This window comes from Phoenix dactylifera, chromosome 11, assembly GCF_051530095.1.
Source record: "Phoenix dactylifera cultivar Ajwa chromosome 11, Ajwa_hap1_PhDact_Kaust_v1.1, whole genome shotgun sequence".
NCBI classification, from domain to species: domain Eukaryota; kingdom Viridiplantae; phylum Streptophyta; class Magnoliopsida; order Arecales; family Arecaceae; genus Phoenix; species Phoenix dactylifera.
In genome coordinates, this window is record NC_143200.1 from 10,873,944 (window position 1) to 10,946,032 (window position 72,089).

Genomic DNA, 72,089 nt, shown 5'->3' on the forward strand with positions numbered 1-72,089 from the left:
TTGGCCAGCTTTAAAGGGAAGGTTTGAAGAGTTGTTGACTCCCATTTGAAATTTTCTTGCATTTGAATTGTGGCCGACCTCTTGGACTTTGAATTTGGGTGACGTGTCAACTTGTATGAGGTGGCGTCCCAATAGGTGGCACATAGCATGTTGCATAGGGATTGGTTCTTCTGATGAGGTGGCGTGACGTTGCATTGGTTCCTTTGATAAGAGGGCATGATGTGGTCGGCTCCTTATGCTTGACTTCATCCTGGTTGGCGTGCTTCCATTGGTTGGAGTAGTGGTGAGGTGGCTAGCTGATGTTGATGTGGATGCCGAGGTGGTGCTCCAAGGGTGTGCAAAGGTGGTGGTAGAAACCTGACTTGGCTTGCTTTCTGACTCAATGATTTTATTTACAGGACTCGATCAAATTTAAATTAGCCACAGTGACCTTGAGTTAATTGATTAAAGTCTTTTCCGGATTCTGGTGCCCGCACCAAAATCCACTAGAGCAAGAAAGAGAAAGTAGAAAGAAAGAGCTTCAAAAGGAATATCATTCGAAAGCTTTCATTGCGAGTTGAAAGATCATATCTTCAACACTTGAGAAGTTGCTGAAACGCCTTCAAAAGCAATCAAAGCCAACTAACAGAGTCTAGCGCCATTTATTATATTGTATTTATTGTCTTGGAGATATATTCATTATGTCAGTACTTAATTCTTTCTATTCTTTACTGTAACAAGTTTCAAGGATTGAAACTTGAAAAAATAGCTATCCAAATCTTAAATTAGATTGTTAAGGTTTTGGTTAATTTTTTGAAAAAATCAACTATATATGTTGATTGTGAGCCCTTATAAAACAATCGAATATAGATTTTGGTTGATTTTCTAAAAAAATCAACAGAGTTGATTGTGAACCCGTGTAAAACAATCGGTTGAAAGTTTTGGTTGATTGCTTGAGAAAATCAATTGAGTTTGGTTGTGAACCCAAAAAATAACTGTGTTGTAATCTAGATTATAGATTATAGTAAAACTCTTAAGAAGAAAGTCTTGAAGAATAGATGTAGGTAGAGAATTGGCACTAAACCACTATAAATCTTGCGTGTTTGCATTCTATTTCACAACAGAACCAAGTTTCTCTACTTATTCTATTGTAAATCCCCTAGTCCTATTTCGCTCCTCTAACAGCTTAAATATGGCAGTCATTTGGTAAAAGATCATTTCCAATAGGTTACACCTGTGTTCCTCTAGATACAGCAGACATTGCATTAGTACATCCTAAAGAAGACCAACTGATAGAGGAGACATCATTCGGTAAGCATCTATTACCCCCTTAATGCTTTAATGGTAGCTATGCGGTGATATCGCCAGAATTAACGTGACAATGACTCGTAAGGTCCTACCAAGCATGCCAAAGAACCTTTTAGCCCTCCTTTTCTACCCTATTCTAGATGTGCTAGGGAATTCACGATCCCTGGGAACTCAGCTAGGTGGTAGGGGGTGATAAGTTCTGGTAGTGGAGGATGCTGCATGCGCAAGCATACTACCAGTGTTAGATCAACTGGAAGGATCGATGATGATCTAAAGGGAGGATAGAGTGTAGCTAGGATCTAGGTGCCTTGACCTTTCAAAAATTTTGCCACCATTATATCACCATTCGAAAGAGATGAATCTATATAGCAATGTTGAGCAGGGCTACACAAGGCTACGATAAAGGTGTAGCATGGAAATAGAGTATAGGGTCTAGTATGGAGCTACGATAGAAAGATTAAGTTATGCCTACTCCTAGAATAAAAGATAAAGAGAAATATAAAGATAAGATAAGAAGGATCCTTTAATATAGAGTATAATTCCACTATTTACATTCATACGTAACAATTGCCTACAAATACAATAACTATCTACTCCGATGGTTGTTTCCAACATCTCACTTCACTTATGACAATTTTGGTAACTACTTTCAACTATCTTCCCATTGCACATGTATACAAGCACAATCATTCTATAGTTATCAGACCGATAATCATATATACCTTATCAGCCTTCGGGCTTATTCTGTTATGGCTAGCACTGGTCGTCTATTCTATTCAACCTTTGAAATAGTCTTCTAGTCTTCGATATCGTGGATCTCCGGATACTCACCTCGGCCATCTATTAGCCATCTTTGTAGCAATCTATGAGCCCTCCAAGTTCTACTTGTTCGTCCTTAATTTGACCTAAGTGTAATTTTCATAGCCGAACCCATAGATCTTGGCAAGAGTCACACAATTCTCACTTACTTTGATTCAATCTACCTAATTCATATGGCACTTGCTCCTAATCACTAGCTAGATGGATGAGATGTTGTGTAAATATGCCCTTCACATTTCATTGGTCAAGGATGACAAAGCTGATGGAATGTCTATTATAGCCTCCTTGATACTTGCAATTACGATCCCAAAATTTTGGTTTTAGTTTATTGATCGAGTATTCCCTTTTACCAAGGCATTTTCTTGCTTCCTTTGGTAATCTATTCAGATTCTTTGATTTTGCTAAATCTTCCACTTTTGCCACCTCCTTATGTGGAATGCTTCTCATCACTATAACAGTTCGTGTTCCCTTGGAAGGATCCTCCACATGAAAATAAGATGATAATGCCCCCCGACATAGAACCTCCATCCTTGATGTAGAATTTCTAGGTGACATGTAGCTTCCATCCTTGATGTAGTCTACACTCAACCTGTGTGACTACAGGACCTCCACACTACTATTTATTTATGAAGAGAAGGTTGATACTTCTAACCAAAGTACATACTTCGGTCCATCAAGATTTTTTTGGTTTACATGATTGCCCCCTAGCCCTTGTTACTAGATGACCGCCGTGTCATCATTGATAAGTGCTAAATAATGCATAAATTAATCTCTTTCTCATAGCACTTATCATCATTTTAATGCACGTATTTTATATTTAAACATGAGAAAATATGTTCCCTTTCGTCATTGCATTTTAATAAAGTGTTAAATATAATTCAAGTTTGATTTATTATTATTATTATTATTGGTTGAGTCTAATGTATGCTGGTCAAGTCAAATTCATTTAGAATGATCTCTGAACCCAAGTCGTATGCACCCGGTAAATCTGATCCTCTCAGATTCGGCCATTTATCCCAACTCTCCTATTTGTTTCTTAACATTCGGTTCAACATGGCTGTCCCGAATTCATACATTTTCTTCCCTTACTCCACGTTGAATCTCACGTCCAAGCTTTAGTATCCCTTTCCGCGTCCAAAGAATAGAGCCTCCGCGATCCTCTCAAACCCACTCTTCAGCTCGTTTGCACGCCGTTCCCAGAGCCACAGCCATCCCAAGTCATGCATCTTCCGACTTCTTACATAGCTGAGAGTCCAACTCCCGTGTCCAAAGAACGAAGCCGTGTACCCCTTCCTAATCCGAAGCCTTCATTCGGACCCAATACAGAACCAGCCTATCCACAACCGCAAATCAAATTCGTTCCATCCTCTCCCCATCCCGTGAGCATCCCAAACAGAGCAGTCCATGGATTAGAACTCCCCATCCGCGATCATCTCCCAGCTCACGCGTTTGTTCCTAGCAACCCGAGCTTCACGTGCTCACCTCCGCTGTTCCGAGTCCATCCTATGTCCCAAGATAGATCCCCTCCACAGATAAGCTCTCATCCCATTCAGAATCTTCTTCTGGATTAATCTCCGCCTTCATTCCGTTCGCGAGATACAGCTTCCAGATAAGCTTCAAATCCCACGCTCTTCCCGATTGCCTCCCACGATTCTCTACTCCAGATTAACTCCATCATCCACGGGCAGAACAGAGTAATCCTCCCATCTTCTCAAAACAGCATCCCATCTCCTCCAATTCATCTTCATCCCGTGAGCCATATCCTCCCTCCGGATCACATATCCCAGCTGCCGTCTGAATCCCCTGTTCCACATCCTTCCCGAGCTCATCCTCCCAAGGAATAGAGCCGTCATCCCATTCAGATTCATCTCCAGCGTTTCCTCCTTCCACGGATCAAAGCTCCAACAGCTTCCGGATCATTTCACAGCTGTTCCCAAGCTTCCTTTCTTCCGGATTGAGTCCAGTATCCACGGATAGCTCCAAATCCTAGCAAATCCTATCTTCTCAGAATTTCTCCCAGCCGTGAACATCATCCGAACCTTATCATCCCCTACTTTGGAACAGGGGTTCAGATTTCACAGATGGATTCAAACTTTCCTCCCAATTCCCTCCACGGATCATTACCTCCTTCCACGTCTTCCACGCATCTGGCTCAGCTCTCTCTTCCATCCTTATCCAAACAAAATCTCCTGCTTCAAGATCAGCTCAAATCCTCTGCACCAGCCGCGTCCAAGAATCCTTCCATGTGTTGAAGAAGCTCGGCTCCTTTGTTTTATTCCCTGGATTCACTTTAACAGGATATGCTCCAACTCCCACATCTCCCCAGCTTCAACCGCATTCCGCTTCATTTCATCCTTATCCCCTATGAGATAACAAGGGGGAGAAAGCTATAAAAGGGGAAGCTCCACTGGGAGGAAAGCAAGCTTGGGGTTCACAGACCAAGCTCCCACAGAAGTCCAAGAGGAGAGGGAGCCGACGGGAGAAATGAGGGAGAACCCAGTTGTGATGAAGGCGTTCTACATCGCTGCTGCTATCCCCCATACCATGGAAGGCTGAGCTCTGCATTAGGGCTGGATGCAACCCTAACAAAGGGCCAAAGGTTTTGTATTTTTGATTTTTATTCTTGGAGTTGTATAAACTTTATTTTGCTCATAATGAATATTTTATTTCATCTCATATTTAATTTTTGTGATTTTAAGTATGATGTTTATACAACTATTCTTCATGGTCACTAAGTTAATAGAAGATCACCCATGTTTAGGGAAGATGCAGTGTCCTGCCACATTTGTTTAGGGTAGACATTTCATGCCAATCGAAGATGGATGTTCCTAAATTACTTTTGTGAAATTTTATTTGAATGCTTATTAGGCTTGTAGCCAATTTGCATGTTAATCCAAGGATAAATTAAAATACAATTAATCCTCGTTGCTTTGTTAGTGGTGAATTCCTTGCCCTAGGTTACCCCAAACTGATATCATTTTAATTACATTTCTTATTAAATTGCTTAGTTTAATAGTCTTCACAAATTTTCTTTTTCAAATATTTTTAAGAAAACAACTGTACCCCAATTTCTGTGGATCGATATCCGTAATCACTATCCTACCAGATACGTGCTATTGTATGGTCTTTAAAGTTGACTATTAATTTTTGGCGCCGTTGCCGGAGATTGCTAGCATAGTTGTTTTTCTTTTCATAAAAACTAACTTTCAAAAAATATATATATCTAAAATAAAATAAAAATATTTTCTATTTTTGTTACTTTTCTTATCTTTTTTTTCCTCTCTTACTAATTTTTGATTTTTCTCTTGGTATTATTTAATCAGGAATTGAAGAAGAAATCTGGGATGATCAAAAAGGGAACTGCTGGAAAAGGAATGCTGTAGAGGTTTGCCTAAAAAAAAAAATTGCTGGAGAAATTTCCTTTGGTAACCTCTAAACTTTTCTTATTTTAGTTGATTCCCAATTAACTTGAAATTTTATGGTGATTGTTTGATTTTAATTTCAGCAAAAGTGTGAATGCATGCTTGATACACATATACCAATTAATCCGCACATAGTAAGGGCAATCACCCCAACAAGATAAGAACTGGATTTTATCACCAGATTCTTGTTCAAATTAGGTGAACCAATTCGTACATAGCTATCACTTTAATTAAAAACAATTAGATGTTGGCCCCTAGGGACATTCGAGCTCAATAGGACGAAGATCACCGAAAGTTGTACCAATTTTGTGCTGTGGCTCAGTTGACGTTTAGGCAAGCTTTGTCCCTATAAGGGAGACAGTTCATCTGTTCGAGGCAAGTGGTTTTTAAGTGGGACCTTTGCAACGCATCGTGACCCCCCATTTACTGGAAGCTTACCTGGTCAACTCAGTTCATTAGACCGGATTGGAGGCTTAGGTGCCCTCTTCAAACCAGTTAGGAGCTGTCTAGTGATTTTAGGGTAAATACAAGGATTTGATGTGTTTTTCTTTTAGTGCATGCTTGACTGTACTTGACTGATCAGAAGAGTTTAAGTGTATGCTAGGGTGTCGTTCCAGATCTCCTGAATTAGTACCTTTTGATTCTGAAATAGAGCGTTCTATTAGGGACCTTCAAGCCAAAATCCGTACCTATAGAATCATAGGATATGCTCCACCTGTCGAGATGGTTGAAGAACAACCCAAGTTGTTAAAGGAGTACTTTACTCCTTCCATTTATACCTCTCCATCCTGTATCCGACTACCTGATACCACTGCTGCTGTACAGTTTGAAATTATGTCTAGTGTCATCCAAATGCTTCCCTCTTTTTATGGACTCAACAATGAAGACCCATACAAATATTTAGATGAGTTCCTTGAGATTTGCACCACTGTCAAAATTCAGAACTTCACTGATGATGCTCTGAAACTTAGGTTGTTCCCTTTCTCCCTTAAGGATAGAGCTAAGCAGTGGCTCCATTCATTAGAAGCTAATTCCATTCTTTCATGGGCCCAAATGCAACATGAATTTCTAAAAAAATATTTTTTCATAGGAAAAACGAACCAATTTAGGCGTGCTATCACAAGCTTCTCCCAATCTGACGGGAAAGAATTTCATGAAACTTGGAAAAAATTTAGAGACTTACTCCGAAAATGCCCGCATCATCAAATACCCAAATGGTAATTAGGGCAATGCTTTTATGACGGGTTATCTGAACGAAACCGTCAGATGGTTGATGCTTCTTGTGGAGAAACTTTCATGCTTAAGAGTGAGCATGAGGCATGGCAGATGTTTGAAAATCTTAATGAAAATTTCCTCCACCATGCCTTCTCCGCTCGTCAAGCACCCCCGAGTTCTCAAAGAAAAGGGACCATATATGAAGTTAGCCAGTCCATAAGTCTATCTGACAAAGTAGATGCCTTGTCCCGCAAATTGGATCGGCTAATATCTAGAGAACAGCTTCCAAACTTTTTCCAAGCACAAGTGTGTGCTCTCTGTTCTAGCCCATCTCACCCTATTTTTGAGTGCCCTTCGATAGCTCAATTTTCTAAATTTGTGCAAGAACAAGTAAATGCTGCCCAAACACAGTTTCGACCGGATAATGATCCATATTCTACCACTTACAACCCGGGATGGCGCAACCATCCAAACTTCTCTTGGAAGCAGCAGACTCCCAACACTTCCCAGCCTTATTCCCAAAACTTTCAACCCTTTTCGAATGTTCATCCGAACCGTCCTCTTACTCACTATTCACAATTCCAGCATGTCTCTCCTCCAGCACCCCAAAGAGATATGGCTTTTGAGCAAAACGTTTTGACTGCCCTTCAAGGACTAGAAGCTAATACACAATTGTTGCACTCCCATACCCAGTCTATTGCCAAATTAGAAACCCATCATCGATCATACTTTTGTTGGGAACCCGCCCATGCCGCAGAAAATTAAAAAAATTTCAGATGCAGTGGAAGAGGCATGCGTGGGATCGACGTTCATCCTATGAACGTTGTTCAAAAACCGTTCGTAGATAGATTAGAATTAAAAACTTTTAAACTAATTATGAAGATCAGATCTTCACCTTTTGTGGGTAGATGATCACCGCAAACTGATAATTGTGGTTTTGGAAGAAGGCTCGCTTGAAGCCGCACATGCGTCCGGCCTCTACGGGTATCCACACGAAGCAGAGGACCGATCAAAGCTTCCTTGTCTCCCCGGGGTGCTAGCTCTCTTGCAGAGACTACTTTAGATGGCTGATTTTCTCCCTTTCTTTCAACTCTTGAATGTGCTTGGGAGGAGGAAGAAGAAGGAGGGATCTTGAAGAAGAACCAAAGCACTTTGCAGCCCTTTTCTTTCCCTTGCGTTGGATGAAGCAAAGGAGGAGGGAGGAGGCCGCCAAGCTTCTTTCTTTTCCTCTTCTTGCTTGCGGCTGAACCAAGGAAAGGGGAGAGGGAGGCGTACGGCCACAAGGAGGAGGACTTCTATTGAATGCCCTAGGTGCCTCCCATACCCCTTTATAAAGCAAGTGGTGCTCCTAACTTTTAGGAGCACCTTAATTGATTTCCAAGAGGGGCGCCGGTCCCTCTTGTCTTGCCGCACCAAAGAAGAGAAGGAGGAGGGGGTGTACGGCCCTCCTCTTGGTTAGCCCTAGTTCTCCTCCAAGGAGGATTAGGGGGCCTCCTAATGGCTAAGTCCTAATCTAATTAGGCTTAGTCTAAGGGTGAACCAATTGGATTTAATCTAGGTAAGTTCTAATCCAATTAGAACTCAATGAATCATGACTCAATTGAAACCTTCAATCCTAATCTAATTAGGAGTCATCTAGATTCATTAGATTAATAATTAATTTGGGACTTAAGAAATCCTAACCAATTAGGACTTATTTAATTTTAATCCTAATCCAATTAGGACTCTGATTTGAATTCGAAGTCCTAATCCAATTAGAACTTCTAGGAATCCTATTCTAAGTAGGAATCCAAATTGAATTCAAAATTCTAATCCAATTAGGATTGTAGGAATCCTACTCCAAGTAGGACTCCCAGTCCTACTCCAAGTAGGACTCCCAGTCCTAATCCAATTAGGACTCTAGGAATCCTACTCTAAGTAGGATTTGTTTTTAAAGTCCAATTAATCAATTCCCATTGTTCCTTCTTCTACTGATTATCAATCGAATTGATTACTCATGATTCATAATTACTTTTCAACTATCGGATCGGTCAATACCTCTAGTGTGTGTGACGCCATAGGTTCTATTCTGACTAGTAGTGAGATATATTGCGATCTCTATCACAATATCATTGAAAACTCCTTTCAATGGGTTGGAACAGTTCCAACTTAACTCATTAGAATTTATCGATCATCAAGATATTCCCTATGAGTCTCACCATCCACCAGTGACACCTAGCAGCATGTAGTGGCTATCCAGCAGAATGAAATGATGAACCTCTAGGTACAGTTATCGTATGATACAGTTCTACTATCGTAGATCCCTACAGGACGGAGGTCAAGGACAACTCGTCAAACCCCATCGTCTGCCATATGTCAAGATTTATTCGACTTAAATTCGAGAGTGGAAAACTCTTTCTCCACTATGCATACTGCCCCGGCCGAGGTCTTACGAACTCAGTCTTATACATCACATAGGATCTCTTCTTATCTACCAAGATCAATAGATTCCATATAGGTGCATACCTTACTCCTACAGTGAACCTACTGCAGCCAATCTACACTGCATGGACCCATATGTCTAGAGACCATGTATACGTGCAGTCAAACTACAATAACCTCACTGTGGGTAGCCGAAGCACCGCAGGTCAAAGGACCAGTCACACTACTGCAACATCAAGCAAGTCACTGACAAGTGGATAAATATCCAAGTGACTTCTTGTCTTGGTCACGCTCAGTACCCTTGTTTTTTAACAAGCACCTGCACTATTACTTCAGTGTCGTCACACCGTGGACTCGAGTCTCGTCCATCCACAAGGAAAGCAATGTGTGCACGGATCTCATCGGATCGATCACCGTCCTCGTGATGATCTATTGATCAGGAGCATTTTAGAAATTAATCACCAATGATGCATGGCTCAAATTCTTAACTTTTAAGAATATGCATCATCATCTTATTAATTCTTGGACAATTCATAGACACATAAACAATATGAATGAAATAGATGCCTTTTATTTATTCAATAATAAATAGTCAAGTACAAAATTATGTCCTAGAATTAACAATGTGTCAGCCAGATTGTCTTCTAGGGCATACATCTAACAATCTCCCACTTGCACTAAAGCCAATCAATCATATATCTTAGTTCCATCTTCTCAAGGTGGGCTTCAGTCTTTTGCTGACTCAGTTGCTTAGTGAACGGGTCTGCCATGTTGTCCGTGGAGTCTACTCTCTGCACCTCGACATACTTCTTCTCAACATAGTCGCGTATGAGGTGAAAGCGCCGCTCTATATGCTTGGACTTCTAATGAGACCTTGGCTCCTTAGCAAGAGCTATGGCGCCATTATTATCGCAGTAGAGTGTTATGGCATCTGATGTCATCACGTCCAACTCTGCAATGAATTTCTTGAACCAGAAGCCTTCTTTAGCAGCTTCAGAGGCGGCGATGTATTCAGCTTTCATAGTAGAATCAGCAATGATCGGTTGTTTAGAACTTTTCTAATTTACCATACCACCATTGCACAAGAACACATATCCAGATGTAGACTTTCTATCATCGATATCAGTCATAAAGTCTGAATCTGTGTACCCTTCTGTTGGCAGCGACCCGCACCGGAACCCACTCACACCGGTACAACCACCAACGTCGGACAAGCAAAGAGAGAAGCAAACGGATAAGCACTCTCTCGCTCCCTCGACACCGGACTCAAGGATCACCGCTTCGCTTCCGCTACGAAGGGCAAAAGATTACCCCGTGGTATCAATAGGGTAAAACACTTGAGCACCGCAGCGGATTATCAAACCAAAGGAAGAAGAAATAGGAAGAAAATAGCAAAGCAAACACAAAGATGTAACGAGGTTCGGCTACAAGTAGCCTACGTCCTCCACCGCTCCAAATCTCAGTTAGGATGAACAGATTACAGAGATAGCACACATCCGAACGATCACACGCGATCGCTCTACAAGAGATTCACACAGAATTCTCTTTGCACAAGAAGTAGGATCCCAATCCTCTTCTTCTCTAGAACCCTAGCCGCACAAAACAAGAGTCTCTCTCAAAATTATCCTTGAATATCTATCCTCCTAGGGCTCTCATGAGTCCTATATATAGTCTCAAGACCTTCAGATGATCATAGCCGTCGAAATGCCACCAAAAACACCAAAAGAAAATCGTCCGTACGATTTTTCGCGAGCCCGAGTCGACTCGGCTGTGGTTCGAGTCGACTCTGGCACGTCTGGACAAAACTGGCACGATCTAGAGTCGACTCGACTGTAGCTCGAGTCGACTCGACGATGCTTCGAGTCGACTCGACTGTATCTCGAGTCGACTCTGACAGTCGAGACAGAAACATGGTTTTCTCGGTCTTCTGGCCTTTCTCCTTCCGGGTCGACTCGACTGTTCCCGAGTCGACTCGACTGTAGCTCGAGTCGACTCCGACAGTCCGCCAGACAGAATTATGCAGAATTGATTCTCCTTCAATTCTCTTCATCACCAATGGTCTCCACATACCCCAACAATCTCCCACTTGGAGACCTTGGGTATATCCTCTTGTTACTTGGCTCTCCTCTGTGCTCCCACTGAAACTGAATCATCCTAGTGAGATAGGTACGATGCCTCCTCAACGTCTTCAAGCATGAAGACCAGCAGAAGCTGAACAACTCCTCAGCTTCTCCACCGTGACGACCTTCGTCAACATATCTGCAGGATTCTGACTTGTATGAATCTTCTCCAACTTGACGAGTCCCTGCTCGAGCAATGACCTCACAAAGTGGTACCGTATGTCAATATGCTTCGTCCTTGAATGGAAAGCTGAATTCTTTGCTAGATGAATTGCACTTTGACTATCTGAATATAACATGCAATCCTTCTGCTCCTTCCCAAGCTCCTTCATCAAGCCTTGAAGCCATATTAGTTCCTTGCACGCCTCTGTGGCTGCCACATACTCCACCTCCGTAGTCGACAGTGCAACAACTGGTTGCAACCTGGAAATCCAACTGACGGCTCCACTGCCCAGGGTGAACAAGTAGCCTGTCGTGCTCCTCCTGCCATCCAAGTCCCCTGCCATGTCTGAGTCCACAAAGCCCTGTAACCGGATCTCAGAACCTCCATAGCACATTGATATGTGCTCCGTGCCTCTCAGATACCTCAGTATCCATTTGACCGCACGCCAATGCTCCAAGCCTGGGCAGCTCATAAAGCGACTCACAACTCCCACTGCTTGAGCAATGTCAGGTCTCGTACAGACCATAGCGTACATCAAGCTCCCCACCGCCGATGCATATGGGATTTTTGACATATTGAGCTCCTCCACCCGCGTCTTCGGACTTTGTCCTTTTGAAAGCTTTAAGTAGGCACCTAGTGGTGTGCCAACAGGTTTGGCACCCTCCATGCAGAATCTCTTGAGTACTCGGCTGATGTACTCCGCCTGAGATAGTCTAAGGATATGTTTAGACCTATCTCTGCTGATCCGCATCCCAAGGATCTGTTTCGCTGCTCCTAGATCCTTCATTGCAAATTTTCTTGACAGCTTCAGCTTCAATTTTGCAATCTCATGCATGCTAGCTCCTGCAACTAACATGTCATCAACATATAATAGCAAGATAATATAAGATGTACCGAAGTCCCGGAAGTAGCAACAGTGATCCTCCTGACATCTCCTGTATCCTATCTCAAGCATGTAACTATCGAACTTGAGATACCATTGCCTGGGCGCCTGTTTCAAACCATAGAGGCTTTTCTTCAATTTGCAAACCAAGTCACCCGTGCCAGCTGCAATGTATCCCTCCGGCTGCTGCATATATATCTCCTCATCGAGATCTCCGTGAAGAAAAGCTGTCTTCACATCAAGCTGCTCTAAGTGAAGATTTTCTACTGCCACCATGCTCAGCACTGCCCGAATAGAACTCATCTTGACTACAGGAGAAAAGATCTCCGTGAAGTCGATACCTGCTCTCTGCTGAAATCCTTTTACAACCAGCCTGGTCTTGTACCGTTTCTTCCCATTCTGCTCTTCCTTCAGCTTGTAAACCCATTTGTTTGACAGTGCTTTCTTCCCCTTGGGCAGATCCACCAAATGCCACGTTTGATTCTGCTCCAATGACTCCATCTCATCATCCATGGCCAACTCCCACTCCTTCCTGGTATCAACCTCCAATGCCTCCGTGAAGCATTCAGGTTCGCCATTATCTGTGAGCAGCAAATAACTAAGAGTCCCATCATACCTTTGAGGAGGCTTCCCATGAGTACTACGAGTGGACCTTCTTAGTTGTGGAGAGGGTGCCAATACTTCAGGTTCTTGCTCTGACTGAGTCTTCTGACCAGAATTTGTAGACTCCTCTTCAGGATCCACAAAACACGGCTCAACAGGTTTTGTTTCTGATTTAGTGCTCTGCTGCATTTTCTCATTAAATACCACATCATTACTACGAATGATCTTCCTGTGTTCGGGATCCCAAAAACGATACCCAAACTGTTGACCTCCGTATCCAACGAAAATGCACTTCTTTGATTTGGCGTCTAGTTTGCTTCTTTGACTGGAATCAACATGGACATAACTGGTACAACCGAATACTCGTAAGTGCGCCAAATCAATCTTCTTCGCTGTCCATGCTTCCTCAGGAATCCCAAATTCAAGTTTCTTTGATGGCCCTCTGTTGATCCAGTAGGCAGCAGTGTTAACTGCTTCCGCCCAAAACTGCTGTGGCAATCCAGCATGTATCCTCATCCTCCTGGCACGCTCATTAATTGTTCTGTTCATCCTTTCAGCAACTCCATTTTGTTGTGGTGTCCCTGGAACTGTCCTCTGCCTGACGATCCCAGCTTCTGCACAGTAGTCCTCAAACTCTCTGCTACAATACTCACCACCGTTGTCTGATCTCAGGCATTTTAACCTCCTTCCTGTCTCGAGTTCTACCATTGCCTGCCATCTCCTGAAGACCCCAAATACCTCTGACTTGTGCTTCAAGAAGAACACCCAAAGCTTCCTGGTAGCATCATCAATAAAAGTAACATAGTACTGAGATCCACCAATGGAAGAAACCGGTGCAGGCCCCCACACGTCCGTGTGCACGAGATGTAGCTTTTCTTGCTTCCGAGGTTTACCTTCTTTGTTGAATGAAACACGCTTCTGCTTTCCGAGAATACAATCCTCACAGAAGTCCATCTCAACACTCCTGAGACCCTGCAGCTTTCCCAACTGGTGCATCACCTCCAGTCCCTGATAACTCATGTGCCCAAGTCTGCAATGCCATAACATGGCGTCCACATCTGCTGCAGCAACTCCAATAGAGTTTTCCGTGCCGTTGGCGATATAAAGTGTCCCAACCTTCTTGCCACTAGCCACCATCAACGAACCCCTGGATATCTTCCACTGATCAGCTGTGAAAATAGTCTTGTACCCCTGGCTCGCCAACTGTCCAACAGAAATCAGATTCCTCTGCAGTTGAGGCACGTGCCGTACGTCCTCAAGCTCAAGTGAAGATCCAGAAATCAACTTCACTTCCGCGCTTCCCCTTCCTTGTATGGTGCAAGGCTCTCCATCCCCTAAGTAGACTTTGCCGAAGTCTCCCTTCTCATATCCTCCAAGAAGCTTCCGTTGGGATGTAGCATGGAAAGACGCGCCTGAGTCTATCACCCAAGACTCGTCACTGGTGGATAAAGATAGAACGAGGGCATCCATGTCACCGTTTTCAGCAAGATTTGCCAGATCCTTGCTGACTCCTTCGGTGTGGTCGCCTTGCTTCCCTTTAGGAGATTTGCAGCCCCTCCTAAAGTGCCCCATCTTCCCGCAGTTCCAGCACTTCGCTCCCTTGTTCTGAGGTGCTCGAGACCTGCTAGATCTCGACTTCGAGTCGCTTCGAAATCGACCGTCCTTCTTTTGTCTTCCCCGGTTAGAGATGTTTAGTGCACTTCCAGACGACTCCGTAGCTCCAGAAGATTTTCTTCTTGCTTCTTCACTCAGAAGCACTCCCACAACGTCATCAAAGATCAACTTCCCCGTCGCCGAAGAGTTGCTCACCGCCATCACCAGGCCCTCCCAGCTATCAGGCAGTCCGGAGAGGATTAGCAATGCCCGAATCTCATCGTCAAAACTAATCTCCACTGACTCCAACTGGGCCGTGAGTCCGTTGAACTCGTTGAAGTATTCTGCTACGCTGCCGCCATTTTTCATACGAAGATTAAACAACCTCTTCATGAGAAATACCTTGTTTGATGCTGAGGGTTTTTCGTACATCCGCGACAATGTTGCCATCAACTCCATCGTCGTCTTCTCGTTTTTGATGTTGAATGCCACTTGGGATGCAAGTGACAATCTAATGGTGCCGAGCGTCTTCCGATCGAGGACCTCCCAGTCTTCATCGGACATCTTCTCTGGTTTCTTCGCTCTACCTCCAAGAGGTAAATAGAGATCCTTCTGGTAAAGATAATCCTCTATTTGCATCTTCCAAAATCCGAAGTTCGTGCCATTGAACTTCTCAATTCGCAACTTTCCTTCATCCGCCATTGCAGAATACCAATAGCTCTGATACCACTTGTTGGCAGCGACCCGCACCGGAACCCACTCACACCGGTACAACCACCAACGTCGGACAAGCAAAGAGAGAAGCAAACGGATAAGCACTCTCTCGCTCCCTCGACACCGGACTCAAGGATCACCGCTTCGCTTCCGCTACGAAGGGCAAAAGATTACCCCGTGGTATCAATAGGGTAAAACACTTGAGCACCGCAGCGGATTATCAAACCAAAAGAAGAAGAAATAGGAAGAAAATAGCAAAGCAAACACAAAGATGTAACGAGGTTCGGCTACAAGTAGCCTACGTCCTCCACCGCTCCAAATCTCAGTTAGGATGAACAGATTACAGAGATAGCACACAACCGAACGATCACACGCGATCGCTCTACAAGAGATTCACACAGAATTCCCTTTGCACAAGAAGTAGGATCCCAATCCTCTTCTTCTCTAGAACCCTAGCCGCACAAAACAAGAGTCTCTCTCAAAATTATCCTTGAATATCTATCCTCCTAGGGCTCTCATGAGTCCCATATATAGTCTCAAGACCTTCAGATGATCATAGCCGTCGAAACGCCACCAAAAACACCAAAAGAAAATCGTCTGTACGATTTTTCGCGAGCCCGAGTCGACTCGGCTGTGGTTCGAGTCGACTCTGGCACGTCTGGACAAAACTGGCACGATCTAGAGTCGACTCGACTGTAGCTCGAGTCGACTCGACGATGCTTCGAGTCGACTCGACTGTATCTCGAGTCGACTCTGACAGTCGAGACAGAAACATGGTTTTCTCGGTCTTCTGGCCTTTCTCCTCCCGGGTCGACTCGACTGTTCCCGAGTCGACTCGACTGTTCCCGAGTCGACTCGACTGTAGCTCGAGTCGACTCCGACCGTCCGCCAGACAGAATTATGCAGAATTGATTCTCCTTCAATTCTCTTCATCACCAATGGTCTCCACATACCCCAACACCTTCTACCTTTAACTCTGATGTTCCTCCATAGACCAAGAATAAATCTTTAGTTCTTCTTAAGTACTTAAGAATATTCTTCACAGCTGTCCAGTGCTCTTCACCTGGATTCGACTGATATCTGCTAGTGACACTCACAGCAAGAGCTATATTAGGTCCTGTACACAGCATGGCATACATGAGGCTCCCTATTGCCGATGCATAAGGGATCTTGCTCATGCGTTGAATCTCTTCAGATGTGTTGGGGCACATCTTCTTGGAGAGATGAATTCCATACCTTAGGGGTAAGAGACCCTTTTTAGAGTTTTCCATGCTGTACCTTTTCAGCACTTCCTCTATGTACATCTTCTGTGATAGGCCAAGCATCCTTTTAGATCTATCTCTATAGACCTTTATCCCCAAAATATAGGATGCTTCCCCAAGGTCTTTCATGGAGAATTCTTTTGACAACCAGACCTTGACCGAGGTTAGCATGGGAATATCATTTCCCTATCAGGAGGATGTCGTCCACGTACAGTACGAGGAATACGATAGCACTCCCACTAACCTTCTTATAGACACACGGTTTCTCTTCGTTCTTGATGAAATCAAACATTTTGATTGCATCATTGAAACAAGTATTCCAACTCCGAGATGCTTGCTTTAGTCCATAAATGGACCTTTGCAGCTTGCAGACCTTGTGATCTCCATCACTGGACGTGAAACCCAAAGGTTGCTCCATATAGATATCTTCATCAAGATATCCATTCAGAAAAGCTATTTTTACATCCATCTGCCAAATTTCATAATCATGAAATGCTGCTATGGCAAGTAATGTTCGGATGGATTTCAGCATGGTTACAGGTGAAAAGGTCTCCTGATAGTCAATGCCTTCGCGTTGACTATACCCTTTCGCTACTAGCCTTGCCTTATAGGTCTCTACCTTTCCATCCGAACCTATCTTTCTTTTGTAGATCCATTTGCATCCAATAGGTACAATACCTTCTGGTGGATCCATTAAAGTCCAGACTTGGTTGGAATGCATGGAGTCTAACTCTGACTTCATAGCTTCCAACCATTTCTCGGAATCGATATCTGATATCGCCTCGTTGTAGGTTTTGGGATCCTCTATGTGTTCCCTATCTCCCATGAGGAACATTTTCTTAGTATCCTCTTCAAGCATACCTAAGTATCTATCAGGAGGATGGGAGACCCTACTAGATATGTGAGGTGGAGGAACAACGTGTACTGGCTTTGTATGAATGGGTTCTATAGGATTCATGACTCGTTGCTTTTCAGAGACTTTCTCTTCAAGCTCAATTTTCCTCCCACTACCTCTATCAAGGATAAACTGTTTTTCCAAGAAGATGGCATGTCGGCTCACAAAAATATTGTGATCCTTTGAGACGAAAAAATTGTATCCTAATGACTCTTTAGGATATCCTAAAAAACGAGCACTTATGGTCCTAGCCTCTAGCTTGTCTGCCTGTAGTCGTTTGACATGGGCCGGACATCCCCAATTCTTGAGATGGCCAAGACTTGGTTTCTTACCATGCCATATCTCATACGGTGTGGTAGGAACGGATTTAGAGAAAACTCTATTCAGTAGATATACTGCGGTAAGTAAGGCATCTCCCCAAAGAAACATAGGTAAATCAGTGAAGCTCATCATGGATCGGACCATATCCAATAGAGTCTGATTTCTCCTTTCTCACACCCCGTTGAGTTGAGGTGTACCCAGAGGAGTCCATTGTGAGACTATTGCATTCTCCTTGAGATAATCCCGAAATTCTCCACTAAGGTATTCTCCTCCTCGATCTGATCGAAGAGCCTTAAGAGATTTTCCAGTTTGTTTTTCTACTTCATTTCTGAACTCTTTGAACTTTTCAAAAGATTCAGATTTGTGTCTCATAAGATACACATACCCATACTGTGAATAATCATCGGTAAAGGTAATGAAGTACGAATAACGACCTCTGGCTTTCACATCGAATGGGGCACACACATCTGTGTGTACCAGGGTAAGTATTTCAGTGGTCCTCTCCCCATATCCTACAAAAGGTAATCTAGCCATTTTTTGTTGAAGACAGTACTCACAAACTGGATATGACTCGGAAGTCAATGAGCCGAGAAGCCCATCTTTATCTATTTTGTTCATTCTGTCCTCTCCAATATGGCCAAGCCTGAGGTGCCACAAATATTTTTGGTTTATCTCATCCCTGGATCTCTTGGATCCTTTGGCACTCACTTCTTGCTCAGACACATTTACAGATACATCCATATGTAAATGATAGAGACTATCAATCATAAAACCACGTGCTTCTATTTTATTTCTGAAATAAATAGAACAGCAGTCTTTGTCAAATGTAAAAATATGACCTTCCTGTGCTAGACATGAAACAGAAATCGAATTTCTGCTAGCGACAGGTACATAATAACAGTCTCTAAATAATAAACTAAAACCAGACGGTAATCACAGAGGGTAGGTGCCCACAGCCACAGCAGCAACTTTTACCCCGTTGCCAACCCGAAGGGTTACCGCACCTTTCGCCGGCCTTCTACTTTTCTTTAGACCCTGTATGGTAGTGCACAAATGAGCACTAGAACCAGAATCTATAATCCAACTCGAAGTAGAGGAAACCGTAAGGTTAGTTTCAATCACAAGCAAGTCTAACATACCTTCTGAAGGTGTGTCTGCCTTCTTGTTCTTCAGGCTCTCGAAAGGGATTGAAGGATCAGATCTACTTGCAATTTCTTGTGCATGTTCATACTGAGCTTCTCAAGCTCCTCTAGGTCCTTGATCATAGTCAGACCGTGATTATGGACAGACTGCCTCTCGCGCATCTTTGCCTTGAAGAGTCTCTTGGACACTTCAAAACGAGTTGTGCGACTCTGCTCACCATATAACTCTTGTAGGTGTGTCAGTATATCCCTAGCAGTCTTCATATTCTCATGCTGGCATTGGAGTTCATTGGATGTGGATGCCATGATGTAGCACTTGACCCTAATGTCATCGTCTGTCCACTTTTCATGCTTCGCACGCTGATCAGTGGTCGGACGTGCTGGTAATGTGGGGATATCATTGTCGAGCACATAGCCTATTTTTTCGCAACTCAGAACAATTTTGAGATTTCTAAGCCAGTCTCTATAATTAGTACCGGTCAGTCTGTTGGTCTCAAGAATATGGGTCAAAGGGTTTGAGGCTGACATTATGATGTACAGAGAGTAAAGATTCTAGTTAGACTTTTGTACTTGATCCTAATTTGTTCTAGGATCTTTTAGAACAAGTGTACCTCCCACTATTTTCTCGAATTCCTCACACTCTCCTGGTAGGAAAACGGAAATCCTACACGACTAGGGTTTCTAGTGGGTACTACGGTCCCACCGATTTACATGCCACCTCACCCAACAGTTATTGGTGATACATGAATGGATAAGTGTACAACTCTTGTACAATGCTTCTCAAGCATGTTGCAGTGCTCCTTGGTCTCTAAGTCATGAAGACCTCACCTAACAGTTATTGGTCCCATTCCTTAGTTAAGTCAGACCCACCGTATAACCGTAGGAATAAAGTCGTCATTGGATCCTCACTTAACAGTTATTGGTCCCCAACCCCACCTTTACCCCTACAACATCTCATGTCTATAGAGAGGTCCAGCCCCCCGATGCAACTTGCCCACTGTGTCCAGCCGAGACAAGTCAACATCAGAAAGACCTTAGCAGCTCTACTACGGTGGAAGACCTATGGACTTAATATTGGTTAATCATGTCTTAGTGTTTGCAACTTGAGCTCTTCATAAGAGGTAATCGAACAATTGGTCAGGTAAGCCGGTGGGAGGCTTCCCTTACTCAGAGAGTAGGGTCCTAATTAAGTAACCACCTTTCATGCTTTTCTAGACACCAATTAGATCAATTAATCTAATATGACTCGCTCATGTTGGTTCATTCTCGACTTGATTGAGGAGGTTTTAGTTTAGGTCTCATTTGGATTGGTCTATTAGTTTGCATCACATGTAAACCTATCTACCCCGCTCACATTCGCATCATATGCAAATAGCACATCACAGGCAGTTATAATTGCAGCAATAAATAAAACTAAACTTTAAATAGGTGATGATCATGGATTCTAATTAGGTCATATTACAAGCACATGCACGTCAATCGATTAACTGGTCTTCAACTCTTGAATTGGTCCCGAGCCTTCTTCATTCGATCCCTGATCAACTCTTGATCCAATCGCCATCAACCGCTCACATTCGCCGTTCATCTCATGTACTATCTTTGACTTGATCGTTGACGTACATCACATCACAGAAATACAACCAGATATATAATAATAAATTACATCCCCTTTTAGGAGGCACGCAGGCCTCTCAAAATATCAAATAAGATGCATGCAAACATCTAAAAAATTAGCAGATCACATCGCAGGTCTTTACAATTTATATCAAAAGGGTTTGAATCCAATGATCATCACCACATGCAACAATTATAATTTTCAGATCTGAAATCTAATTGATCATCTTATGACATGGGTTGCTGATCATGCTAAACATGATTCTAAACTTTGTAATCCCATTAACAATGCAATTAGAATTATCAATTTATTACATAAAAATCAGCATGCAAAAATCAGCAATCCTGAAAAATTCTGCATGCAGAAAATTTCAGCACACATAACCTTTTAAATTTCAGATCTAACATGCCTGTTTATAATTAATTCTAACCTTAATCTACGAAGCCTAAGCTCTGATACCACTGTTGGGAACCCTCCCATGCCGTAGAAAATTAAAAAAATTTCAGATGCAGCAGATGAGGCATGCACGGGATCGACGTTCATCCTATGAACGTTGAAATCATTCGTAGATAGATTAGAATTAAAAACTTTTAAACTAATTATGAAGATCAGATCTTCACCTTGTGCGGATAGATGATCACCGCAAACTGATGATCGTGGTTTTGAAAGAAGGCTCGCTTGAAGCCGCACACGCGTCCGGCCTCTACGGGTATCCACACGAAGCAGAGGACCGATCAAAGCTTCCTTGTCTCCCCGGGGTGCTAGCTCCCTTGCAGAGACTACTTTAGATGGTTGATTTCCTCCCTTTCTTTCAACTCTTGAATGTGCTTGGGAGGAGGAAGAAGAAGGAGGGATCTTGAAGAAGAACCAAAGCACTTTGCAGCCCTTTTCTTTTCCTTGCGTTGGATGAAGCAAAGGAGGAGGGAGGAGGCCGCCAAGCTTCTTTCTTTTCCTCTTCTTGCTTGCAGCTGAACCAAGGAAAGGGGAGAGGGAGGCGTACGGCCACAAGGAGGAGGACTTCTATTAAATGCCCTAGGTGCTTCCCATACCCCTTTATAAAGCAAGTGGAGCTCCTAACTTTTAGGAGCTCCATGATTGATTTCCAAGAGGGGCGCCGGCCCCTCTTGTCTTGCCGCACCAAAGAAGAGAAGGAGGAGGGGGCGTACGGCCCTCCTCTTAGTTAGCCCTAGTTCTCCTCCAAGGAGGATTAGGGGGCCTCCTAATGGCTAAGTCCTAATCTAATTAGGCTTAGTCTAAGGGTGAACCAATTGGGTTTAATCTAGGTAAGTCCTAATCCAATTAGAACTCAATGAATCATGACTCAATTGAAACCTTCAATCCTAATCTAATTAGAAGTCATCTAGATTCATTAGATTAATAATTAATTTGGGACTTAAGAAATCCTAATCCAATTAGGACTTATTTAATTTTAGTCCTAATCCAATTAGGACTCTGATTTGAATCCGAAGTCCTAATCCAATTAGGACTTCTAGGAATCCTATTCTAAGTAGGAATCCAAATTGAATTCAAAATCCTAATCCAATTAGGATTGTAGGAATCCTACTCCAAGTAGGACTCCCAGTTCTAATCCAATTAGGACTTTAGGAATCCTACTCTATGTAGGATTTGTTTTTAAAGTCCAATTAATCAATTCCCATTGTTCCTTCTTCTACTGATTATCAATCGAATTGATTACTCGTGATTCATAATCACTTTTCAACCATCGGATTGGTCAATACCTCTAGTGTGTATGACCCCATAGGTTCTATTCTGACTGGTAGTGAGATATATTGTGATCTCTATTACAATATCATTAAAAACTCCTTTCAATGGGTTGGAACAGTTCCAACTTAACTCATTAGGATTTATCGATCATCAAGATATTCCCTATGAGTCTCACCATCCACCAGTGACACCTAGTAGCATGTAGTGGCTATCCAGCAGAATGGAATGATGAACCTCTAGGTACAGTTATCGTATGATACAGTCCTACTATCGTAGATCCCTACAGGACGGAGGTCAAGGACAACTCATCAAACCCCATCGTCTGCCATATGTCAAGATTTATTCGACTTAAGTTCGAGAGTGGAAAAGTCTTTCTCCACTATGCATACTGCCCCGGCCGAGGTCTTACGAACTCAGTCTTATAAATCACATAGGATCTCTCCTTATCTACCAAGATCGATAGATTCCATATAGGTGCATACCTTACTCCTACAGTGAACCTACTGCAGCCAATCTACACTGCATTGACCCATATATCTAGAGACCATGTATGCGTGCAGTCAAACTACAATAACCTCACTGTGAGTAGCCGAAGCACCGCAGGTCAAAGGACCAGTCACACTACTGCAACATCAAGCAAGTCACTGACGAGTAGATAGACATCCAAGTGACTTCTTATCTTGGTCACGCTCAGTACCCTTATTTTTTAACAAGCACCTGCACTATTACTTCAGTGTCGTCACACCGTGGACTAGAGTCTCGTCCATCCACAAGGAAAGCAATGTGTGCACGGATCTCATCGGATCGATCACCGTCCTCGTGATGATCCATTGATCAGAAGCATTTTAGAAATTAATCACCAATGATGCATGGCTCAAATTCTTAACTCTTAAGAATATGCATCATCATCTTATTAATTCTTGGACGATTTATAGACACATAAACAATATGAATGAAAAAATACCTTTTATTTATTCAATAATAAATAGTCAAATACAAAATTATGTCCTAGAATTAACAATGTGTCAGCCAGATTGACTTCTACGGCATACATCTAACAACCTTTTACACCGACGACCCCTTTCCCTCAATGTCTGAATGCACCTTCTCCCTTTGGCATGAAAGGAACTTCGTTGGAAGAAATAATGGAGGTTTTTAAACAAGTCAAAATCAACCTCCCTCTCCTTGATGCCATAAAACAAGTACCATCCTATGCCAAATTTCTCAAAGACCTTTGTACCTAAAAATGAAAATCTAGGACACATGTGCCTAAAAAGGTCTTTTTAACTGAACAAGTGAGCTCCATCCTTCAGCACAAAATTCCTCCTAAATTCAAAGATCATGGTGCTCCCACCATCCTTGTATCGTAGGAGATAATCTTATTGATCAGGCACTCTTAGATTTAGGAGCCAGTGTTAATATTCTTCCTTACTTAGTTTATGAGAAATTTGGACTAGGTGAATTGAAGCTTACTTCGGTGTCCCTACAATTGACTAATAGATCTGTAAAAATACCACGAGGAACAATTGAAGACGTCCTAGTCAAGGTAGATAAATTTTATTTTTCAGTCGATTTTATCGTTTTTGATATGGAACCTGTGCCTAATCTTAAGAAACAGATCCCTATGATTCTAGATCGTCCCTTTTTAGCGACAGCCAATGCGAGTATAAATTGTAGAACTGGGGTGATGAATATATCTTTTGGAAATATGAAGGTCAAGTTAAATATATTTCGTGCCTCTGATCAACCCGCAAAGGAAGTTGAGTGCTTCCTAATAGACAAAATGGACGATCTTGTAGAAAAAACTCTTTCCTATATTTTGATAAGTGCTAAATAATGCATAAACTAATATCTTATTCATAGCACTTATCATTATTTTAATTCAAATATTTTGTAAATTCAACTAAAAAATTGTGTTACCTTCACCATTGCATTTTAATAAATTATTAAAGGTAATTCAAGTTTTACTTATTTACTGATTGAGTCTAATGTATGCAGGTTGAGTCAAGTTCATTAGGGATTATTCCTGGACCTAAACCACATGCACCCCGCAAATCAAGACCCTCTGATTCAGTCACCTAATTTTCTTTCCATATGATCCAATTCTCCTATTTTAATCTCAAAAACAATATAATCCCTTCAATTATTTGTCTCTTAGATCTCAAAGCATATCATCATATTTGCATGAATCCCAAAGCTCCATCCACTCCTCCACTTTTCTCTACCAAACAACCCGCTCTCATCCTAGCTTCGAACTTCATCCTCCCGAATCCAAAACTTCATCATCTCCCAACCGTATCACTCTTATCGTCTCCACGTTCCAACGCCTCCCCATCGTATCTTCATCACGAGTTCATCTTCCCAACGTCTCTCTCTCAACTTCTCTTCACCCCACGTTCCCTTCATTCCGCGTCAACATCCCAACGTCCCATACGCCCAAATTTTCTTCTTCGCACATCCCGTTCGAAACAGCATCAACATCTAAAATCCCACCTTTCACGTGATTCTTCCCGAGCTTCCCAGCCACATGAACCTCTTCCCAGCCAAAGGAAATCACACGCTCATCCCCGGATCCCAGCATTCGGATTGATCCCAGCTCACGGTTCAAAGCAACCGTATCATTCTTCCTCTCAAACGCCAGCATCCGAGTATCTCAACAACCAACTCATCTTCATCTCCCCTTCATTCCGTTCAGCATCTATCAAATCTTAGCATTCGGATGAATCCCCTGCATCCCGGAACCAAGTTTTCTTTGCATTCAGCCGAGATCCCAACATCCCAGCTCCACATCACAGCCATATCCCTCCTGCGAATCAAGCAAGTTTCTTCCACTAGATCCCACGTTCATCCCGTTCGGATTGGAGATAAACTCAAATCACATCTTCCGGCTTGATTCCATGGAGTCATCCTCATCCCGTAAACAACCAAACTATCCTCCCCTGTTTCGGAAACAGAACACAGATCTTCTCTCAGCCGTGCACATCCATTCTGGGTTCAACTCCATCCACGGATGAGTTCTCTCCCCTGTTTCAAGTTCCACGTCCTCAATCGAACCCAGCAATCTCCCAGCCGTCTTCTAGATTAATCCCAGCCAACTGAAAATCAAAGTCATCCTTATCCCCTCCTTCTGAATAGAACCAAAATCCTTTCAATGTTCGTGATGAAGCTTCCCATGGATCACTTTCTTCCGCTAATTCCATGCGCTCCCAGGTATCCCAACTTCCGAGATCCTCTCACGTCCACGTTTCAGCGTCCAAGATATTCAGCCGCGTCGCCTCTGCGTTGAAGCCACATCACCAATATTTCGGATCACATCCATCCTCAACCGTGAGCACCGTTCCAGCATCCACATCATCCTCTGCATCCTTATCCTTGATTCGAAAGAGGGGAGGAAAGAGAAGTGGGCAGTCTATTTAAGGAGTCAGACGTGAAGACTAAGGCATTCATTCACCACCGGGAGGGGTTCCACATATCTTCACAATCTCCTTAGAGGCTAAGTCCCCACCGGGAGAAGAAGAGCTCGGGTTCACACGTGAAATTCCCACGGAAGAAGATGAAATAACAGGAGAGAGAAGAGTTTGGGTTTTTTTGGGAATGCCTTCTCAAAAGAAAGAAAAAAAATGAAGTGCTGAGGCAGAGGAAGCCGATCGTGATAGAAATGGGAGCCTGCTGCTGTGCTACTGCTGCCGTCCATCACTGCATGGAAGCTTAAGCTCTTCTTTAGGGCTGGATGCAGCCCTAACAAAAGGATAAGAAATTTGTATTTATTTATTTTTTTATTTATATTCTTGGGGTTGTATGAACTTATTGTTTTTAATGAATATCTTCTTTTATTTCATGCTTAATTTCTGTGATTTTAAATGTGAAGTTTATACAACTGTTCTTCATGATCACTAAGTAAATATAAGATAGTCCATGCTTAGGGAAGATGCGATGTGCTGCCACCTTAGATTAGGGTAGACATTTCATGCCAACTGAAGATAGATTATGCCTAAATTACTTTTGTGAATTTCTATTCGAATGCTTATTAGGCTTGTAGCCAATTTGCATGTTAATCCAAGAATGAATTAAAATATAAATAACCCTTGTTCCGATGTTAGTGGTAATTCCTTGCCCTAGGTTTCCTCCAACTGATATCCTTTTAATTACATTTTCTTTTATTAAATTTCTTAGTTTAATTTTCTTCACATACTTTTCCTTTTAAATATTTTTATTTTTAAAGAAAACAATGTTAGATGTATGCCCTAGAGCCAATCTGGCTGACACATTGTTATTTCTAGGGACATAATTTTGTACTTGACCATTATTATTGAATAAATAAAAGGCATCTTTTCATTCATATTATTTATGTGTCTATGAATCGTCCAAGAAATTAATAAGATGATGATACATATTCTCAAGAGTTGAGAATTTGAGCTATGTATCATTGGTGATTAATTTCTAAATGCTCCTGATTAATGGATCATCACGAGGACGGTGATCGATCCGATCAGTGCACAGATCACTTTCCTTCTGGATGGACGATCCTTCTGGATGGACGAGACTTGAGTCCACAGTGTAGGGACACTGAAGTGATAGTGCAGGTGCTTGTTAGAGAACAAGGGTACTGAGCGTGACCAAGACAAGAAGTCACTTGGATGTCTATCCACTCGTCAGTGACTTGCTTGATGTTGCAGTAGTGTGACTGGTCCTTTGACCTGCGGTGCTTCGGCTACTCACAGTGAGGTTATTGTAGTTTGACTGCACAAATACATGGTCTCTAGCCATATGGGTCTATGCAGTGTAGATTGGCTGCAGTAAGTTCACTGTAGGAGTAGGGTATGCACCTATAAGGAATCTATCGACCTTGATAGAAGAGGAGTGATCCTATGTGATTTGTTAGACTGAGTTCTAAGACCTTGGCCAGGGCAGTAATATAAAGTGGAAAAAGAGTTTTCCACTATCGAACTCAAGTCGAATAAATCTTGACATATGACAGACGATGGGGTTTGACGAGTTGTCCATGACCTCCGTCCTGTAGGGATCCACGATAGTAGGACTGTATCACACGTTAACTGCACCTAGAGGTTCATCATTCTATTCTACTGGGTAGCCACTACATGCTGCTAGGTGTCACTGGTGGATGGTGGGACTCACAGGGATTATCTCGATGATCGATAAACCCTAATGAGTTGAGTTGGAATCGTTCCAACCCATTGAAAGGAGTTTTCAATGATATAGTGATAGAGATCACAATATATCTCACTACCAGTCAGAATAGAACCTATGGGGTCACACACACTAGAAGTATTGACCGATCCGATGATTGAAAAGTGATTATGAATCACGAGTAATCAATTCGATTGATAAGAAGTTGAAGAAGGAAAGGAAATTAATTAATTGGACTTGAAACAAGAGTCCTACTTCGAGTAGGATTTCTAGAGTCCTAATTGGATTAGGACTGGGAATCCTAGTTGGAGTAGGACTGGGATTCCTACTTGGAATAGGATTCCTGCAATCCTAATGAGATTAGGAGTTTTGAATCAAAATTGGATTCCTACTTGGAGTAGGATTCCTAGAGTCCTAATCGGATTAGGACTTCGGATTCAAATAAGAGTCCTAATTGGATTAGGACTAAAATTAAATATGTCCTAATTTGGATTAGGGTTTCTTAAATCACAATTAATTATTAATCTAATGAATCAATAAGACTCCTAATTGGATTAGGATTGAAGAGTTCAATTGAGTCAAAATTGATTTAAGTTCTAATTGGATTAGGACTTACCTAGATTGGATCCTAATTAGTTCACCCTTGGGCTAAGCCTAATTGGATTAGGGCTTGACCACATTAGGGCATTTCAAACCCTACTTAATATGGATTAGGGTTTACCATGAGGAGGGGAATATGCCCCTCCCTTTTCCATGTGGAGAAGGGAGAAGAGAAAGGTAATTACTCTAGGGCTCCTAGATTGTAGGAGCCCTAGATGGCTATAAAAGAGGGCAAGGGGGCTGACGCCCTAATGCATTGAAACCCTCTCCCTCTTGTGCCGTGGCCACCCTCTCCCTTCCCTTGGTTCAGCCGCCAACAAGAAGAAGAAAAGAAGAGAGCCTTGTCCGCCTCCTCTTCCTCCAATCCTTCTTCCAACGCAGGGAAAAGAAAGAAGGCTGCAGGGGCTGTGTTCTTCTTCCTTGGTTGCTTCTTCCTCTTCCTCCTCTCAAGCACAATCAAGGGTTGATTGAAAGAGAGGAGATCAGCCATCAAAAGAAGTCTTTGCAAGGGAGCTAGCACCCCGGAAAGACGAGAAAGCTTTGATCGGTCCTCTGCTTCGTGTGGATACCCGTAGAGGCCGGACGTTTGAACGGCTTCAAACGAACCTTCATCCTAAAACCACGAACTTCAGTTTGCGGTGATCATCTACCCGCACAAGGTGAAGATCTGATCTTCTAAATGTTTTAAAAGTTTTTAATTCTTGCCTAACTACGAACGGTTCATGAAACAACGTTCATGCGATGAACGTCGATCCCGCACATACCTCTTCCGCTGCCATCTGATTTTTTTTGAAATATCAGCGGCATGGGCGGGTTCCCAACAGTGGTATCAGAGCCTAAGATTCGTAGATTAAGGTAAGAATTAATTATCTAAAGGCTTATTAGATCTGAAAATTGAATGATCATGCATGCTGAAAATTTCTGCATGCAGATTTTTCAGGGGTGCTGATTTTTGCATGCTGATTTTTATGTGATAAAATGATGATTCTAATTGCGTTGTTAATGAGATTACAAAGTTTAGAATCATGATTAGCATGATCAGCAACCTATGTCATGATATAATCAGTTAGTTTTCAGATCTAAAAATTATAATTGTTGCATATGGTGATGATCATAGGATTCAAACCCTTTTGGTATCAAATGTAATGACCTGCGATGTGATCTGCGATGTCATGTAATTTTTCAGATGCTTGCATGCATCTTATTTGATGTTTTGAGAGGCCTGCGTGCCTCCTAAAAGGGAGATGTAATTTATTTTTATTTTTATTTTATATCTGGTTGTATTTCTGTGATGTGATGTACGTCAACGATCAAGTCGAAGATGATGCATGAGATGAGCAGGGCTCTAAGCGGTTGATGGCGATTGGATCAAGTGTTGGTCAAGGATCGAATCAAGGAGGCTTGGAACCAATTCAAGAGTTGAAGACCAGTTGATCGATTGACGTGCATGTGCTTGTAATATGACCTAGCTAGAATCCATGATCATCACCTATTTAAAGTTTAGCTTTAATTATTGCTGCGATTATAACTGCCTGCAATGTGCCGTTTGCATGTGATGTAGCAAACCCAATTGAGACCTAAATCAAAACCTCCTCAATCAAGTCGAGAGTGAACCGACATGAGCAAGTCATATTAGATTAATTGATCTAATTGGTGTCTAGGAAAGCATGAAAGGTGGTTACTTAATTAGGACCTTACTCTCTGAGTAAGGGGAGCCTCCCACCTGCTTACCTGGCCAATTGTTCGATTACCTCTTATGAAGAGCTCAAGTTGCAAACACTAAGACCTGATTAAACCAATATTAAGTCAATAGGTCTTCCACTGTAGTAGAGCTGCTAAGGTCTTTCTGATGTTGATTTGTCTCGGCTGGACACAGTGGTCAAGTTGCATCGGGGGGCTGGACCTCTCTATAGACATGAGATGTTGTAGGGTAAAGGTGGGGTTGGGCACCAATAACTGTTAGGTGAGGACCCAATGACGACTTTATTCCTACGGTTATACGGTGGGTCTGACTTAACTAAGCGATGGGACCAATAACTGTTAGGTGAGGTTTTCATGGCTTAGAGACCAAGTTACACTGCAACATGCTTGAGAAGCATTGTACAAGAGTTGTACATTCATCAATCTATGTGTCACCAATAACTGTTAGGTGAGGTGGCATGTAAATCGGTGGGACCGCAGTACCCACTAGAAATCCTAGTCTTGTGGGATTTCCGTTTTCCTACCAGGGGAGTGTGAGGAATTCGAGAAAATAGTGGGAGTTACATTTGTTCTAAAAGACCTTAGAACAAATTAGGATCAAGTACAAAAGTCTAACTAGAATCTTTACTCTCTGAGGATTATAATGTCAGTTTCTAGACTTTTAACTCATATCCTATAGAACAACTGTTTGACCAAACCCAATTATAAAGACTGACTCCGCAAATTTCAAAATAGTTTTGAATTATGAGAAATTAGGGTATGTGCTAGACCATGGAATCTCCGTGTTACCAATCTATCCGATCACTGATCAGCGTAAGACGCATGTTAAGTGAACGAACAATGACAATAAAGTTAGGTGCTGCACAATGGCATCCATGTCCAATACATTACAATGCCAGCATGAGAATATGAAGACTGTCAGGGACATATTAAAACACCTGCAAGAGTTGTATGGTGATCAGAGTCACGCAGCTCGGTTTGAAGTGTCCAAGAGGCTCTTCAAAGCCAAGATGCATAATGGGCAGTCTGTCCATGATCATGGTTTGACCATGATAAAGGACCTAGAGAAGCTTGAGAAGCTTGGCATGACCATGCACAAGGAATTGCAAACGGATTTGATCCCGCAATCGCTTCCAGCTTCATATGAATAGTTTATAGTAAACTACCATATGAACAAGGTTGTATGCACTAAAATAGAATTGTTAAATAAATTGGTAACTACCTTAGGGACCTTGAAGAAGTTCAAGGGGCATCGTTTTCGCTGTCAAGTTGGTTTCTACTTTCAAGAGAGAGTCTATTTGGAAGAAGAAGAAGCCTGCGAAAAAGCAGAAGACTAAGAAAACACCAAGTAAGGAAGTTCCAAGAAAAAGGCCAATTGCAAGAAAAAGTGTTTCCATTGCATCAAAGACGGCCATTGGAAGAGGAACTGTCCTACATACATGGGAAGCATAAAGAACATGAAGGGTGACAGACCTTCAGAAGGTTTGTCAGATATGCTCAGGATACTTAGGGACTGTTACCTATTGCTAGCAGAAATTTGATTTCTGTATTTTATTTAGCACAGAAAGTTTTTTATTTATTTGAAAATTAAATTGATTCAACATGGTTTTAAGATTGACAGTCTCTATCACATATGGATGTATCTGTGAATATATCTGAGCAAACAGTGAATATCATAGGATCTAATAGATCCAAAAAATGAGATAAATCTAAAGTATTTATGGCACCTCAGGCTTGGCCATATAGGAGAAGACAGAATAAACAAATTGGAGAAACATGAGCTTTTGGGCTCATTGACTTCCGAGTCATATTTGATTTGTGAATTCTACCTTCAAGGAAAGATGGCCAAGTTATCCTTTGTAGGACACAGGGAGGTCCACTGAAATACTTGTCCTAGTACATACTGATGTGTGTGGCCCATTCGATGTGCAGGCTAGGGGTTATAATTTTTTACTTCATTTACCAATGATTACTCACGGTATGGATATGTGTATGAGACACAAATATGAAACTTTTGAAAGGTTCAAAAAGCTTAGATATGAAGTAGAAAAATAAGCACAAAAACTCATTAAGGTTCTTCGATCAGATCGAGGAAGTGAATACCTTAATGAAGAGTTCCGTGATTATCTCAAGGAGAATGGTATAGTTTCATAATGGACTCCTCCTGGAACACCTCAGCTCAATGGAGTGTCAGAGAGGAGGAATCGGACCCTATTGGATATGGTCCAGTCCATGATGAGCTTCATTGATTTACCCTTGTTTCTTTAGATAGATGCCCTATTTTCAGCTATTTACTTGTTGAATAGAGTTTCCTCTAAAGTCCATTCCTACCGCACCATATAAGATATGACATGGTAAGAAACCAAGTCTGGGTCATCTCAAGATTTGGGGATGTCCGGTCCACGTCAAGAGACTACAGGCGGACAAACTAGAGGCTAGGACCATAAGTGCTCGTTTTATAGGATATCCTAAAGAGTCATTAGGATACAATTTTTACATCTCAGAGGATCACAATGTGTTTGTGAGCCGTCATGCCATCTTCTTGGAAAACCAGTTTATCCTTGATAAAGGCAGTGGGAGGAAAATTGAGCTTGAAGAGAAAGTCTCTGAAAAGCAACGAGTCATGGATCCTATTGAACCCATTTATACAGAGCCAGTACACGATGTCCCTCGACCACCTCGTAGATCTAGTAGGGTCTCCCATCCTCCCGATAGATACTTAGGTATACTAGAAGAGGATACCGAGGAAATGTTCCTAGTGGGAGATAGGGATCACATACAGGATCCCAAAACCTACAACGAGGCGATATCTGATATCGATTCTGAGAAGTGGCTGGAAGCCATGAAGTCAGAGTTAGACTCCATGCATTCCAACCAAGTCTGGACCTTAGTAGACCCACCAGAAGGTATTGTACCTATTGGATGCAAATGGATCTACAAAAGAAAAATAGGTTCGGATGGAAAGGTAGAGACCTATAAGGCAAGGCTTGTGGCGAAAGGGTATAGTCAGCGCGAAGGCATTGACTATCAGGAGACCTTTTCACCTGTAGCCATGCTAAAATCCATCCGAACATTGCTTGCCATTGCAGCATTTCATGATTATGAAATCTGGCAGATGGATGTGAAAACTGCTTTCCTGAATAGATATCTTGATGAAGATATCTATATGGAACAGCCTTTGGGTTTCACTTCCAGTGATGGAGATCACAAGGTCTGCAAGCTGCAAAGGTCCATCTATGGACTAAAGCAAGCATCTCGGAGTTGGAACACTCATTTCGATGATGCAATCAAAATGTTTGATTTCATGAAAAACGAAGAGGAACCGTGTGTTTACAAAAAGGTTAGTAGGAGCGCTGTCGTATTTCTCATACTGTACGTGGACGACATCCTACTGATAGGGAATGATATTCCCATGCTAACCTCGGTCAAGGTCTGGTTGTCAAAAGATTTCTCCATGAAAGACCTTGGGGAAGCATCCTATATTTTGGGAATAAAGGTCTATAGAGATAGATCTAAAAGGATGCTTGGCCTTTCACAGAAGATGTACATAGAGGAGGTGCTGAAGAGGTTCAGCATGGAAAACTCCAAGAGGGGTCTCTTACCCCTTAGGCATGGAATTCATCTCTCCAAGAAGATGTGCCCCAACACATCTGAAGAGATTCAACGCATGAGCAAGATTTCCTATGCATCGACAATAGGAAGCCTCATGTATGCCATGCTATGTACACGACCTGATATAGCTCTTGCTGTGAGTGTCACAAGCAGATTGTTGCCCAGTAGATACAAGCCAAGAGGGGGGGGTGAATTGGGTCTTTCAAAACTTTTATGCTACTTCTAAAACTTTTTGATTAACTATGCTAAGTTGTATAGATGCACAGTGAAAGTTAAACTTAGCAAGGGTTTGGTGTATAGACTTCGACTTGATTAAATATGCTTGCAACTAAAGGATGTGCGGATAAGAATTAAGCAAGCAATTTATCTAAGTAAGTAAGTGTGTTAGTTAAACAATAACTAGAGGCATTACAAACACACAGGACATATAGTGGTTCGGTGCACCCCAGCACCTACATCTACTCCCCAAGACCTCTTGGAAATTTCACTATAATCCTACCGATTACAGCCGGTTGTTTTACAAGCTCACAACCCAACTTGTTGTTTTACGAGGTCACAACGAACTCGGTCGGTTTTTCCAGGCTCACCAACTAGAACCACCCCCGATTGTTTTCCCGGGCTCACAATCAAACCCTTACACGTTGGTTTTACCCTCGGCTCACCAACAAACCTAAACCCCGTTGGTTTTCCCTTTGGCTCACCAACAAACCTTAATCCCGTTGGTTTTTCCTTTGGCTCACCAACAAACCTTACACCGTTGGTTTTCCCTTTGGCTCACCAACAAACCTTTAACCCCTTGATTCAATCCCTTGATTGAATCAAGTTACAAGATATTAAAACAAAGAATAAAAACAAATCAAAGCTTCTTAAACAAGCAGATATGACAATATAAACAAATAGAGTAAAGAGAAGCCCTCAAACGAGTTTTGAAGATGGAGGAGCTCGGCTTCTTCTTTACTTGACCCTCTTCTGATTTGGCACGAGGTAGAGGATCACTGAGGCAGCACACGGATGGAGAGGAAGCTTTGGGATTCTCTTGGATGCTCTTCTTCTCTCTATTTCACTTTGAATGGCCCTTTTGTGCTTATGGGAGATTTCCCTTGTAATCTCTTTGGAATCTCTTTCCTAAATGATCTCTCCCACTTTCATGCCTTCTCCCCTAGCTCTCCTCTTGTTTTTATAGCTTTAGATGGCGTGGAAACAAGAATCTAGCCGTTAGAGACAAAAATAGAGCCGTTGGACACAGTCTGCACTTCCTGACAATATTACCGTTGGGATCGGAGTCGACTCGCGCGATCAGGAGTCGACTCGCCTGTTGCAGGAGTCGACTCGTGCTTTACTGGAGACGACTTGGCCACTGTTCCAAATTTGAATTATGGTGCATCCTCGACTGGGAGTCGACTCGTCTTAACCCGGAGTCGACTCGCCAACTTCTGGAGCTGACTTGGCAATTTCGGAGTCGGCTCATCCACTGAAGTCCGTGGATCCAATTTTGAATTTTGTCCACTCGAGTCGACTCGACTGTCCTGGGAGTCGACTCGAATCTCAGAGCCCGAACTCCCGATTCTCTGTCTTTTGGCTCATCCAGTCTTGGAGTCGACTCGAACTTCCTTGGAGTCGACTCGGCTCTCAGTTTCCGAAAGTTGGTCTTCTACCTTTTGACGTGAAGCTTGTCTTGGAGTCGACTCGAGCTGTCTGGGAGTCGACTCGAATCTCAGAGGCAGTAACATGGTCTTCTGTCTGTCGATGGTCGCACAGTCTCGGAGTCGACTCGCGTACTGCGGGAGTCGACTCGAATCTCAGAGTCCATAAAACGCTCTCTGACTTTTTCTTTGTGTACCGCTGGGAGTCGACTCGCGTTCCACTGGAGTCGACTCGAATCTCAGAGTCCATAAAACGCTCTCTGACTTTTTCTGTGTGTACCGCTGGGAGTCGACTCGCATTCCACTGGAGTCGACTCGAATCTCAGACCTGAAAAACTGCTCTCTGACTTTTCTGCCTGTGACTCCTAGGAGTCGACTCATACTTCTCCGGAGTCGACTCGAATTCCACTGGAGTCGACTCGAAGACTGTTCTTTTGAATTTTTCTTTTGATTTTACTCCTCCAATTTGAATCCTTTGAACTTTAAACTTGGGCCAATAAATTGTAGCTTTCTTCCAACTTGAGAGCTTTGGAGGCCTTCTTGTGTTCTCCCAACTTGCTATGTTCCTTGCAAAATAAATATCTTTCTCCTTGCAACATAAACATTAGTATCTATACTTCAAGGTTTTGTGATCATCAAAATCAATATATGAATCAATCTTTGGGTCATCAATCTCCCCCTTTTTGATGATGACAAAATTTGGAGTATATGCAATATAAAAGATATTGATTTCTAGAAGTAATACATAGCTAAGTTGCATGAAGTAGAAAACATATATATGTAAAAACATACTTCATGATAATGCTTTAGATTTAATCAGCTTAACACAATCAACATATTTAAATTTTAAGCTGATTTGTATTCAATTCAAAGTAATAAAGCATTCTGAGTATATAGCATATACTTAGATATTTCTCTCCCTTTTTGACAACATCAAAAAGATAGTGAAACATTAAGTACAAAGATCAGAGCAGAACACATCGAGTGTGAATTCAAGAGGTTTTTTTAATTTGATACCACAGATAGTTTTCTAATCAAGTGTAGGTGGAATCTTGCTTAGGTTAATTCAAGAAGTACCACAAATGATATTCAAGGAAAAATATGAGTGGAAATCTAACCTCTCTTCACTAAGTATGAAAGCTTGTTGATTTAAGACCTTTTGCCCAATCTATTAAGTATTTTATCAACATGAGAGCAATTTAATTGATTTTCAGAGTAAAAGATCAAAACTTATATACTTGAAAAAACATATCATCATGTTGGATCATGACTTCAAAGTTCTTTTTATGATAATAAGAGCATTGGGGCACAAATACCAAAATATGAATTCATGCAATTTATGATATATCTTAGAGCTCTTTTAAGGACTTTCTTTTATTCCTTTAGAAAATAAGCACGATTTGATACATATATAAAAATATGAATTGGCACAATATTGAAGTTCTAAAGAGCAAGCCAATTAGGACTCATTAGTGAATTCCAAAATAGATTTTCTACGAGATACTCAAGAAAATTTAACACGTTATTCTCCCCTTTTTTCATTAAATTAGAGGCTCTTAAGATCAACTATTTGAATTGCAATTTGGTTCATGATTTGTGCAGAAGATATATTAACCAAATAACATGCCTCAAGGTGTATCATAAAGATTTTCAGATTTAAATTTCAGATGATACATATTGGAGAGTATTAGGATCACTTTTCATTTAGTATTCTTTCCCTCTCCTATAGATTTATGTAATTAAGTTCCATAAGACCTCTCCTTCTGAAATTTTCTTTCTCCCCCTCAATTGATCATTCCATTTAAGAGTTTAGAATCCTAAGATAATGTTCAATAAGATTGTCAATCTCAAAAATATAGTTTGAGATAAGACAACCTTTATAGAACTCATCTCAAGGAAATTAAAGCATGTCTTGCAATATAAGGAGGTTCATCAAAATCAATCCATAAAATTCAAAGTATCCATAAATAAAGTGTCTTTGGGATAGGATACTGAATATCTAAAGCTCCCCCTCAAAAGATGCATTCTTCTTTAATCATTTTAATTGTTGAATTTCAGATTTTAGTGATGAACGTGAATAACACTGAAATTCTGTAATATCAAGAATGTAGAGTGATCTAGAATTATTCAGAATTTATAGTAATCACTCTTTCTAATCCTTTAAGAACAAGTTATGCTTTCTCCTAATCTTAGAGAAAATGTATAAAAGTATTAATCATAAAATGATTCAATTGAAGCTCAGTTTCTTTCAAAAGCATTTACATTTTCTTTCTTTTAGAGTCATTTGAGTGAGGTGAAATGTTTCTAGCTTTAAGATCATTCACTCTATTGATGGAAGTCTTCAATAATGTAGAAGAGAAAAATATATAGATGATCATTGAGGTATATATATTTATAGAACTCAATTTCTTAATCATAGTTTTTCAGCAATGTATACATGAAGCACAATAAATATATTTTTTTTTTATATCAAAATAGAATCATATATTTAGAAATTTTTGTTTGCAATCAAGATCATCGAAAGACACATCATTTGAACCAATATTAGTATACTTTGAAGATAAGAAATGATATGTTTCGGATGCGTATCGGAGCAATCATCAAAGGCATCAAAATTAATTCTGTTTTTCTTAAAGTAAGACTTTATTTTTAAAAATCACATTTAGTTTAAGCTTTTATACAAAATCAGATTCGGAATTACATAGGATTTTCAATCATACTTTGAGATATGTATCTTCCACATTATAGCTCATCTTAAATGATTACGATTGAAAATACATATTTCAAACATATAAGAGCATATTCAGAATCTTTGTATTAAATGTTGAGTTTTGGTACGAATTTGAACATTATATACCAAATTTAGGCAAGTTGAAGGATAAAACAAAATCAATTTATTTTCCCTAAATAGAGATGTTCTTCTCTTCTCCTTTCTACAATTTTATTTAGCTTTCAGATTTTAACAATGATTGTGAATGACAAATCTGAAATTTCTTTTCAATAAAACTAGACACAAGATGTTATGTAGCAATTCAAACATTCAATCAAATTGTCCAAGTATGAAACATTACAAAATATTGAGAATCCATAAATCAAGACATCATACCATATGCAAAATATACCATGTGTTAAGTCATGCATTAAAATACTAAGTACAAGAATGTCAAGGATCAAAATCAATTCTTTTCAAATAAACTCTCCCTATTTAAATATAATCTTGCAATGATTTCATCCTTAAAGTGTGTTTTCAAGTGATTAAAAATTTGACTTAATTCTACTTTCATTTACTTTGTTTTTCATTTATAACTTTCTTATGCTCTATACTCTATTTGCTCCCTATCCGGTGGAGTTGGGAAGGGGCACGAGGTACTACCACTAGCCTCCCTCTTGTGCCGTCCCTAATATGCCCTACACCGAATAGTTGGGTCAAATAGTGCCGGGTACTACCACTAGCCTCCCCATTGGCACCATCCCTATGATGAGCAATATAGAAAGGTTAAAATGTTTACTTCAAAACCTCCCTGTTTAAGTGTAATTAATTATGGATTTTATCCCTTCCAAAAGAATGCTCACACAAGTCTCACAAATGTGTCGAATATATTAAGTTTGTTTTGCTTTTCCTTAAGGTTGAAGTGTTTGCCTCTACTTGGATTTTACTTCTCTTGAATAATATCCATTTTCTTTTCTTTATCTCTCTCTCTTTTTGTTATTCTCAAGTAATTTTCATGAGAGAGCAGAATAGAGAATTAATCTTACGTATCATATATATGTATATCATGCAAACAACATTTTCATTATGCTCAAGGTTTCATAACTTCTCACAAGTTATTTTACATCAACATTTTAAGCATATACTTGTGTATTTCATAGTTATGACATAGGCAAAGATATATTTTAGTTTGGGCAAACCATGAAATAATTTCTAAAAGTATAAGTCAGTCAATACACATATAGACATGATATCAAAAATTAATAATTAAAGAATTTAATCATGCCATAATAAGATTTAAGTTACTGACTTTGCTCAACTAATTTGTGAGAAAGGTATCTAAATTACCTATTCATTATATGTTCTTCAAGCCAAACTAGATTTCTTATGTGTGAACTTTTGGCTGAAGAAGATCCTCTCTCTTGTTTGCATGTGAATGTTTAGTGTATCTTACATGAAGATATCCTTCAAGTTGAAATCTCTCATTTTTCTTTCTTGAAGGAAGGTCATTAGTTTCTTTAAGATACAAAGCATTCATCCAACATATATATTTTTTTAACTAGATGACTCAATATAAGATATGACAATAGTTGCATGTTGAGTCACTTTACTCAAGAGATTGCCTAAATATAAGCAAGCACATATCATTTGAACTAAAGAGATAGATTCATTAACCAAGATAGTTTAAGTCAATTTAGTTTAGATTCTATTTGCTTAAGATAATTATCAATAAGATATGTTAACTATGTTTTAATCAATTTATCTTAAACATTTGTTTCTATCAAAATTCAGATTATGATTTATTTGTTATCAATAAAATATGATTAATTAAAGTTAGATTGAAGTCTTGCACAAGGTCACATAATGAGCATACAATCTGGTCTACTAGCTGTAAAATAATTATTCTATCATGCTTCAATACAGCTTTAACACAATAGATCTACTTTGCTCATCCTTTACAAATTCTACAAGATGGGGTCATAGATATACCTTCTTCATGCCAATCTTCTATAAGAGTTTTCTTGTGGACTAACGTTGGTCAATGAAGATCCCCTTTCCTGTTTGTCTTAATTTGGAGTTTGAGCGAAGATGTTAATTCATTCATCATATTTCAAACTCACTTTGCAATATAACTCTTCATAAGTAGAACCAAAAATGATGTAATCAATGCATACTTTGAGCAAATAAGATATCACAAATTCATCTTTTTGATGCATAGATTTATCACTATTACTTTCTATCAAAAAGGTTGCTTAAGCTTTTATATATCATGCTTTTGATGCTTGTTCTAAATCACATATTGCTTTATCATATATGTAATGTGTATTTTTAAATATGGTGGTTATTTTTTATAGATCTCCTTTTTAATGAAGTAACCACATAGGAGTGACTTCTACACATTCATTTGACAGAATATAAAGCTCATGAAGCAAGCACATGATAATGATGATCTTTACTTCTAATCATGCAAGAATCTTTATCAAGATCTATTTCCTCTTTTCTTGATTTAGTCTTTTAGTAGTCATCAATTTTTCTTCATTAAGTGCATATGTAAAAGATTAACCATATAATTTGATTTTAGTATTTTGATAATAAATCATTAGTCTCATAAAGAATAAAATGAATTGATACTTCTACAACTAGAATTTTTCATGAATGTTCTATATGCATTGCTTGATGAATGATATCCAAGGATAGAAGTATCTTTATCAGATTTGGCATTATTTTCATAATAACATGTACGACTGAAAAATATGAAAGATATGCAATGGTTCATTTTCCATTTTTCAGAAGATCAAAATTTTCATCAAAAATAGAAATCATATGTATGACAAGCAGTGATGATAGTCTTTTAAAAATTTATTTAAGTAGATGACTATCATACATAATTGTCTTTTTCATTTCTTCAAGAATTCTATTAATCCTATTTTGCTTATGGTGTCCTTGGTGCTGAAATCATTGGATTTAATATTATTTTCTGTATAACCTTTATCAGAATTTTGGTTTTCAACACTGTGCCATGATACTCTTTATCTTCACAGTTTGGAAACCTTTATCATTTGAACCACTTTTACAAGATTTAGTAAATACAGAAAAATACTTCAGTTTTATTTTTCAAGAATAAATCCAATGTAAGCTTTTGAAAAACTTGGAGATGGAAACAACATCTTTAGATTTAGAAATGATTTTTGTTTGTTTCCTTAGTTAGCATGCATAGCAAAACTTTGACCTTTAAGTAGATAATCTAAGTAAGCCTATGGCAAGGTCTTTTGAGATTAAGTACATACTAGCATGAGTTGATTTTATATGCCAAGGATGGTTTCTTGGTATTCATAGTGCATATATTCAAAAGCATACCAAGTACACATTATCATATCTATGATCAATAAACAATAATGCCATGGATAATAACTCTCAATCAAGCATATAGAGAATTCATAGAGTTATTCTTAATAAATTGATTAATCATTTAGCAACTTATCCAATAGTGAGTAAAGTATACTAAAAAATGAAGAGATTTGATTATATTTCCAAAAGTATTTTCTATATCACAAAATTGATCACTACTAGCAAATCATATCAAATACTAAAGCACAAATAATGATGAGATGCAAGAATTACTGATTTCATTATATTTTTTTTGTTAATAACTTTTTAAGTTTCTTTATGTTCCATAGGTATCTTGGTACACCTATGTGTACATCCTCATTTTCTCATTTTGGGTACCCAAGCTTGCTTGAGTCCTTGAGAGTTAGGACATATGGTTCCTTTTGGAACCCATATCTGTTTAATAATAATAACTTTACCATTTGATTTAATTATACTAGAACGATAGGTAAAGTTGTTATTCCTATCCTTTTCATTTTTGAAATAAGTTATCTTATTTAATGGTTCGCTTGGTAAATTGATAACCTTTTTCTCTAGAGATTTATGGCTAAGTGAAGGAGTCAAGCTAAATTTTGATTTATCAAAATCAGCATGTTGGCTTTCAAACATCATTTTTAATCTTTCTGAACTTACAGTGAATTTGTTAATAAAACATTTTAATTGGTTAATTTCTTTACTTAAGTTTTGATTTTCTTTAATTAAGCTATGATTTTTCTGAATCAATTCTTCTGAAAATGACCTTAAGCTTTCATTTTCAGAATTTAGTTTCTTAAGATTTTTATTCTTTACAGATAATTTTCTACAATCACTATACAACTCATGAAAAGCATTTAATAATTCATCATAAGAGAATTCTTCTTGAAAATCATTTGAGGTAAGAGTAGATTCAGATTTTACCTTGTCTTCTTGTGCCATAAAGCACAAGTCAGTTACCTCTTGTAGTTTCTTGGAGCTAATATCATCATTGTTGCTCCTAACCTTTATTTTTTGGCTTGACTCTTTCTTGGTCAAGGCTTTCTTCCTTTTTATCTCTTTCTTCCTTTCTTCTTGCTTCCTCTTTTTCTTTGTCTTTAGGAAGCTGATTTGCCTCGGAGTCGACTCGGACCTTATTGGAGTCGACTCGACTAACTTGGGAGTCGACTCTGAGCTACTTGGAGTCGACTCGACTGAGGGAGATTCATCACCCTTTTCTGCAGTCTCATTGTTAGTATATAATTGAAGCATATGAGAGCTAATCTGAGATTTATCATAAATATTTTCTAAAGTATCCCAGATCTCCTTAGCAGATAAGCATGCAGAAATTTCATTAAACTTTGTTTCTTGAATAGCACAATATAATATGTTCATAGCATTAGCATTTAATTGTGCTAAGTCCTTCTCATTAATATGAGAGAGTGTGTGAAGGTCATTTATTATGATTTTTCATAGATAGTAGTTTTGTGATTGAATAAAGATGCGCATGCGTATTTTCCAATGTGTATAGTTTATGCCATTAAATAGTGGTGGTGTATCAATTGATTGTCCTTCTCCTAGAAAACTATCTATTTGAGTTGTCATGATCTTTGGCTCTAGTCGGTTAAGACTACAAATAATATTTGAGCACCTGCTCTGATACCACTTGTTGCCCAGTAGATACAAGCCAAGAGGGGGGGTGAATTGGGTCTTTCAAAACTTTTATGCTACTTCTAAAACTTTTTGATTAACTATGCTAAGTTGTATAGATGCACAGTGAAAGTTAAACTTAGCAAGGGTTTGGTGTATAGACTTCGACTTGATTAAATATGCTTGCAACTAAAGGATGTGCGGATAAGAATTAAGCAAGCAATTTATCTAAGTAAGTAAGTGTGTTAGTTAAACAATAACTAGAGGCATTACAAACACACAGGACATATAGTGGTTCGGTGCACCCCAGCACCTACATCCACTCCCCAAGACCTCTTGGGAATTTCACTATAATCCTACCGATTACAGCCGGTTGTTTTACAAGCTCACAACCCAACTTGTTGTTTTACGAGGTCACAACGAACTCGGTCGGTTTTCCCAGGCTTACCGACTAGAACCACCCCCGATTGTTTTCCCGGGCTCACAATCAAACCCTTACACGTTGGTTTTACCCTCGGCTCACCAACAAACCTAAACCCCGTTGGTTTTCCCTTTGGCTCACCAACAAACCTTAATCCCGTTGGTTTTCCCTTTGGCTCACCAACAAACCTTACACCGTTGGTTTTCCCTTTGGCTCACCAACAAACCTTTAACCCCTTGATTCAATCCCTTGATTGAATCAAGTTACAAGTTATTAAAACAAAGAATAAAAACAAATCAAAGCTTCTTAAACAAGCAGATATGACAATATAAACAAATAGAGTAAAGAGAAGCCCTCAAACGAGTTTTGAAGATGGAGGAGCTCGGCTTCTTCTTTACTTGACCCTCTTCTGATTTGGCACGAGGTAGAGGATCACTGAGGCAGCACACGGATGGAGAGGAAGCTTTGGGATTCTCTTGGATGCTCTTCTTCTCTCTATTTCACTTTGAATGGCCCTTTTGTGCTTATGGGAGATTTTCCTTGTAATCTCTTTGGAATCTCTTTCCTAAATGATCTCTCCCACTTCCATGCCTTCTCCCCTAGCTCTCCTCTTGTTTTTATAGCTTTAGATGGCGTGGAAACAAGAATCTAGCCGTTAGAGACAAAAATAGAGCCGTTGGACACAGTCTGCACTTCCTGACAATATTACCGTTGGGATCGGAGTCGACTCGCGCGATCAGGAGTCGACTCGCCTGTTGCAGGAGTCGACTCGTGCTTTACTGGAGACGACTTGGCCACTGTTCCAAATTTGAATTATGGTGCATCCTCGACTGGGAGTCGACTCGTCTTAACCCGGAGTCGACTCGCCAACTTCTGGAGCTGACTTGGCAATTTCGGAGTCGGCTCATCCACTGAAGTCCGTGGATCCAATTTTGAATTTTGTCCACTCGAGTCGACTCGACTGTCCTGGGAGTCGACTCGAATCTCAGAGCCCGAACTTCCGATTCTCTGTCTTTTGGCTCATCCAGTCTTGGAGTCGACTCGAACTTCCTTGGAGTCGACTCGGCTCTCAGTTTCCGAAAGTTGGTCTTCTGCCTTTTGACGTGAAGCTTGTCTTGGAGTCGACTCGAGCTGTCTGGGAGTCGACTCGAATCTCAGAGGCAGTAACATGGTCTTCTGTCTGTCGATGGTCGCACAGTCTCGGAGTCGACTCGCGTACTGCGGGAGTCGACTCGAATCTCAGAGTCCATAAAACGCTCTCTGACTTTTTCTTTGTGTACCGCTGGGAGTCGACTCGCGTTCCACTGGAGTCGACTCGAATCTCAGAGTCCATAAAACGCTCTCTGACTTTTTCTGTGTGTACCGCTGGGAGTCGACTCGCATTCCACTGGAGTCGACTCGAATCTCAGACCTGAAAAACTGCTCTCTGACTTTTCTGCCTGTGACTCCTAGGAGTCGACTCATACTTCTCCGGAGTCGACTCATACTTCTCCGGAGTCGACTCGAATTCCACTGGAGTCGACTCGAAGACTGTTCTTTTGAATTTTTCTTTTGATTTTACTCCTCCAATTTGAATCCTTTGAACTTTAAACTTGGGCCAATAAATTGTAGCTTTCTTCCAACTTGAGAGCTTTGGAGGCCTTCTTGTGTTCTCCCAACTTGCTATGTTCCTTGCAAAATAAATATCTTTCTCCTTGCAACATAAACATTAGTATCTATACTTCAAGGTTTTGTGATCATCAAAATCAATCTATGAATCAATCTTTGGGTCATCACAGATATCAGTCGAATCCAGGTGAAGAACACTAGACAGCTGTGAAGAATATTCTTAAGTACTTAAGAAGAACTAAAGATTTATTTTTGGTTTTTGGAGGATCATCAGAGTTAAAGGTAGAAGGGTACACAGATTCAGACTTCATGACTGATGTCGATGACAGGAAGTCAACATCTGGATATGTGTTCTTGTGCAATGGTGGTACGGTGAATTGGAAGAGTTCTAAACAACCGATCATTGCTGATTCTACTATGGAAGCTGAATACATCGCCGCCTCTGAAGCTGCTAAGGAAGGCTTCTGGTTCAAAAAATTCATTGCAGAGTTGGACGTGATGACATCAGATGCCATAACACTCTACTGCGATAATAATGGCGCCATAGCCCTTGCTAAGGAGCCAAGGTCTCATCAGAAGTCTAAGCATATAGAGCGGCGCTTCCATCTCATACGCGACTATGTTGAGAAGAAATATGTAAAGGTGCAGAGAGTAGACTCCGAGGATAACGTGGCAGACCCGTTCACTAAGCAGCTAAGTCAGCAAAAGACTGAAGCCCACCTTGAGAAGATGGGGCTTAGAGATATGACTGATTGGCTTTAGTGCAAGTGGGAGATTGTTAGATGTATGCCCTAGAAGCCAATCTGGCTGATACATTGTTATTTCTAGGGACATAATTTTGTACTTGACCATTTATTATTGAATAAATAAAAGGCATCTTTTCATTCATATTATTTATGTGTCTATGAATCGTCCAAAAAATTAATAAGATGATGATACATACTCTCAAGAGTTGAGAATTTGAGCCATGTATCATTGGTGATTAATTTCTAAATGCTCCTGATTAATGGATCATCACGAGGACGGTGATCGATCCGATCAGTGCACAGATCACTTTCCTTCTGGATGGACGAGACTTGAGTCCACAGTGTAGGGACACTGAAGTGATAGTGCAGGTGCTTGTTAGAGAACAAGGGTACTGAGCGTGACCAAGACAAGAAGTCACTTGGATGTCTATCCACTCGTCAGTGACTTGCTTGATGTTGCAGTAGTGTGACTGGTCCTTTGACCTGCGGTGCTTCGGCTACTCACAGTGAGGTTATTGTAGTTTGACTGCACACATACATGGTCTCTAGCCATATGGGTCCATGCAGTGTAGATTGGCTGCAGTAAGTTCACTGTAGGAGTAGGGTATGCACCTATAAGGAATCTATCGACCTTGATAAAAGAGGAGTGATCCTATGTGATTTGTTAGACTGAGTTCTAAGACCTTGGCCAGGGCAGTAATATAAAGTGGAAAAAGAGTTTTCCACTATTGAACTCAAGTCGAATAAATCTTGACATATGATAGACGATGGGGTTTGACGAGTTGTCCATGACCTCCGTCCTGTAGGGATCCACGATAGTAGGACTGTATCACACGTTAACTGCACCTAGAGGTTCATCATTCTATTCTACTGGGTAGCCACTACATGCTGCTAGGTGTCACTGGTGGATGGTGGGACTCACAGGGATTATCTCGATGATCGATAAACCCTAATGAGTTGAGTTGGAATCGTTCCAACCCATTGAAAGGAGTTTTCAATGATATAGTGATAGAGATCACAATATATCTCACTACCAGTCAGAATAGAACCTATGGGGTCACACACACTAGAAGTATTGACCGATCCGATGGTTGAAAAGTGATTATGAATCACGAGTAATCAATTCGATTGATAAGAAGTTGAAGAAGGAAAGGAAATTAATTAATTGGACTTGAAACAAGAGTCCTACTTCGAGTAGGATTCCTAGAGTCCTAATTGGATTAGGACTGGGAATCCTAGTTGGAGTAGGACTGGGATTCCTACTTGGAATAGGATTCCTGCAATCCTAATGAGATTAGGAGTTTTGAATCAAAATTGGATTCCTACTTGGAGTAGGATTCCTAGAGTCCTAATCGGATTAGGACTTCGGATTCAAATAAGAGTCCTAATTGGATTAGGACTAAAATTAAATATGTCCTAATTTGGATTAGGGTTTCTTAAATCACAATTAATTATTAATCTAATGAATCAATAAGACTCCTAATTAGATTAGGATTGAAGAGTTCAATTGAGTCAAAATTGATTTAAGTTCTAATTGGATTAGGACTTACCTAGATTGGATCCTAATTGGTTCACCCTTGGGCTAAGCCTAATTGGATTAGGGCTTGACCACATTAGGGCATTTCAAACCCTACTTAATATGGATTAGGGTTTACCATGAGGAGGGGAATATGCCCCTCCCTTTTCCATGTGGAGAAGGGAGAAGAGAAAGGTAATTACTCTAGGGCTCCTAGATTGTAGGAGCCCTAGATGGCTATAAAAGAGGGCAAGGGGGCTGACGCCCTAATGCATTGAAACCCTCTCCCTCTTGTGCCGTGGCCACCCTCTCCCTTCCCTTGGTTTAGCCGCCAACAAGAAGAAGAAAAGAAGAGAGCCTTGTCCGCCTCCTCTTCCTCCAATCCTTCTTCCAACAAAGAAGGCTGCAGGGAAAAGAAAGAAGGCTGCAGGGGCTGTGTTCTTCTTCCTTGGTTGCTTCTTCCTCTTCCTCCTCTCAAGCACAATCAAGGGTTGATTGAAAGAGAGGAGATCAGCCATCAAAAGAAGTCTTTGCAAGGGAGCTAGCACCCCGGGAAGACGAGAAAGCTTTGATCGGTCCTCTGCTTCGTGTGGATACCCGTAGAGGCCGGACGTTTGAACGGCTTCAAACGAACCTTCATCCTAAAACCACGAACTTCAGTTTGCGGTGATCATCTACCCGCACAAGGTGAAGATCTGATCTTCTAAATGTTTTAAAAGTTTTTAATTCTTGCCTAACTATGAACGGTTCATGAAACAACGTTCATGCGATGAACGTCGATCCCGCACATGCCTCTTCCGCTGCCATCTGATTTTTTTTGAAATATCTGCGGCATGGGCGGGTTCCCAACAAACAACTGTACCCCAATCCCTGTGGATCGATACCCATAATCACTATCCTACTAGATACGTGCTATTGCGTGGTCTTTAAAATTGACTATCATATTTTGGCAGATGACCCTCTGAAAACATGCTTGGCCCATTTTAACTTTGCTATAGACAAGGCCATAGAGGTTGTCAACTCCGTGCCCGACAGTCCGTCTCCCACAAATTTTCTTCCTTGGAGAACTCGGCATGAACCCGGCATGATTTGATAAGGGTGCGCTGCGTCTGGCTGAAGACGTTAAACTTAGCGCTTGTTGGGAGGCAACCCAATTTTTGTAGGTTATTTTGGCATTTTTTTTATTGCATTAACAGGATCAGTCATATTACTGATGCAACTACGGTAAAATGCTTCTATCCTTCATATGCATCATATCTTTGTTCAAACTAAATAATAATAATAATAAAATAATAATATAATATTATAAAAAAATATTAAGGACAATGTCTGATCTAGATTGGGGGTATGGGGTTGGAATTTTTGATTTGTCTTTCAAAAACAAAACAAAACAAAACAAAACAAAAAAACAAACAAACCTAGTTTCTATGCTTTAGTGCTGAAATGATAAACATACGAAGTATATAAAATCTAAAAAAGCCCAATGATCAGTTAGAAGTAATACAATTTGAGTTCTTTTTATTAAAGTTCTTTTAGCGAGTTGTAAGATAATTTTTACTTTGAAATTTCACAACACACATGGCCTGCACTTCTAAGGGTTAGGTTCATGATAAGTATTAAATAATGCATAAATTAATATCTTATTCATAGCACTTATCATTATTTTGTGAATTTAACTAAAAAAAATGTGTTACCTTCATCATTGCATTTGAATAAATTATTAAAGGTAATTCAAATTTTACTTATTTATTTGCTGATTAAGCTTAATGAATGCAGGACGAGTCAAACTTATTTGGGATGAACCCTGAACCCAAATCTATTGAGCTCAAACTCCCCTGTTCACTCCTTGCTAAGTCCATCCCACGTCATCATGCAAGTCCCTTTCATTCCAAAGTATCTTCCACGTAATCCACCCGATACTCAAAATAGAGCTCATTCCCAACTGTCCACGTCATCATACAAGCTTGCATTCCATCCTCCCCCGCGTCCAAACAAAATCCCCTACTGTCCGCATGAATCCGACTCCATCGCCCAGCTCATTTCATCCACATTATTCCCTTAAGACAGAACTCGTCTTCCGATGAGAATAAAATCCCATCATCCACGGCTTAATCTCATGAAATTCCCAACGTCCAAATGCATCCTCCCCTGCTTCATCCTTATCTTCTAGCAACCGCCCTCTTCTTCCGAACCAACCCAACTTCCCTCGGAATCACATCCACATTGATCACCTTCCAATTCTTCCGCTAGATCCCACGTTTGATCCCAGCTACATCCACTCGCATCAGCCATATCCACCGTTCCCAAGCTTCATCCCAACGGCATCACCACCTTCCTCTTGTTCTGGACTCCTTCCATTCACAAACAAAATCCCAGCTCATATCACCTTGTCACAGCTCATCTCCCCTCCTCTTCGCTCGTAGGATAAACTCAAATCCCAGCTTCTTCCTGATTGATCCCAACATCCCAAGCTCTCCGAGCTTCCTCCCGTGTCCCACGAACGAAGCTAAGGCCGTTCCGTCCGCGATCCAAGGATCAGCTCCCAATTCCCCTGTTCCGAGTTCATCTTTTCAACCATGAACCAAATCCCAACATCCCAACAGCTTCTGGATCACTTCACAACCATTCCCAAGCTTCCTTTCTTCTGGATTGAATCCAGTATCCACTGATAGATTCAAATCCCAGTGAATCCTATATTCCCAGAATTTCCTCCAACCGGGAACATCATCCGAACCTTATCATCCCCTGCTTCAAGATCAGCTCAAATCCTCCACACCAGCCGCATCCAAGATCCTCTCCGTGTTGAAGAAGCACCGATTCCTTCCATCGCCCACGGATGACAACCAGCAAGCTCAAATCAACTTCCGGATCAACTCCATCCAGCAACGTAACCAAGGATCAAGGAACAGAGCTTCACAGATCACTCCAGCGTCCGTGAGATCCTTCCAACGTCTTCCGCGTCCGGATTTCCCGCGGCCCCAAAAAAAATTCCCTCAGCTTCATCCAGCGTCGATCTATCCTTATCCTCCCATTCGAATCGAAAACAGAGGGGAGAGAGGGAGAATCCGCAGCCTATAAAAGGCCCAAGCGTGAAACAAGGGAGGGCAGCGGGGACGGCTTGGGGGAGTTTGATTCCATATATATTTTTATCAAGTCCCACGAGAAATAAAAAAAAAAAAAAGGAAGAAGAGTTTCTTGAGTACTTTGGGAATGATTTCCCAAAAGAAGAGATGACGATGTGCTGAGAGAAAGCTGACGGGAGGAAGGAGGGAAGGCCAATCATTATGAAGTCCCACTACTGTGCCACTGCTGCTGTCGCCCACAACTCCATGGAAGCTTGATCTCCTCACTAGGGCTGGATGCAGCCCTAACGAAGGGCCAAAGATTTTATATTTTAATTTTTTTATTCTTGGAGTTGTATGAACTTATTGTTTTTAATGAATATTTTATTTCATCTCATATTTAATTTCTGTGATTTTAAATATGAAGTTTATACAACTGCTCTTCATGATCATTGAAGTAAAAATAAGATAGTTCATGCTTAAGGAAGATGCGATGTGCTACCACCTTAGATTAGGGTAGACATTTCATGCTAACTAAAGATGGACTATGCCTAAATTACTTTTGTGAAATTTTATTCGAATGCTTTTTAGGCTTGTAGCCAATTTGCATGTTAATCCAAGAATAAATTAAAATATAAATAACCCTTGTTCCGATGTTAGTGGTGAATTCCTTGCCCTAGGTTCTCCTAAATTGATATCCCTTTAATTGCATTTTTTTTTATTAAATTGCTTAGTTTAATAGTCTTTACAAATTCATCCTTTTAAATATTTGTATTTTTAAGAAAACAACTATACCCCAATCCCTGTGGATCGATACCCGTAATCACTATCCTACTAGATACGTGCTATTGCGTGGTCTTTAAAGTTGACTATCAATTTTTGGCGCCGTTGCCGGAGATTGCTAGCATAGTTGTTTTTCTTTTCATAAATTTTTTTTTTAAAAAAATAAAAATAAAATAATAATAATAATAATATATATCTAAAATAAAATAAAAATATTTTCTATTTTTATTACTTTACTTATCCCCTTTTTCTCTCTTACTAATTTTTGGGGTTTTTCTTTTTGTATGATTTGATTAGGAATCGAAGAGAGCATCTGGGACAATCAAAAAGAGAACTGCTGGAAAAGGAAGGCTGTAGAGGTTTGCTTTAAAATAAAAAAAAATTGCTGGAAAAATTTCCTTTGGTAACATCTGAACCTTTCTTATTTAAATTGATTCCCAATTAGCCTGAAATATTGTAGTGATTGTTTGATTTTAATTTCAGTAAAAGTGTGAATGCATGCTTGATACAGATACAACAATTAATCCACACATAGTAAGGGCAATCACCCCAACAAGATAAGAACTGGATTTCATCACCAGATTCTTGCCCAAATTAGGTGAACTAATTCGCACATAGCTATCACTTTAATTAAAATTAATTAGACGTTGGCCCCTAGGGACATTCGAGCTCAATAGGACGAAGATCACCGAAAGTTGCACCAATTTCGCTCTGTGGCTCAGTTGATGTCTAGGCAAGCTTTGTCCCAAGGGAGACAGTTCATCTGTTCGAGGCAAGTGGTTTTTAAGTGGGACTTTTGCAACGCATCGTGACCCCCCCACTTACCTGGGAGCTTACTTGGTCAACTCAGTTCATTAGACCGGATTGGAGGCTTAGGTGCCCTCTTCAAATCAGTTAGGAGCTGTCTAGTGATTTTAGGGCAAACATAAGGATTTGAAGTCTTTTTCTTTTAATGCATGCTTGACCGCACTTGACTGATTAGAAAAGCATTAGTGTATGCTAGGGTGTCGTTCCAGATCTCCTGAATTAGTACCTTTTGATTCTGAAATAGAGCATTCTATTAGGGCCCTTTGAGCCGAAATCCGTACCTATAGAACCATAGGATCGACACCACTTGTCGAGATGGCTGAAGAGCAACCCAAACTGTTAAAGAAGTACTTCACTCATTCCATTTATACCACTCCATCTTGTATTCGACTACCTGATACCACGGCTGCTGTGCAGTTTGAAATTAAGTCTAGTGTCATCCAAATGCTTTCCTCTTTTTATGGACTTAACAATGAAGACCCATATAAACATTTGGATGAGTTCCTTGAGATCTGCACTACTGTCAAAATTCAGAACTTCACTGATGATGCTCTGAAACTTAGGCTGTTTCCTCTTTCCTTAAGGATAGAGTTAAACAATGGCTCCATTCATTAGAAGCCAATTCTATTCTCTCTTGGGCTCAAATGCAACATGAATTTCTAAAGAAATATTTTCCCATAGGAAGAACAAACCAATTTAGGCGTGCTATCACGAGCTTCTCCCAATCTGATGGGGAAGAATTTCATGAAACTTGGAAAAAATTTAGAGATTTACTCCGAAAATGCCCGCATCATCAAATACCCAAATGGCAACTAGCGCAATGCTTTTATGACGAGTTGTCTGAACGAAATCGTCAAATGGTTGATGCTTCTTGCGGGGGAACTTTCATGCTTAAGAGTGAGCATGAGGCATGGCAGATATTTGAAAATCTTAATGAAAATTCTCTCCACCATGCCTCCTCCGCTCGTCAAGCACCCCCGAATTCTCAAAGAAAAGGGACCATATATGAAGTTAGCCAGCCCATAGGTCTATCTGACAAAGTAGATGCACTATCCCGCAAATTGGACCAGCTAATGTTTAAAGAACAGCTTCCGAACTTTCCCCAAGCACAAGTGTGTGCTCTCTGTTCTAGTCCGTCTCATACTGTTTTTGAGTGCCCTTCGGCAGCACAATTCCCTGAATTTGTGCAAGAGCAAGTAAATGCTGCCCAAACACAGTCCCGACTGGCTAATGATCCATATTCTAACACTTATAACCCGGGATGGCGCAACCATCCAAACTTCTCTTGGAAGCAGCAGACTTCCAATACTTTCCAAACTTATTCCCAAAACTTTCAACCATTCCAGAATGTTCATCCGAATCGTCCTCCTACTCACTATTCACAATTTCAACATGTCCCTCCTCCAGCATCCCAAAGAGATATGGCTTTTGAGCAAAAAGTTTTGACTGCCCATCAAGGACTCGAAGCCAATACACAATTGTTGCACTCCCATACCCAGTCTATTGCCAAATTATAAACCCAGCTAGGGCAGCTAGCGAGTGCACTAAATAAAAGAGAGAAAGGCAAGCTTCCAAGCTAACCAGTGAGTAACCCAAGAGGGCAGTACATGGCTCAAGAGACTCACCCGAATGATGTTCACCATGAACAAGCTAATGCCATGACTACCTTAAGAAGCGGACGCGTAGTGGACAATAAGGTTGGAGAAAAAGAACATAAGGAAAATGAAGATAGGAGTATGACTATGCCTAAAGAGATCCCAAACTCCTCTAGGTCGCCATCGAACCCAGTATCGACCACACCTTTTACACCGAAGGCCCCTTTTCCTCAATGTCTGAAAGCACCTTCTCCCTTTGGCATGAAAGGAACTTCATTGGAAGAAATAATGGAGGTATTCAAACAAGTCAAAATCAACCTCCCTCTCCTTGATGCCATAAAACAAGTTTCATCGTATGCCAAATTTCTCAAAGACCTTTGTACCTAGAAACGAAAATCTAGGACACATGTGCCTAAAAAGGTCTTCCTAACTGAACAAGTGAGCTCCATCCTCCAACACAAAACCCCTCCTAAGTTCAAGGATCCTGGTGCACCTACCATCTCTTGTGTGGTAGGAGATAATTCGATTGATCGTGCACTATTAGATTTAGGGGCAAGTGTTAATCTTCTTCCTTATTCAGTCTGTGAGAAGTTCGGATTAGGTGAACTAAAGCCTACTTTGGTGTCCCTGCAATTGGCTGATCGATCTGTCAAAATACCACGAGGAACAATTGAAGATGTCCTAGTTAAGATAGATAAATTTTATTTTCTAGTTGATTTTATCGTCCTTGATATGGAACCTGTGCCGAACCTTAAGAAACAGATCCCTATGATTCTCGGTCGTCCCTTCCTAGCTACAGCCAATGCATGTATTAACTGTAAAACTGGGGTGATGGATATATTTTTTGGACACATGAAAGTTAAACTAAATGTATTCCATGCCTCTGATCAACCTGCAAGGGAAGATGAGTGCTTCCTAGTTGACAAAATGGACAATCTTGTTGAAGAAGCCCTTCCCTATATTCTGGCAGATGACCCTTTGGAAGCATGTTTAGCCCATTTTGACATTGATAATTTTGATTTAAATAAGACCATAGAAGACGTCAATGTCCTACTTGACAATCCGTCTCCCACAAATTCTCATCCTTGGCGTATCCGATATGAACCTCTTCCTACCCTTTCTAGTACGCCACAGTGCCCTTCCATCGAGTCCCCTCCCAAACTTGAGTTAAAACCACTTTCCGTAACCCTTAAGTATGCTTTTCTAGGAACCGAAGATACCCTACCTGTAATTGAGGATGATAGTGTTATTTTGATGATTAACAAGCAATTATCTAGAGTATGTTATAAGTTAAATCGATACTTCATTTATAAGTCTATTACTCTCAGTATATTTGGATAAATTGATATAGATGCATTTCATTGTTTATTTGAATGAATCTAACCTTGAGATGCAGCAAAGTGTGGATTGAGTCGACCCAAAGGATGATTGGGTCGACCCCGGCACATCAAGAAAGCATTTGGCACACTTCTGCAAAAATGGCACAAATGAACAGTGAGTTGGGTCGACCCAAGGAAAGCATGAGTCGACCCAAACATCAAGATCCTCAAAACAAGACAGAAAAATGGTTCTCTGGATTTACTGAGAGGGTCGACCCAAGAAGTAGTTGAGTCGACCCAAGCTTGAGTCGACCCAAACCCTGAGAGGGTCGACCCAAAGGCAAGACAGAACAGAAGACAGAAAAGGTTCTCTGGAAACCCTGTTAGGGTCGACCCAAGAAGAAGTTGAGTCGACCCAACTGAACCTTGAGTCGACCCAAAGAAAGGTTGGGTCGACCCAAGTGAAGAGGCTGAATTTCAAGTTTCTGTGGATTCTGAGAGGGTCGACCCAAGGAATGTTTGAGTCGACCCAAGTGAAAGTTGGGTCGACCCAAGGACAGGTTGAGCCGACCCAAGCACGGGCAGAAGCATAACGGCTAGTTGTGCAGAAGTGCTTTTTGGACTCCCAACGGCTATAAACGGCTAGTTTCTTCAATCCAATGGTCAGGAAGGACTATTTGGAGGTTGGAGAAGTATTTAAGAGGGAGTATTCATCAGAGGAAGCAAGCTTTGGAAAATACATCAAGTGCATTCAAGAGAGAACCCTAGCAAGGCAAGCTTCATCCAAGTGCTTCATTCAAGAATCAAAAGAAAGTGGTTGAGCAGATTCAAAGAGTCATCAAGAGCTCCATCCACCCTTGAAGAGTGAAGCATCCTTGACAAAGAAGAGAGAAGTCACATCAAGCGATAAATATTCTCTAAACTCTTCTTTGTAGATTATATTGTTATATTTGCTCATCTAGGAGTTTAAATCTTCTTCCTTTGTTTATTAAACTACTTGTAAAGGTTGGTTGGTTAGCCCGCAAAACCAACGGAATAGGTTGATTGGTGAACCCGGAAAACCAATTGTAAAGGTTCGTTGGTGAGCCCGTAAAACCAACATAGGTTGTTGGTAAGCCCGTAAAACCAACGTAGGTTGTTGGTGAACCCGTAAAACCAATTGTAAAGGTTCGTTGGTGAGCCCGTAAAACCAACATAGGTTTTTGGTGAACTCGGAAAACCAAAGTGTAAAGGTTTTTGGATTGTGAGCCCGGAAAACAATCCAACTGTAATCCGCGGGATTATAGTGAATTCCCAAGGGGTCGCTTGGGGAGTGGACGTAGGTGCTAAGGAGAGCACCGAACCACTATACTTCTTGTTGTTTGTATTGTGATTTGTTTAAGTTTACTAACTCATCATTTAACACAAGTAAGATAGTTAAAATTAAAAGAAACCAATTCACCCCCCCTCTTGGCTTGTCACCTTGGGCAACAAGTGGTATCAGAGCAAGGTGCTCCAATAGTACTCATTGATCTCACAATCAAGAGTTAAAGATCATGACAACCCAAGTGGGATGTTCTATAGGAGAGGGACAATTAATTGATAGACCTCCACTTTTTAATGGCATAAACTATACATATTGGAAAGCACGCATGTGCATTTTCATTCAAGCACATGACTATGATTTATGGAGTATCATAGTCAATGGACCACACACAAGCACTAATCATGATAAGAAAATGGATCAGCAAAATGCAAAAGCCATGAATGTGCTATTTTGTGCATTAGATGATAGTGAACTTAATTGCATATCTTTTTGCACAACTGCTAAGGAAATATGGAATATGCTTGAAGTTAAATATGAATGCACTAACAAATCTGAAACATCATGTGTAGAAGAAGAGCAGCATCATATTGCAAATTCATGCTTAATGGCACATGAAGATGAGATATATGAGGTACATGCTAAAACTAAAGATGATTTTACATTGGATAAACTTCATGATGTCTTTTCTGATTTGTATTTAGAACATACGAAACTTATTTGTAGGAACAAGAACTTGAAGAATGAAAATCAAATCCTAATAGATGAAAAACTAAAACTGACTAATGAAATTGAAATCTTAATTAAATAAAATAAAGAACTAAATCAGAGAAATCAACTTCTTACTGAAAGCCATGATAAACTTAAGAAAAACAATGAACTGCTTTCAGAAGATAATGAAAAATTAACTAAAGAAGTTGATAATTTGAAACCTATTGTTGAAAGATTCACTCTCAGCTCTGAAAAACTAAATTTAATGATAGAAAATTCAAGAGCTGTATATGACAAAGCTGGATTGGGATATCAACCTTTGTACACTCAAAAATCTTTCGTGAATATAATTCTAAAATCCTCCACTATTCATCCTAAAACAATTTTTCACAAATCTGGTGAAACTAATAAACAGAAACAGAAAACTGAAAATTCATTATCTGTTTTTGCTAAATCTATGTTGTTTAAATTTAGCAAGAATATGCAGAAGTATATTACTTGTAATTCTAAAACCTGCAAACTAATAGACAAAATGATAATTAAGAGAATATGGGTTCCAAAAGGAACAATTATAGCTAACCTGCAAGGACCCAAAAGAGCTTGGGTTTCTAAGTTGAAAACATGATCATTTTTAGCAAATGTGTCTAGCTACCCAAGATTCCAATGAATCTGGACAATGGGTTCTCTAGACACGTGTTAAAGAATAGAACTTAAAATATAATTAAGAAGAGTGACCAAAATGGAAGAAATAATGAAATTAGTAATCCTTGCATCCTCTCATATTGAACTTGTAGCTAGTATTAATCATTTCTGTGATATAAGTGATACTTTTGGTATAAAAAGAAAATATATCCAAATCACTCCATCTTCCTATATTATGCTTCAGTTATTGATGGATAATTTACTTAATCAATACTCTTAGAATAACTCTTTGAATTCTCTATATACTTGATTGAGAGTTCTTATCCTCGGCATTATCTTCTATTGATCATAAACACAAGTGTTGCCCAGAGATGGTCACCCAAGAGGGGGGTGAATTGGGTGTTTTAAAACTTTTTGTCTAATAAAACACACAAATGTATGAGCTAAAGTAAAAATAAAGGTATGAAAACAGACAATCGCAAACACCAGCTTTTTTAGTGGTTCGGAGCTTCCACTGCTCCTACATCCACTCCCCAAAGCACCTTTGGGAATTTCCACTATAATCCAAGATTACAGTACGGTAGTTTTGCGAGTGCACTACCCAACTCGTTGTTTTACACCGGGCTAACAACGAACCCTAAAACCCCCAATTTCACCTAGGCTTGGGACGCCTTTCCCTTGTTCCAAGTCCCTTGACTGGAACAAGCACAATATTGAAAAAGTTTTACAAAAAATTTGAAAGCTCTAAATAAGCAAATATAACAATGATAAACAATGAAACCCGGAAGAACCCTTTTAGCCGTTGGAAGCGTGGGAAATGGTGGTTCTTCCGATGTGGATCGCGTTGGCTTGAATGTGAGCTTTGAATGCCTAGCGGAAGAAAGTAGTTGAGCACGAAATCACTTGGAAAGCTTGAAGGCACTTGATTTCTTCACTTGAATGCACTAACTCTCTTGAACCTCTTTTTCTTTCTTCTCTCTTGAATGATCTTGTGTTGGGTTTTTGAGAAGTTGTTGGAAAGCACTTAAGAGCTCCCTTTTATAGCCCAAAAAGCAAATATAGCCGTTAGAGATAAAGTTAAAGAGATTTGAAATTCAAACCAAACCTGCAAAAGTTGTCAGTCGCGTCCCAGGCGCTTCGGAGACGTCTCCGCTTCATCGCGAGACGTCTCGGCTGTAAGATTTTACTTTTGACGATGTTTGGGGTTGACTCGGCGCTTTACGGGGGCGACTCCGATGATGAACGGTTTGAATCCTTGTTTTTCTATTTTTCTGAGAGGGTCGCCTCGGCGCTTTACGGGGACGTCTCGGCTTGTTTGCGCTTTTTGCATGGGGACGACTCTGCTGCCTTGGGGACGACTCCGCCGTTATATCTCCGAAAAACATGTCTTCTGGAATTCTCTGAGAGAGTCGACTCCGCTCTTTCAGGGGACGTCTCCGCTGCCTTATCACTGAAAAAGACATCCTCTGGAATACCCTGAGAGAGCCGACTCCGCTACCTCGGGGACGACTCGGGAAGTCTGCTTTTTACTTGCGGGGACGACTCCTCGTCCTGTGGAGACGGCTCGCGCGCATCTCTTGAAATCAGCCTTTCTGCCGCCACTGAGAGAGTCGACTCCGCTACTGAGAGAGTCGACTCCGACCCTACGAGACGCCTCGCCAGGTGCCGGGGACATCTCCCGACGTGCCAGTTCTTCCTGTTTGTGCCAGAGACGTCTCTGGGACAAACCGGAGACGTCTCGGCTGTCCCTGATCTGTTTTCTTCAACTTAAAAAATTCTTCAATAAATTCATAAAAATTATGGGAACTTGCCTAGACATTTCTTAACAATATTCTTAATTAAACACCTAAAATTCTCAAGTAAATTGTTAAGATAAATGGAACTATACTCTAGTGTTTTGTATTCATCAAAATCCATTAGGGGGTCAACAATCTCCCCCTTTTTGATGATGACAAAACACTGAGTATATGCAAAATTCAAAATTTAAACATATACACAGTATTTGATCAGATGTACAAGTCTAATGTTTTGATTAGCGCTAGATACAATGTGCATAATTCAAAATAGTCAATTTTCAGTTCTATCCTTATGCATAAAATTGATCTTAATAGCTCTTAGGCAATTTTAGCATATCTACTGAATTTCAATCAAGTTAAAATGTAGATGGATGCTAAAGACAATTGAGAGCTAAGTTCCTTTTTGACTCCCCCTTTCTTTTCCAGAAGGGCAATTATTTTAAAGCCAATATTCTTCAATTTTAACTCTTCTAATTCAACTTTCGAGTATGATTGTAAATTTTGTATTTTGCATTTCATATATTGGTTCTACAAATGTGTTTTTCTACTCCCCCTTTTTGTCATCAACAATGAAGGGGACAAATTATCCTTAGGTGCTTAAAGCATACTTTCTAGTAAAATTCAGCATAGTACCATGAACCACTCAAGGGTATTCAAGTTATTGCTCCCCCTGTCCAAGTTATTTTTATTAATGAATTAAGTCATTCATACCACTCCCCCTTTGTTCTGGAATTCATTTCAGACTCCTCTTTTTGTTTAAAATAGTTACCACAAGATGTGCTCCCCCTGTTTTGTATGCATTCATAAATTGTGTCAAATTTGAGCACTTAAGGTATGTTATGAGATCTGTAAGGCACATCATAGAATCACATACACAGAGTCAGAAATGTACACAAGGTTTCAAAAGAAATTGTATGTCATTCATATATCATTGTAAACCTTTGAAGTCATTACAAAGTTAAAGGAGGAGATCATTACAAGTATTCATTTCTAATACAAAAAGTGTTTCAAAATGAGCCTAGGGTTTACAAAAGAAGAACCCTAGATGTCTACAAAATGTCCTTCATCGGCGACGTTGCTCATAAGCCCTACAAGCTGCATCTATAAATGCATTGATGGAATCTAGTAATGTTTTGAACTGCTCTTCCTAGGACTGATGAAAGGCTGCCACTAGTGCTTCAAATTCAATGCTTGCCTTTTCAATTCTTCCTCGAAGTTGGGCAACTACAGTGCCCACATTACCTCCAGGGCTTGTCAGTTCTTGAAGGCTATTTGAAATGGTCCTCAAGCTGTCTTGTAGCTCAATTGATCTGAAGGCTTGGGTGGCATTCACACTAACTAGTTCTTGCGCTGTAGCTTCTATTTGAGCTCTAATTTCCTTCAGCTCTTGTAGAATCCCTTCATGTGAGGCTCTGATGGGGGCCAACTCAGTAGAGATCATCGATCTCATCTCCTCCCTCATCTGCTGGCAAATAACAGATGCTAAAGTGCGCATCTGGTCTTCTGATAGGGAGTAGGGCCCACTGACTGGAGGAGGTGGTGGCATGTATGTGGAAGGTCCAGCTGAGCTGGAGGGTACATCAGGAAAGTCCATGTGGCTATGTGGAGGAGAGTGGTGATCAGGCTCCTGAAGTGGGATCTCAGGCTCTAGGGTTTGAGCTTTTCTCTTTGGTACCTTGACCCATGACCCATCTACCTTGTGAAACTCCATTCTTCGCATTGTGCTCTCATTATAATAGTCGGTGTTTCTCAAGGGTTTTGCAGGCTCATTTTCTGGAATGGGTACTTTGAAATGTTTGAAGAGTAGGGTAAGGATCATCCCATAAGGTATGCTAAACCTAGAATACCTATGACATGTAGCAATGTAGTTCAACATAAGTCTAGGGAGGTTTAGAGGAATCCCTAGTAGGATGTGGTGCATGATAACTAGGTCTCGCTCCGAAACAAAATCAAAGCGGCCGATTTTAGGAAATAAGACTCGGTTGACAATACTCAAAAGGAGTCTCATCTTGGCATTCAGGTCTTGGGAGTTAACCACATTGAGAGGGCTGCAGTCCTCTCGTCCTAAAAGCAAGTTTAGGGCTATTTCCCTTTGGGGATGTGAGGTCGGAGCCTCATCGTCTTTAGGAATTTGCAAGACACTAGATAGGACATCCTCATTAATTTCTACCAATGTCCCCCGGACATATGCAGTGTACCCTAAGTCCCCTAAGGCCATATTGCTAAATAGTTCTCTAACCAGGCCGGGGTAGTTCGATGTATTGAGTGTACAAAGGTGTTCCCAACCTTGGGCACGGAGTCTCTCTCCAATAGAGAACCCCTCACTATCTAGAAAATGAAAATCTATGTACCTTCCAGTGGTTACTATGCGATTCGCACAGGAAATGGTCGCGGTTGGCGGAGCAACCGGAGGAGACGGCGCGGAAGGCTCTTCCCTCCGTTCCTCACCGTCGGTCGCTGCCCTAGGACGCCTCCCACCAGTCCTCCTAGCTCTTTTAGGTGCCATTGAATGGAAAACCTAGGGAAATGAGGAGAAAGAGGCTAGGGTTTGTGTTGGAGAGAAAATGGAGGCTAGGATTTTTGTTTTTGTCGGGGATGAAAGGGATAGCTCGGGTCGGCTCGAGCTGTTTCGACCTATTTTAAAAACTCTCGTTCGGTCCCCGAGACGTCTCCGCGACTAAGGCGAGACATCTTGCCGGGGGGACGTCTCTGCGATTTGCCAGAGACGTCTCCGGCACTGAAAAATTTCAGACTGATTTTTATCTTTTCCTAATTTGTTTCATTTAATCACACTAATCAATATGATTTCTTTTGGTGAATACAGAATGAGTTTGTTTGTGATCCTCCCCCTTAATAATACATCCTATAGAGGTTTGATAATGATTTTTGAATTATTAATGTTGAAATGAGGAATGTTTGACCAAATTTCGAATACCTATGAAATAGGCTCTGAAAATATCTCTATGAAGAGTCCAAGGGAGGGTAACCATCCTCCGGAAAGTCAAACAGTTCGTCATTTAGCTTAGATGGATTCATGCTTTCACTTATGTTGACCTTGAGGTGGATTACTAGCTTGAGTAGCAAAGCATTGCAATACAAGTTGAATTTATTTGCTAGGATCATACAAGCTCAAAGCATTCCTTAAGAAGTTGAACCTATCTTTACAAAGGGGCTTTGTAAAGATATCGGCCAATTGATTTTCAGTACATACATATTCAATCATCACATCATTTTTCAGCACATGATCCCTAATAAAGTGATGCCTAATTTCTATATGCTTTGATTTAGAGTATTGGACAGGATTTTTTGTTAAATTGATTGCACTTGTATTATCACATTTAATTGGTATGTTGTCCATTTTGATACCGAAGTCTTCAGGTTGTTGCTTAATCCAAAGAACTTGGGCACAACAGCTTCCAGCTGCAATGTACTCAGCCTCAGCTGTGGACAAGGCGACTGAATTCTGTTTCTTGCTAAACCAAGAAACCAAATTAGCACCCAAGAATTGACATGTGCCACTTGTGCTTTTTCTGTCGAGTTTGCACCCGGCAAAATCAGCATCAGAATAAGCAATTAAATTTATGTCAGATTGTTTAGAATACCATAAGCCTACATTAGATGTCCCTACTAGATATCTAAAAATTCTTTTAACAGCTTGCAAGTGTGATTCCTTAGGACATGCTTGGTATCTAGCACACATGCAAACACTGAATAATATATCTGGCCTACTAGCAGTAAGGTAAAGTAAAGAGCCTATCATACCTCTGTACAATTTGCAGTCTATACTTTTACCTTTTTCATCTTTGTCAAGCTTGCAACTTGAGCCCATGGGTGTGCTAATTTCCTTTGCATCCTTCATCTTGAATTTTTCCAACATTTCCTTGATATATTTGGATTGACTGATGAAGATGCCTTCCTCTGATTGTTTTATTTATAGCCCAAGGAAGAAGTTGAGCTCACCCATCATGCTCATTTCAAATTCTCCCTGCATAAGCTTGGCAAACTCTTGACAAAGACTATCATTAGTAGCACCAAAAATTATATCATCCACATAAATTTGCACAAGCAATAAGTCATTTCCTTTTCTTTTAATGAAGAGGGTTTTGTCTACATTTCCTCTCTTAAATTTATTTTCAATAGGAAATTACTTAATCTTTCATACCATGCCCTAGGAGCTTGCTTAAGCCCATACAATGCTTTATGCAATTTATAAACGTAATCTGGATGTAAGTGGTTTTCAAAGCCTGGAGGTTGTCCTACATAAACTTCCTCCATTATATAACCATTTAGAAATGCACTTTTTACATCCATTTGATAGAGTTTAAAGTCCATGAAGCATGCATATGCCAAAAGTAGTCTAATAGCCTCTAACCTAGCAACAGGAGCAAAAGTTTCATCAAAATATATTCCTTCCTCCTGATTATAGCCTTTGGCCACTAGCCTAGCTTTGTTTCTTATTACTACTCCATCTTCATCTAGTTTATTTCTATATACCCATTTGGTGCCTATAATTGAAACATTAGGGGGTCTTTTCATTAAAGTCCAAACTTGATTTTTTTCAAATTGATTTAATTCCTCTTGCATAGCATTCATCCAATTATCATCTTTTTCGGCTTCTTCTAGTGATTTAGGCTCTATTTGTGAAACGAAAGCAAGATAATTACTAGTATTTCTTAGTGAGGATCTTGTTCTTACCCCTTGCGAGGGATCACCAAGGATTAGATCCCTTGGATGACCATGTGCATACCTCCATTCCCTCGGAAGATCTTGATTTGTTGCTTGGGGTTGATCTTCTTCATCTTGCTGAATTGTATCTTCCTTGACTTCATCCTCAAGTTGTTTGTCTTGTATGGAGAACTCCTTCATTCTATTTTCAAGTATACCTGCATCATTATCTTCTTCTTTTCTAGAAGAATCTCCATTAGCTTCATCAAAGACAACATGTATGGATTCTTCAACAACGAGAGTTCTCTTGTTGAAGACCCTGTATGCTCTACTAGATGAGGAATAACCTAAGAAGATCCCCTCATCTGATTTGGCACTAAATTTACTTAGATTGTCCTTTCCATTGTTTAAAATAAAACACCTACAACCGAACACATGAAAGTAGCTTATATTGGGCTTCTTATTTTTCATTAACTCATAGGGTGTTTTCTTTAAAATAGATCTAACTAATGCACGGTTTAAAATGTGACATGCAGTATTTATTGTTTCAGCCCAAAAGTATTTTGGTAGATCCGATTCGCACAACATGGTACGAGCCATATCTGCTAGTGTGCGATTCTTCCTTTCTACCACCCCATTTTGTTGGGGTGTCCTAGGGGCCGAGAAATTGTGATTGATACCATTTTCGTCACAAAACTTTTCAAAGTGCTGATTTTCAAACTCGGTACCATGATCACTCCTAATTGCTTTCAGTTTAAGATTGAGTTCATTCGAAATTCTATTATGAAACTTGATAAAAGCGGGAAAGGACTCATCTTTATGTGCAAGAAATGAAACCCATGTAAAACGTGAAAAATCATCAACAATTACAAGACCAAATTTCTTACCCCCTAGACTAGCAGTTCTAGTGGGTCCAAACAAATCCATGTGAATTAGTTCTAGGGGTTTTGATGTTGAGACTATGTTCTTAGACTTGAAAGAACTTCTTGTTTGTTTCCCTAATTGGCATGCAGCACAAATTTTGTTCTTTTCAAAGTCTATTTTTGGTAGTCCTTTGACTAGATTTTTTGTAATCAATTTAGAAATTAAATCTATGCTAGCATGCCCTAACCTACGATGCCATAACCAACTAGTCTCATTAACTTTGGGATCCATGGCTACAAGACATTGGCCATCCTTCATGGTGAGATCATCAAGATCTACCATGTAAACATTTCCATGCCTATGTCCCGTAAGTATGATCTCATTGTCAACTGGACTACTAATTATGCATAGTGAAGATTCAAATGACACTTTAAAACCTTTGTCACAAAATTGACTTATACTTAATAAATTATGTTTTAGTCCATTAACTAACAATACATTGTCAATAAATGAGGAGGGTGATATGGAGATTTTACCAACACCAATGATTTGACCTTTTGCATTGTCTCCAAATGTGACTACTCCTCCTTCTTTTGATTTCAAGGTGACGAAGAGACTCTTGTCACCGGTCATATGCCTTGAGCAACCACTATCAAGATACCACATTCTCTTTTTATTCTCGGCTGCAAGGCATACCTGCAAAATGATCATGTGAAGCTCTTAGGTACCCAAGTTTTCTTGGGTCCTTCGTGGTTAGTGTAGTTGGTTCCCTTAGGCACCCATACTTTAGTTATGTTTTTAGCTTTTACAAATGTACTCTTGTTTGTTTGGATCTTTCTTTGAATACAAGAGTAAGCTTTATGTCCACTTTTTCCACAATGAAAGCATGTAGGTTTTTCAGTTTTGACATCTTTTGCTTTCACAAAGAAATTCTTTAGATACTTTTGTTGCTTGTTAGTTTTATATCCTAATCCGACTTTATTAAAAACAGCTCTTTGATTTGAAAGAATAAGACTTAATTTTTCAGAGCTTTGTGTAAATTTTTCAACAATTAGTTTGTACTTATGTACCTCATTCTTAATATTCAAATTTTCTTTAACTAGTTCTTCCTTATCCTTTTTAAGGGATTCAACATGTTGTGCAAGTGAGGTATTATTATCGAGTAGGGATTTTACTTTTAGATTTAATTCCTTAATTAGTGTTTTTGCTATTTCATTTTCAATGCTAAGTTTTGAATTTTTATTTTCTAGATCAATGGTGTTAACATTTTCAACGCTCTCTTTCTCAATCAATAGATTTTTAATATCATCCTTTAGTTTTAGATTGGAGGCTTTTAATTCTTTATTCTTTGCTCCTAACATACTACAATCACTCATAAGTTCTTGAAAAGCTTCATACAATTCTTCTAAAGTAAAATTTATAGTTGAGTTTTGACATACCTCGTCATCTTCGAATGCTATGAAGCACAAGTTGGCGGTTTCTTCCTTCTCTTCCTCGGAGGAGGATGTGTCACTATCATCCCACGTTGCTTTCAATGCCTTCTTCTTCTTCTTTCCAAAGTGCTTCTTTTGTTGAGGGCATTCGGAACGAATGTGTCCCGGTCTCTTGCAATCATAGCATATGATTGGGTCTCTTTCTTTTTCTTTTTCCTTTTTCCAATCATTTCTCCCTCCAAACTTCTTTCTTGGGAAGGGTTTCTTTCTTCTCATGAATTTCTTAAATTTCCTTACTATTAAACCCAAGTCCTCATCTTCGCTTTCTTCTTCACTCTCACTACTTTCTTCTTCACACACACTCGAAGTAGCCTTGAGTGCGATTGTCTTCTTCTTTGGCGCATCTTCTTCATGTTGCTTCATTGTCAGCTCATGCGTCATCAATAAGCCCAATAGCTGTTCGAGTGCCAATGTGTTGAGGTCTTTGGCTTCTACAATCGCCGTGACCTTCGCTTTCCAAGCTTTCGGCAAAGACCTGAGAATTTTGCTCACAAGTTCTTGATTAGTATAAGATTTACCCAAACTCTTTAAACCATTTATTATGTCGGTGAAACGTGTGAACATGCATGTGATGGTTTCATTGGGTTCCATCTTAAATAGCTCATATTTGTGAACTAGAATGTTCACTTTAGATTCTTTGACTTGATTTGTACCCTCGTGGGTAACTTCAAGTCTATCCCATATTTTCTTGGCAGAAGTACAGGTTGAAACTTATTGAACTCATTCACATCTAGAGCACAAAATAATGAGTTCATGGCTCTAGAGTTGAGTTGAACCATCCTATTATCATTCTCATCCCAATCCTCCTCGGGTTTGGAAACTTGAATGCCATTAACCATGTGAGATGGTTCTTGTGGTCCCTTAACTATAACCCTCCACAAGGCATAATCTTGTGCTTGAATAAAGATCCTCATTCTAGTCTTCCAATAGGTATAATTTGTCCCATTGAAGAGTGGAGGTCTATTGGTTGCCTGCTCCTCGGCAGGAACATTGTTGAAGGGTGTTGCCATCTAGATCTTTAGCTAAGACGGTTAGGTCTTCAAGAAATATACAGAGCACCCGCTCTGATACCACTTGTTGCCCAGAGATGGTCACCCAAGAGGGGGGTGAATTGGATGTTTTAAAACTTTTTGTCTAATAAAACACACAAATGTATGAGCTAAAGTAAAAATAAAGGTATGAAAACAGACAATCGCAAACACAAGCTTTTATAGTGGTTCGGAGCTTCCACTACTCCTACATCCACTCCCCAAAGCACCTTTGGGAATTTTCACTATAATCCAAGATTACAGTACGGTAGTTTTGCGAGTGCACTACCCAACTCGTTGTTTTACACCGGGCTAACAACGAACCCTAAAACCCCCAATTTCACCTAGGCTTGGGACGCCTTTCCCTTGTTCCAAGTCCCTTGACTGGAACAAGCACAATATTGAAAAAGTTTTACAAAAGATTTGAAAGCTCTAAATAAGCAAATATAACAATGATAAACAATGAAACCCGGAAGAACCCCTTTAGCCGTTGGAAGCATGGGAAATGGTGGTTCTTCCGATGTGGATCGCGTTGGCTTGAATGTGAGCTTTGAATGCCTAGCGGAAGAAAGTAGTTGAGCACGAAATCACTTGGGAAGCTTGAAGGCACTTGATTTCTTCACTTGAATGCACTAACTCCCTTGAACCTCTTTTTTTTTCTTCTCTCTTGAATGATCTTGTGTTGGGTTTTTGAGAAGTTGTTGGAAAGCACTTAAGAGCTCCCTTTTATAGCCCAAAAAGCAAATATAGCCGTTAGAGATAAAGTTAAAGAGATTTGAAATTCAAACCAAACCTGCAAAAGTTGTCAGTCGCGTCCCAGGCGCTCCGGAGACGTCTCCGCTTCATCGCGAGACGTCTCGGCTGTAAGATTTTACTTTTGACGATGTTTGGGGTCGACTCGGCGCTTTACGGGGGCGACTCCGATGATGAACGGTTTGAATCCTTGTTTTTCTGTTTTTCTGAGAGGGTCGCCTCGGCGCTTTACGGGGACGTCTCGGCTTGTTTGCGCTTTTTGCATGGGGACGACTCCGCTACCTTGGGGACGACTCCGCCGTTATATCTCCGAAAAACATGTCTTCTGGAATTCTCTGAGAGAGTCGACTCCGCTCTTTCAGGGGACGTCTCCGCTGCCTTATCACTGAAAAAGACATCCTCTGAAATACCCTGAGAGAGCCGACTCCGCTACCTCGGGGACGACTCGGAAAGTCTGCTTTTTACTTGCGGGGACGACTCCTCGTCCTGTGGAGACGGCTCGCGCGCATCTCTTGAAATCAGCCTTTCTGCCGCCACTGAGAGAGTCGACTCCGCTACTGAGAGAGTCGACTCCGACCCTGCGAGACGCCTCGCCAGGTGCCGGGGACGTCTTCCGACGTGCCAGTTCTTCCTGTTTGTGCCAGAGACGTCTCTGGGACAAACCGGAGACGTCTCGGCTGTCCCTGATCTGTTTTCTTCAACTTAAAAAATTCTTCAATAAATTCATAAAAATTATGAGAACTTGCCTAGACATTTCTTAACAGTATTCTTAATTAAACACCTGAAATTCTCAAGTAAATTATTAAGATAAATGGAAATATACTCTAGTGTTTTGTATTCATCAAAATCCATTAGGGGGTCAACAACAAGAATGTCTACTTGGTATATTTTTTTTTATATATACATTAAGAATACCAAGATTAAATAGACTAGTTTTGGCGTATAAAATCAACTCATACTAGTATAGACTTAATCTCAAAAGGCCTTGTCATTGGTTCACTTAGATTAATTTTTGCAAGGTCAAAGTTTGCTATGTATGTCATCTAGAAAAATAAACTAGAATCATTTCTAAATCTGAAAATATTGTTTTCACCTTTAGCCTTTGAAAATTCTCCATAAGAACTTATTTGGATCTCTAGGATTGTGAACTTAGGAGATAAGCTTTCTGATTTTGTAATTGTGGAAAATTTCTCAAAGCTAATATTGGTTTTGTTCTTGGCACTTAAATTAAAATATTTTCTGCATTGGCACAAACTCACAAAAAGGGTTCAAATGAAAAAGGTTTGCAAACTATGAAAATAAAATTGTATCATGGCATAGTTTTGAAAACCAATTTTTTATTGAGTTATGCACAGAAAATAATATTGAATACAATTGTTTCTACACCAAGAACACCATAAATAAAATAGAGTTGATAGAATCCTTGAAGAAATGAAAAAGACAATATTGTATGATAGTCATCTACTTAAATGATTTCTGTTAAAAGCTATCATCATTGCTTGTCATACATATGGTTTCTATTAGAAAACTCCTTTTGATCTTCTGAAAAATAGAAAATGATATATTGTATATCTTTTATATTTTTCAGTCATACATGTCATGCTTGATATGTTCTTATGAAAATAATGTCAAATCTGATAAAACAAATATTTCTTTGGATATTACTCTTCAAGCAATGCATATAGAATATTCAATGAAAAGATACAAGTTGTAGAGATATCAATTCATACTATTCTTATTAAAACTAGATCCTTTATTAAGAATATAGTTTATCATTTTGATTCTATGTAACAATCTGAATTTTGATAGAAACAACTGTTTAAGATAATTTGATTAAAACTTAGCTAGCACGTCTTATTGATAGTTATCTTAAGCAAATAGAATCTAAGCTAAATTGATTCTGAAAACAAGAAATTGATTTGACCTTGATGAATCTTCCTATTGCCTCACATGCTTATTCTTGAACCATCTTGGTTAATGAAACTATCTCTTTAGTTCAAGTGACATGTGCTTGCTTATATTTAGGCAATCTCTTGAGTAAAGTGACTCAACATTCAATTATTGTCATATCTTATGTTGAGTCATCTAGTTAAGAAATATGTTGTATGAATGTTTTGTATCTTGAAGCAACTAATGACTTTCTTTCAAGAAAGAAAAGAAGTTTGTTAATAATGCAGGATCCTTGAGCAAGAAAATGAGAGATTTCAACTTGAAGGACACCTCCACATAAGATACAATAAACATTCACATGCAAACAAGAGAGAGGACCTTCTTCAGCCAAACGTTCACACATAAGAAATCTAGTTTGACTTGAAGAATATAGAATGAATCGGTAATTTTAGATACCTCTCTCATAAATTAGCTGAGCAAAGTCTATAACTTAAAGCTTATTGTGGCATGGTTAAAATCTTTAATTATTAATTTTTTTGATATCATGTCTATATATGTATTAATTGACTTATGCTTTTAGAAATTGATTCATGGTTTGCTCAAACTAAAATGTTCCTTTGCCTATATCATAACCATCAAATACACAAGTATATGCTTAAAATGCTGATTTGAATTGACTTGTGAGAAGCTATGAATCATTGGGCATAATGAAAATGCTGTTTGCATGATATACATTTATATGCAGCATATTAGATTAATTTTTTATTCTGCTCTTTCATGTAAATTACTTGAGAATAACAAAATGAGGGAGAGATAAAGAAAAGAAAATAAACAATTATTCAAGGGAAGTAAAATCTAAGTAAAGGCAAATACTCCAATCTTTAGGAAAAGCAGAGCAAGCATAATATGTTCAGCATATTTGTGAGACTAATATGAACATTCCTTTGGATGAGATAAAATCCATAATTAATTACAGAAAAAGTTTGAAGTGAACATTTTAACCCTTCTATATTGCTCATCATAGGGATGGTGTCAATGGGGAGGCTAGTGGTAGTACCCGACACTATTTGACCCAAATATTCGGTGTAGGGCATATTAGGGACGGCACAAGAGGGAGGCTAGTGGTAGTACCTCGTGCCCCTTCCAACTCCACCGGATAGGGAGCAAATAGAGTATAGAGCATAAGAAGGTAAAAATGAAAGACAAAGTAAATGAAAGTATATAAGAAGAATCAAGTCAAATTTTTTTTTAATCACTTGAAAACACACTTTAAGGATGAAATCAGTACAAGATTATATTTAAATAGGGAGAGTTTATTTGAAAAGAATTGATTTTGATCCTTGACATGCTTGTTCTTAATATTTTAATGCATAATATATTTTGCATGTCACATGATGTTTTGAATTATATGTTTTCAATATTCAAATAACAAAGATCTTTCCTAAATATAACTTGTAATGCTTCATGCCTATAAAATTTGATTGAAACATGTTATTACCAACAACAACATCATTTTGTTTTAATGAATATATTTTGAAAAATAAAAGAAAAGAATAATCTGAATTTGCAAATTAGGCAAAATGAATTGATTCCGATTTATCTTTTATCGTGCCTAACATTAGTACATAATGTCCTCCAATTTGTACCAAAATTCAATATGAATTACAAAGATTCTGGATGTGCTCTAATGTTCTTGAAATATGTGTTTTCAATCTTAATAATTTAAGATAAGCTACAATGTAGAAGATGCATATCTCAAATTATAATCCTGAAAGCCTCCTTGAAAATTTTTATGAAATTCAGAATCTGATTTTGTATAAAAGCTTAAACTTAATTTAAAAATGCTTCTATCATTGCATTTTTGTAACTTTCATTATATGCTTCAATGATTGCATCATTTTGGAAAATAACTCAATATGATTTCTAGATAAAAACTACGGTTTAAGAAAAATAGAATTACTTTTGATGCCTTGATTGTTTGCTCCGATACGCATATGAAACATATCATTTTCTATCTTATAAGTTTATTAAAATTAGTCTAAATGATGCGTTTTTTAATGATCTTGATTGCAAACAAATGGTTCTAAACATATGATGTTATTTTGATATTAAAAAATTTATTGTGCTTCATGTATACATTGCTGAGAAACTATGACTAAGAAATTGAAATTTATAAATATACCCCTTGAATGTTTTATATTTGATTCATGATCATTCTTGTTAATTTCTGAATTTAACTGTTTTACTTACAAAGCATGAATTGATATCAAGAGCCTTGCATACAAGAAAGAGACATGACTTAAAGCTAAATCATTAAAGATTACTCTATGTAAATTTGGCAAAGGACTTCTAGCATGCTTTTAATGTCAAATTGGTTTCAAACTGATATCAATTTAAGCATATTTTGGTATTAGACTTTGTGCTTCATTGAATATCTTTTGAAAGTTGGATTTTCATGTGTACTTAATTGGTAAATCACTTGTT

General features: G+C 39.7%; 2 long non-coding RNA genes across 2 annotated transcripts; both read left to right on the forward strand.

Moving 5' to 3' along the window:
* Positions 1-2,953: 2,953 nt before the first annotated feature.
* On the forward strand, positions 2,954-26,045 carry LOC148700654 (uncharacterized). Its single transcript, XR_015971153.2, has 3 exons — positions 2,954-4,705; positions 5,430-5,531; positions 24,199-26,045. It is a non-coding gene; the product is annotated as an uncharacterized LOC148700654 (long non-coding RNA).
* A 22,858-nt stretch (positions 26,046-48,903) lies between these two features.
* Positions 48,904-58,937, forward strand: LOC149751626 (uncharacterized). Its single transcript, XR_016397911.1, has 2 exons — positions 48,904-55,533; positions 55,628-58,937. It is a non-coding gene; the product is annotated as an uncharacterized LOC149751626 (long non-coding RNA).
* Positions 58,938-72,089: the final 13,152 nt, after the last annotated feature.